General features: G+C 41.9%; 7 protein-coding genes across 7 annotated transcripts in view; 3 read left to right on the top strand and 4 right to left on the bottom strand.

Moving 5' to 3' along the window:
• Nucleotides 1–4549, top strand: part of LOC311007473 (microtubule cross-linking factor 3-like) — a gene marked incomplete at both ends in the record, with an annotated part of 5268 nt that extends 719 nt beyond the window's left edge. The window contains 8 exons of the mRNA XM_084000668.1: nt 1–97; nt 620–844; nt 1146–1304; nt 1579–1647; nt 2147–2416; nt 2502–2873; nt 3645–4301; nt 4439–4549. The exon at nt 1–97 is cut by the window's left edge and continues 719 nt beyond it. Of these exons, the coding sequence (XP_083856794.1) occupies nt 1–97; nt 620–844; nt 1146–1304; nt 1579–1647; nt 2147–2416; nt 2502–2873; nt 3645–4301; nt 4439–4549 (1960 nt within the window). The remainder of the gene's footprint in view (nt 98–619; nt 845–1145; nt 1305–1578; nt 1648–2146; nt 2417–2501; nt 2874–3644; nt 4302–4438) is intronic.
• A 2463-nt stretch (nt 4550–7012) lies between these two features.
• Nucleotides 7013–12631, top strand: LOC311007314 (uncharacterized protein). Its single transcript, XM_084000451.1, has 6 exons — nt 7013–7255; nt 8718–8984; nt 9832–10167; nt 10685–10752; nt 10845–11736; nt 11827–12631. Exons 2-6 carry the CDS (start codon nt 8841–8843, stop codon nt 12082–12084), a joined length of 1698 nt encoding a protein of 565 aa, XP_083856577.1. The 5' UTR covers nt 7013–7255; nt 8718–8840; the 3' UTR covers nt 12085–12631.
• Nucleotides 12632–23418: 10787 nt separating this feature from the next.
• LOC311007315 (E3 ubiquitin-protein ligase rnf146-like) lies at nt 23419–25626 on the bottom strand. The gene is made up of 2 exons (XM_084000452.1): nt 25442–25626; nt 23419–24811 (listed from the first exon to the last, which is right to left on the bottom strand). The coding sequence occupies exon 2, from the start codon at nt 24808–24810 to the stop codon at nt 23710–23712; it is 1101 nt and encodes a 366-aa protein (XP_083856578.1). The 5' UTR covers nt 24811; nt 25442–25626; the 3' UTR covers nt 23419–23709.
• Nucleotides 25627–26518: 892 nt separating this feature from the next.
• LOC311007550 (R-spondin-3-like) lies at nt 26519–29148 on the bottom strand (the record flags this gene model as incomplete). The annotated part of the gene is made up of 5 exons (XM_084000787.1): nt 26519–26715; nt 26827–26973; nt 27925–28065; nt 28477–28668; nt 29064–29148. The coding sequence occupies 5 exons, from the start codon at nt 29146–29148 to the stop codon at nt 26519–26521; spliced, it is 762 nt and encodes a 253-aa protein (XP_083856913.1).
• A 3743-nt stretch (nt 29149–32891) lies between these two features.
• cenpw (centromere protein W) lies at nt 32892–34499 on the bottom strand. Its single transcript, XM_084000870.1, has 3 exons — nt 34332–34499; nt 34118–34231; nt 32892–33040 (listed from the first exon to the last, which is right to left on the bottom strand). The coding sequence occupies exons 1-3, from the start codon at nt 34416–34418 to the stop codon at nt 33014–33016; spliced, it is 228 nt and encodes a 75-aa protein (XP_083856996.1). The 5' UTR covers nt 34419–34499; the 3' UTR covers nt 32892–33013.
• Nucleotides 34500–34810: 311 nt separating this feature from the next.
• On the top strand, nt 34811–37714 carry hddc2 (HD domain containing 2; the record flags this gene model as incomplete). Its single annotated transcript, XM_084000611.1, has 6 exons — nt 34811–34885; nt 35455–35576; nt 35752–35854; nt 36036–36104; nt 36180–36318; nt 36990–37714. 6 exons carry the CDS (start codon nt 34811–34813, stop codon nt 37124–37126), a joined length of 645 nt encoding a protein of 214 aa, XP_083856737.1. The 3' UTR covers nt 37127–37714.
• Nucleotides 37715–37780: 66 nt separating this feature from the next.
• On the bottom strand, nt 37781–58311 carry tpd52l1 (tpd52 like 1). Its single transcript, XM_084000453.1, has 6 exons — nt 58228–58311; nt 49126–49244; nt 48803–48951; nt 44571–44672; nt 40695–40755; nt 37781–40021 (listed from the first exon to the last, which is right to left on the bottom strand). The coding sequence occupies exons 1-6, from the start codon at nt 58241–58243 to the stop codon at nt 39899–39901; spliced, it is 570 nt and encodes a 189-aa protein (XP_083856579.1). The 5' UTR covers nt 58244–58311; the 3' UTR covers nt 37781–39898.
• Nucleotides 58312–60948: the final 2637 nt, after the last annotated feature.

Raw genomic sequence — 60948 nt, forward strand, 5'->3', positions numbered from 1 at the left:
GGCTGCAGAGGCGACAGAGGCGGGGTCCGTGACACAGCAGGACGAGGCCCTTCAGGACGAGATGGAGAGGCTGATGGACGAAAATGAAGATCTCAAGGTTTGATCCGAATCAGCTCTGACTCCCCGCTGGTGCCCTGTCATCAGTGTGGAGTACAGTAAATATAGAAAAACAGTATCACCTCACCAGAATTAAAGCAAAACAGCCATTAGTTGTGTGTGTCTTGTGTTTATGGAGCCATGAAAGAGACAAATACACACCAGTTGATTTGTCTGTTCATGCTCCACCAAGAATATAGAGCTAAATACTGAAAACAGCAGAGCATAGATAGTCAATTGGACTGGAATTGATCTGGTATGATCGATGATATCTAGTGACCAGAAGGGATTTGCATTGCATGGGGCATGTTGGCATTTGCAGGAATTAGGCCTAACCCACATGTGGAATACATCCAGGCAAAATAGAAACATCTGGAAAACAGTTGCAGTTCAGACGAGTGATGAATATGGGTGTAGTTAAATTAGATAGAAGTATAAAAGCAGTAGAGATTGTCCATTGCTTCCCCTTATATAAACGTTATACATCATATACTAAAGTAATCTCTGCCTGTGGTTCTGCTAGTGTGAAATTGAAGAGATGAGGACGGAGATGGATGAGATGAGAGACACGTTCTACGAAGAAGACACTTGTCAGCTGCAGGAGATGAGACGTGAGCTAGAGAGAGCCAATAAAAACTGCCGGATCCTGCAGTACCGTCTGAGGAAGGCTGAGAGGAAGAGGATGCGTTACGCCCAGACGGGAGAGATCGATGAGGAGCTGCTCAGGAGTCTGGAGCAGGACCTGAAGGTGTGGAGGGGAGGGGAGGGGAGAGGACGCTGCTTCCACCGTGTTTGTTTGTGTCCTTTTAGAAGCAGTTTACAAAACATCTGAGTTATTCTTTTGTCCCCAAGAATGTGTTACCTAAAATGCATATAGAAGAAAACCTAGAATGTGTCTATCTCAACTTTTATGCATTTTATTGTTGCATTAATTGTTTTTGAAAGGTATAAAAAGGTAAAAGCACATACAACATTTTTAAAAGCGAAAATAAAATATCAATCAAATAGGGTTTATAGCATATAAGTAAATCACACTACAATCCGTGCAGGTAGCGAAGGACGTGTCTGTGAGGCTGCACCACGAGCTGGAGAAAGTGGAGGAGAAACGCACAAAGACTGAAGATGAGAACGAAAAACTGAGACAGAAACTCATCGAGGTAGAAGTGACCAAACAGGCTCTGCAAAATGAACTGGACAAAACCAAAGAGGTAAGTAAACACCAAACCCACATCCGCCCACATCACATCCATTAATGAGAATAAGGTAATTGCATTTGTTGCACTGCATTAGCTATAACAGAGAGGGGGAATAATTGTGATATAGATGTCTGCTTAAAAATGATATCCCTGTTTTAGTCTAAAAAGCTCTCAGTCTCTCTCTCCATCTTTCCTGTGTCTTTCTGTAACCAATCACAAATCACACGGATTTAAAGAAATATCAGAAATTCAAGCTGTAATTTTTCAACTCTCTGCCTTCCAAAAGTCTCAAAAGAGAAGAGGAAGCAAGGACATCCAGAAGACAGATAAGAAAGCAGCACAGACTCCAACTGAGGTGAGAAGTCGCAACAAGTGAAGAAATCATTTTCTGTCATATTTCTTTTTCTTTCTCTCACACTGAAAAATCACATTGTCCAAAATAATAGGCAGAATAATTGTCTAATTATCTCTCAGTCGTCTTTGTGAAGTCTTGTCATGGATATGTATGAGTAAGACTTATGAAATACAAAGATCCTGCACGTTTAACTCACATCCTTATGTAATGCTCATGAGTCAGTCAGTTTTCTTTTGACCTCCAGTCACTTGAAAGAGAAATAGATGTAGATGAGAGGAGTTTGCAGAGCTCCAGCAGTTCCTTTGAAGACGTCAAATATCCTCTTGGTCCACTGATGGATAACATTTGGCTCAGAGACGCTGTGGTACAAAATCTTCTCTCTAATCTAAAATCCCTCCGTCTTTACGTCTAATTGCAAAGAGGAACTCGCTCAACTTTAGGATTAAGTTTTACCCTTTTCTACTTAAATGCACATTAGTATTTACTCTCTGTGCTCTAGGAGGACAATGAGGACCTTAAGTGCCAGCTAGCGTTCATCAAAGAGGAAGCTGTTCTTATGAGAAAGAAGACGGCCAAGATCGACAAAGAGAAGGACCGTCTAGAGCAAGAGCTCCAGAAGTACCGCTCTTTCTACGGAGAACTGGACAGCACCCATCCTAAAGGAGAGGCCGGGGGACCGCCCACCACCCGCGAGTCAGAGCTGAAGCTACGGCTCCGCCTAGTGGAAGAGGAGGCCAACATCCTGGGGAGGAAGATAGTGGAGTTGGAGGTAAGAGCAGACCCCTGCTACGTCAGCAGGTTTGGAGTAGAAGGGGTGTGGTTTTTGAGCTGGTTCAACTCTTTTTCCCCCACAGGTGGAGAACAGAGGCCTGAGGGCCGAGCTCGATGACCTCCGAGGTGAAGGAGAAGGAGCTGGAGGCTCTGGAGGCGGCGCGATGGGCGGAGCGGGCACAGGGCGAGGCCTGGGAGACGACCTGACCGAACTCCGTCAGCAGCTGCAGTTGGTGGAGGACGAGGCGGAACTTCTGAGGAGGAACCTGGCTGACGCCGAGGATCAGAACAAGAGGGTGACCACCGAGCTGAACAAATTACGGTTCAAAGCCGGGACCCACGAGGGAGGCACCAGGCATGGAGGAGGAGGTTCAGGGATTGATGCAGCAAAGGCAGAAGCACTGCAGGAGGAGCTGAAGGCAGCCAGGCTACAGATTAATGACCTAAGTGGAAAGGTATGAATGGTCAATCAATGTTGTTGATACTGATTTAATAATTTAATAAAACAAGATATTCTGCAGTATCCACAGAGTACATCTGAGGCTGATGGGAAAGTCAGTTGTCAATAAACCAAAGTATTGCACAAATTTAAAGGGGACATATTATGGAAATATCATTTGAAGTCTCTTTAACCTTTCAGCCCACAAAATGTGAGAATTGAAAAAAAAATCTGTAATTTTCAGGCTCCCTAGGTTGAAATCCACGTGGTTTTATGAGCTGTTCCCTCAGTTGTCTGGCAATGATGTAACTAGTTTTTGAATTTGCATAATGGGGTGGGGCAAGCAGTGGTCCATTTGCATTTAAAGGGACAGGCACTGGAACCAGCCATTCTGAACAGGGCTGTTTTGAGAGGATGAAAAGAGCTGTGATGTTTGATCTTTAGGGTATTTCGACTGAAGCATGTCACAGACATGTCTTTAAGACACCTGGGAACTATTTTAATTTGTGGAAATGGGGCAGAATATGTCTCCTTTAAAATTTGACCTTACGACAAGTTGTTACACTGCAGCCAATGGGAGGTGTTCATTTGTGCATCAGATTTCATGGCAATCCCTTAGATTGTTGTTGAAATGTTTCACTCAAGACAACAAATGTGGACCTCATGGTGGTGCTAGATAAAAAGTCACAGGACATGGACACATGTCACTAAAGTGGCTGAAATATTTCTTTGTTTTTATGGAAGTCAGTTTACAATGTCTTTACTGTACCTCTCTGTGTTTTCTCAGGTGATGCAGCTGCAGTACGAGAACCGCGTGCTCCTGTCTAACATGCAGCGTTATGACCTGGCCTCCCATCTGTCCCTGCGGCCCAGCCCGCGAGACAGCGATGCGGAGAGCGACGGCGGCGGCGCGACGAGTGGCCGCCGGGAGAGCGACGAAGACTCCGCCTCCTCCCGCCTCCTCCCACCTCACCGCAAACGCGAGGGCCCCGTGGGCGGTGAGAGCGACTCGGACGAGGTCAGAAACAATAACGGCAGCAGCCGTTGCCTGACGCCCACGAGGGGCCTCTACACCCCGACGGGGCCCGAGGGCGCGGCCTCCTCCGCCCTGGCCCGCTTCCTGCCTGGCGGACGCTGCAGCCTGCGCGACAGGCAACAAATGATCGACATCCGCGTGGAGGCGGAGAGGCTGGTTCGGACCATCGACCGGCTCATCGCAGACACGGCCACCATCATCTCAGAGGCCAGGGTCTACGTTTCCAATGGCGACCTGATGCTCGGCAGAGAGGATGGTGGGGAGGAGGAAGGCGGCAGGATAAGAGAACACGAGTTACTGTATCGCATCAATGCCCAGATGAAGGCTTTCAGAAAAGAGCTGCAGGCCTTTATAGACAAACTGGAAGTGCCCCGGCTGGACGACAGAGAGACAGAGGAGCCGCTGTCGGTGAGACAAAGAGCAGATACACACACGAGTTTCATGGTGGCATATGAAAAGTCTTGCTATGCTAACTCTGTTCCTTCCTTTTTCCTCACCTAATCCAACCTCTTGTTTCTCATCCATTCTCATGGTTCATAACCCAGATGTTCCAGCCTATCATTTTGCTCATCCTCATACTGGTGTTATTCTCATCCCTCTCTTACGCCACCATCTTCAAACTAGTCTTTCTGTTTACTCTTTTCTTTGTTCTGTGATGTACGCCTCCCCTAAATCACATTATCCCTCGTTTGTTTTTTTTTGTTTTTTTTGCTCTGTTGATTTTCTTTCCTCCCTACATAATTTGTTGCCAAGGTAACCCAAAGCACAGAAAAAAACTCAGCACTTGCCACGACTGCACTCGCATTCAACCAGCTGTGGCTCGATTCAACACTGGAGTCTCCAACACCCATAGCGCATCACTGTCTGCATTTATCCACTGAGAAGGTGAGAAGAAAAGCCGGTTTACTCTGGCATAGATATATCTATAGATATATATATGTTAAATCACATGTAGACATGAGATATCTGGGTGATTCCCAGGATCCAGAGTCTTGTTAACAATTGGATAAGATTGAAACACTTTTCAGATCTGTGCAGTAAATATGAAGCTAGAGCAGCGGTGTGTCCTGTAGACTCAAGTCAGGGCAAAGCTATTGGATCAACTTTACAGATTAGACTATTAACAGATTTCTATGACATAGGAAGAACTCAACCTAACTGTCATATTACACTCCACTCTCCAAACATATAATTTTGGCCGATAACTTTGTTATCTTTGCTACTTATTTGCATAAATCTTAAACAGAGGGGGGAAATAAAAACAACTAATGGGCCTAAGTCTAATGAAAACCCACCTGGACCCCGGTGACCAGTTGACAACCCATGCAAAAGCAGCATAGCAACATGGATAAAGATAGAAGAGCTGTAACTGTGGTCAATATCGACATCCAACACATTGGTGCCTTGGACAGATTCTCCACATTTCAACTGTTCAGTTCATTTTACAGTAACCATGACAACACAAGCGAAAAAGAAAACAGATTTATCACAATTAAATCAAATACCAGCAAGACGGCAACAAGGCCCAGCTCTGAAGCAGACTGTCTCTTCCTCCATGAAGTCAGTTCCTTTAGTTTGTAAGGGTCCTTAGAACTAAAGCTGCATCCAACAACAACATCTTAGACAGTATTGTTTTATGAATAGCCCTATATCTCAAAGGTGCATTTATTTTATTAAAATAAAGAATAAAATATGTAAAGTAGCCACGGGTCTACAGCCTATTAAAGCTCCTGAAAATAACTCCTGATATTGTTGATCAGTCCTCTGTCTCATTCAAGCATCAGATCAACCTCACACAAGGGCTGTTGTTGACATCTAAAGGGAATGAAAGCTTTGAGTGTATGAATATTCTCTGAAGCAAAAAGGATGAAGGCGAGGTAGAGGAAGTGAGAGGGAGAGTCACCTGCAGCAGAGTCAGTGACACTGACTCACCTACAGGCAAAGCAAATAAAAAAAAAAAAAAAAAAAGTAGTAGTAAACTGAACTCTTGAGCTTATGTGTTTACTCTGTCATAATTATATATAGTGTTTCACTGAAAACAAACACAGGGTTTGAGCTAAGGACACAAGACTGTAGGGAAGGGCACTTAAACCACCTTTCCATGATGTTTTATGTCCTGGTTTAACCTTGCTGCTAAATATATGCTCTCTTGTAACAGGTTATGACAGCAGTCTTGTCCGCTTTGTTGTTCAAAACAACACTTCCTGTGCTGCCCGGCTGTTGTTCCCTCAAGGTAAAGTAAGGATAAAGTTTGTTTATCGCTTTCCTTAAATCCTGAAGGATTTGCCACACATAAGGCAGCACAACAGGTGGAGGAATGATGCTGATGATCCAGGGGCTTCAAACTGGAGGGAATTCAGATGATCGTGTCGAGTGCCAAATGTCAAATGTTGTCTAGGGGGCCCCAGAATTCCCAGGAGGACCCCTGATTTGCAGCAGGCATTAGTAATTGATGGTGTGGCAGATGAACAGTAGCAACTGCCCTCAGACGTCACCGATGAGTCAAGAACACAGTCAGGTTCAGGTTACTGCAGGACATTGTATGAGATTTCACACATTTTGCTCTTTTGCACATGTGCAAAAACAGCATGTAAGGACTGTATTGATTGTATAACCTGAGTATCATTTTCCAACATATTATATAAGATGAGACCATATGGATTTTTACCACAAAGTTGAAAAACAATGCCAAACATGCCAGGCATGTACCTGGCAGCCTCTTTTCTTCGTGACTACCTTCAATAAAGATATTATTTTCTGTGACACATAATTACACACTGTGTCACCCACACCCATTTGGCATCCCACGGAAAAATAATTTACAGCACAGCATGGTCACAAGACAAAATCTGCCCAAGCATCCTAAAGCAGAGTAGCAACAGAGAAGCCCATTGGTCGAGAGACTGCAGCAGCTGAAATAGCTATGTAAACACTTTCCCTCTCTCCGTGAGCCCCAGTAATTATAGCCAGGATGCTGGTGACGACAGTTGTCCCATCGAGACTTCAAATGCTGGAACAAATTTGACATTATGATATTTGATCCCGGCTCCAATGGCGCGGCCACGTAAACACTAGGGAGCGGTATAAAGGCTGGGGGCCGTGGCTCGGGGCTGTTTACCCTTTAGCCCGACGGTCCGCACTTAAACGTCGACAACAGAGGCGTGACTAGAAGAAGGGGGTACCTTTAAATCCAGGCGGCGGGGTTTTACGTAACAGAGCTGAGGAAAGCGAGAGGGAAGCACCGGAGAGAGCGGACTTAACGAGCAGTGGGAGAGGAGAGGCCAGAGCGCACAGAGCCAGGGACTAGACCGGGCTAAGGATTTATACTGGACCACTGAGACAATACATAAGTGTAGAGCAAGGTAAGGAAGGACAGCTCTAATGGGAATGACACAGTCTTTGGTGCCATTATTATTAATTAATTTTAAAATATAGAAAAAATTATAAAATTATAATTATATATAATAAATAAAGAGTCATAAACTAGTCATATTAAGACAGCATGAATGGAAATCCCTTAAATTGCCTTAATCAACTGCCTTGGTTTTAATTGACTGCACTTATCTGTGTAATGTGTGTTTTCTCTGTCTCTCTGTCCTGACATACATTCACTCCCACTGCCAGTGTCACATGCAGGCAGGCAGTGCAGCCAGGTTACTATGCATAGTTACAAGATTATTAATATCTCCAGTCTTACATCACAGGTGGGAGGTGACTGGGACATTCTGGCACTTTAGAGAAGGATATTTGTCATTTAGTGATGGCAACATCAACAACAACACGCCTGGATGCCTGGTTTACTGGATAAGAGGTGCACTGATAGTCAGGGAGTGGAGGGGGCAGGTTGAGAAGACGATGGTCTGATGTTGCACCCTATGTTTAAACAGATGTTGTTAATGGGCAAATAAAGGGGAAAGAAGGTTTATTCTGAAGGCACATAATACAAGCAGGGCCGTTGCTAAGAATTCTGGGCCCCCTGAAAGAATACCAAAGTGGCCCCCTGACTTTTCCACTTTTTTTCTTAGGCTACGTATGTATTATCATTTTTCATTTAGCTTACTTTGTTTTGATGCTAATGCAGCATTACTATGAGTATTAGTCAGGGTCTTATGCAGAATAATTCAGTCATACAAAGATTAGACTACTGGGGTTTTTTGTGGGCCCTACTGGGCGCTGGGCCCCTAGAATTATCATCACCTTTCTCCCCTATACAACAGCCCTGAATACAATCCCTCAGTCATAGTCTACTTGTCTTTAAAACAAAGCTAAAACACGTGTGCTTCAAATTTTGGTGGTAAACAATGTGCAGCTCCAGAGCCATGCCAACAGCATACCTATCTGACACCTATGTCTGCACTGCTGGGTTATGTTCCAAGAAAATGGCCACCTCTGTACATGCTTGACATTTTTTTTTTTTTGCCTCCGCATGTCGCGAGGCACACAGAGGCAGGCTGGAGGTCAAAGTGACCAAGAGTCTAAACACTTGACGATGCTGTCATGCAACACTCTTGTCCACACGTGCTGCATAGGTAGGCTGACATGCCTGTGAATTTTAGACAAGAATGCGAAAGGAGAGGGCCGTAAATATCTGACCTTTGTGAGGGCAGAAAGTGTCCAACATAACAAGTCATTTAAGCAGTTGAGACGTGTGGAAATACTCAAATTCAACGGGATTGCTTCCTGCAATTCAGGTATCACTGCCAGTGGCGATGTAAGCTGTACTGCTTAGTTTGAAGAAGATTTGAGGCAGGATTTGTTTTGCACTTCAAAAAAAAAAAAAAACTCAACCATTTTTATCTCTCGTCCCTGTGTTTGTCTATATAGTGTTTCAAGGTCATCGATCCTTCCGTCCCTCACTCCTAACCCTACAGCGACCTCTGACAGGAAAGCGAAAGGGGGAAATTGCCATTTTAAAAAAAAGCCTCTGGGCATCGAGTGGCCTGCGTGATGGCAGCCATTGATCTGGAGCGTGGGCTGGAGCACAGCGGCCGGGGCTGGGGGCAAGAGAGGCCGGAGCTGATGGACAACTTTGACTCAGAGATAGAGGAGTGGGAGGATCAGCTACAGGACATCCAGAGGAAAATCGAAGAGGTAAAGATGGAAACACATTCTCAAGCTGCCATCTGCTCTAAAACCAAAACAACACGCACTATGTTGGAATGATGACACGCTAAACACAGATGCTGGAGCACTGCAGTGGAAACTTACTTTGGGTTAGGGGATGGTTTGGCACAGTGAGGAGGAGCCAGTGTTTTAAAATTGTACCTAATACACCTGCTATTGATCTCCACTTTACAATACTACACACTACAATCAGTGTAATGTGTTCAAAGTTAGTTCAGCTAACAGAGATCCTCAAATGTGACCATGTGACACTGGAGTGTCAGCATGCTAATGGTTTTGTTTCCAGGTCATAAAGTGCTTCTGCAGTGATTAGAGTGTGTGTTAATTTGTGTAATTAGCATGCATGTGTGTTGCACGTGTGTGTGTGTTTGCTCCATAATAAACAGCTGGCAGCGCATAGACTGTCTCAACCTTGTGGCCTTGTCGAAGCAATGATACAGACAAATGTTAACAAGCTAATTAAACCGTCATGTGCTGACAGACAAGCTGAACACACAAGGCTCACACAAACAGACACACACACACACACACAGAGAGTTTGAAAGTGGATACTAAAGGAAGTATTAAAGTTTGTTATTGCTAACAGATGCTTGTGCAAAGTGGAACAACATGTGCTGATCATAAATATAGGTTAGGTTGTGCAACAGTTTTGTGATAATTATAAAATGTGTTTGCTGTGTAAACATAGTTCTTGTTGAGCGCTGGTTTCTGTATAATTAGGGAGAATATGCTCATGGAGAACTTCAGCTAATTTGGTGGATGACAGGAAATCAGCAGGAAGTCGCTCATGTTTTCTTTTGTTTTTCATTTCCAGTTGTACAACGAAGTTCAGGCCCGCAGAGGAGCCAACGACATCACCAATGACAACCAGAAAAATGGCGGGGAATTGGAGTGCGGCCTGGGGCACCATGGGAATGGCCTCTTTGCGCCCAGCCATCACAGCAAGAATCACCCTGGAGCTATAACCATGCCACATCACTATAGTAACGGCTGCAACTATAACCCCAGCGGGTACAGCTACCCCGTGAGTCATCAAAATGGCTACGGCTACTGCCACACCAACGGTGTCTCGGAGATCGGAGACTTATTGCAGGATTATCTGGGACAGGGGAAGCAAATGAGCCGGAAGAACAACGGAGCTCGCCATGTGGTGAGTAGAGCTGAAGCATTTCTGACTGGTTACCCTGTTATTGCCTCATTCTGTTGGCATCTGCACATCTGAGGAAACCAGATAGGTGGACATGATATGAGTGGGAGCTGTGGTTCAGTCAGGAACATATTGATTACAGTAAGCTGGTTCCTTCAAGTCTGCTTACACAGACAGGTTACCAAATAGGAGTTCGTCTTGCATACTTTCACCCAACTCTTGCACCTTCCTAACCCCCTGACAGAGCAGTGGGAGAAGAAAGCCAAGACGTTCAGGTGTTTCCTGGTCCACATGAATCGCCACGTGTCCTGGCAACTTTAAAATACAGTAGATGAGAATAGTTTTTACGAGTTATATCTAGCAATGTTCAAGGGTCAGTTGAGGTTCAGTTTTGGTAAGGTACAGTAAAAGGAACCTCGCTAGCAATCTTGAAGATGCGCACTCGTTTAAAGCGTCCAAATATAGTGCACAGTGGTTGATGTGGACCCTTTAAATAAATATTTTTGCCCATCTCTTTTAGCACTTCAGTGACACAATCAAGGTGAGCCAGGATGTCCCTGAGGTCAGAGGCAGATCTGGAAATGACAGGTAAGAGGTTTGCTATGTGAGCCACATTCAGGGGCATTATAGAAATTGGCAGGTCAAGCTTATATATTGATGTTATGTTTATGTTTGTCTAGGCTTGGTCAAGGGCAGTTTCTGGGCAGTTTTGAGGAGACTGAGAACTGGAAGAACAGAGTATCCCACATGAAGAGCTCGCCCCGCAGAGAGAGTTCCCCCAACAAAGAAAACACAGGCACCAAGCCTCCTCTTGGACAACAAAGGGATGCTCCGGTTGTGCAGCCACGCTCCCAGCTGACGTCCGCTGAATCTCCAGCTCTGGACAGGAAGTCCTTCAGCGGGGGCGTCCTGGGAGACCGGAAGTGCAGCAGCCCCTCCGTTCTCAGGAAGTTTGGAGCCATGTTGCAGGAAAATGAGGGCAAAATGCTCACAGAATCAGGGGTGGTGACCCCTCAGGGACCGGCCCTGGAGCCAAAGTGCCCCACCCCTAGCTGTCAGCGCAGAGCTCTGGGGGCCGCGGTCTCAAGCAGGGCACCTGTGCGTGTGTCTACCCAGAAAAGCCAAGCAGATTCTGACGTGATGACAGCAGAGATGGAGTCCGGCCAAGACTGGGGGTTGGTAACAGACTCTCCTAGACAGAACCACAGGGATCACAGAGGAAGCCTCAGTGGTTCTAAAGGGTCTCACGCCAGCCCCCAGCAATCCCAGAGGAGATCACAGGTGGCGGGGAGCCCAAAGGTTAGACCCAGGACGAACAGTGGGGCGGACAGAGATGCAGGAAGGAAGCCAGCACCCCAACACGTGGAGCCCAAAATGGACTACAGGCCGTCAAACGCCTCCTCTGGAGCTCAGAGGATTCATCGGGGCGGCTTTGTTGGACAGGAGTCGGCAGGTTGTGGCCGAGTGAGGGATGAAGGACTTATTGAGCTGCTGGACATGCTGGACATACAACATGAGTACAGCTCCAGTCCCAGAACAGGACACACAGCTTACAGACAGGAGCCACAGCAGGTAGGTTCTTGTTCTGCTTGAGTCCCATATCAAGTACTGAAAACTGAAAACTGTAGAAAAGCAATAATAACACAACTTGTTTGTCTCCAGGTGAACCCTGCTGAGCTGCCACCAGTAAAACCTGAGAGGAGCTTCTCTCGTCCCGCACGGCCAGCCAACCAGCGGCCTCCGTCCAGGTGGGCCAGCCGCACCCCAACTGCCAGGATCACCGCCCCATCAGGCCCAATGTACCGACCCCCAAGCCCCCTAGCTCGCCCCCCGAGCCCAATGACCAGAACCCCGAGTCCGGCCATGAAGCACCGGCCCATCATCTCTTACTCTCTTCAGCCTGAGACTGTCATTATGTGAAACTTTCCTACTGTACTTCATTATAGCTTGATCCCTTCTTAAGGAGGCCCCTCCTGTGGTCCCCACCCAGCCCCCCACCCCCCTCTCTGTGTAAATAGTCAGGACTGATCTGGTAAAGAGAGTCGGCCTCTTAGAGAGAGTTCCTTCATTTCATGTTCAAGATAAAACGTCCACGACATTCTCCAGTGTTGCTGTGGCTTTTTTTTGCTTCTTCTGTGCCCGACATTTGCCAACTGCTTTGTTGTTGCCCCTCCCTCTTTATCACTTCCCCTCTTTTTTGTATTGAATTTCAGGTGTCTTCTGTATAAAAAGATTTAGCATGCAGCCCTAGTTTGAGGGTGCATGCTCCTGTGTTTATGCCTCGCGGCTGCCGTGTTGAATCAGATTCAACCTGGCCGCCAGTGGGAGTGGATTAAGTTGCAACTGTGCTCGCAGCAGCAACCTGCTAACCGTCAACAACAACAGTGTGTTTTACTGTATCATATTGTCAAAGTAATATATTTAAGATGTTCAAATAACAGCTGTGACAAATGACTATGATATGCCTTTAATGTATTTTTTTTCTTGTTAATAAATATGATAGTGCTTTGACATACAGACTCTGTCTTTCTCTGCGGCTGCAATGCATTGTTCTTTTCCATTAATGAAGGCTCATGTTTCCGGGTGTTGATGATTTACTGCATCTCATACCTATGGATATGTGATAGCAGCCGCCCCTGCATGCCAGTGCAATGGCAGCTTAACTGGTGTTAGTTGCAATTGCAAATGAGCTAACTGTCCACCAACTTCAACACATCCGCTGGTGCAAACATACCTGAGGACCTGCAGGATAACACATTACAACCCACAGACTGTCTTCTGAACAAAAGTGTTTTTTGTCTTGCATGTGCGATCCTACTTTAAATGTGTAAATTTTAAAAAAGCAATTGCCACGCTGGATAATGCTGTTAGGTGCATCGTGACTGCACAGTGCTGATCCAGGAGCAGCGTTGTTGTACCAGGATTTCCATTGTGCAGCACAGAGAAGCGATTGTGCACCATGAGGGATCCGTTTTCACGCTCTGTGTTTCTCGCCTCATAAGATCGCAACTGACAACCTCTGGCTTCCCTGACACCTCTTTCTCTGTGGAGGGTGAGGAAACACACTGACACTCTCAAATTCACACACATACGTACAAAACAAGAACCAAATCTCAGTTATAACAACGCACACAGTTTGCAAGTAACAATTTTCTGTACACATGTGCACGCTCTGCTACACACACATTCTATCCCTCTGTCTCTGTTGGCAGAGGTAGTTAAATTGTGAAATGTCACGTAAAGACTGGGTGGGTGTGCGGAAGTCCCTTGGCCCCATAATGCCTCAGCCCTGTCACCCAACCTCCCAGTGCTATGTTGCACCTCAGACAGAAATAGCAAGCGTGACGTATGTTTTGGTGCCAGAAATCTTAGCCCGCTGTCTTTAGGGGTATAAATAAAGAGTGGGAGAGGTGGGGCATTGGTTCTTCTCTCTGTCTCGCTAGATCTGTTTCTTTTATCTTATAGCTCATGGCTATTTCAGCCTCCCAAATCAAATATCAAATATGTTATATCAAATCAAAGGTTTGAAATTTGGAATTTAAATTATTTTTTGTTTTGTGTTTTTTTTTGTTTGCCATCCTTTCATTTCTATCTTTGAGTCAGTTTTTGCCTTAACCTTTAATTTTTGCACTCTGGCTCTCATTTGATTCCAATCCCTATTTGTCTCCCAATTTCCTATCACTTCTCACCTCCTACACTCTTTACTTTCATTGTGTGTGTGTGTGTGTGTGTGTGTAAATATGAGAGCCCATCTTACAGGTTGGCACCTCCTTGGGCTGCATGAGGGTATTTTAACAAGGCATACCGTTGGCTCTGTCCTCATCAGGCCCTCTTGTAACTCTTGGAAAGCTGCGCCCTGTATGATCTAACTGTTCCACGTGAGATCCACTCTATAAAATATAAAAAAGATACTTTCTTTGGTGTGTATGTATATGTGTCCCATGTTTCTCCCCTGCTTCCTTGCTCGATGGACGGAGAACACTCCTAGCTGACAGACACAGCATGGCAGAGCTTGGCACGGCATGTTCTCCACTGGACGGGCTATTCATGAGAGCAGAGACAGACAGATGACAGAGACAGAAAAGAAAGGGAACACACGAACAGACAGCTGAACTGTAGTCAGGGCTCCTCTGACGTCAGCAGGCCACTCCAACCCCAGAGGAGGTGACACCCATCAAAAAATAGTTTTGCATCACAGCACAAAAGCCTTCTAGGAGCATCTTGACTGAGTTACACAACGCTTATAACGTGCTTTTGTGTGCCTGGGTGCTGAAGATGTACCACCATCTATACGTACTACTGTAGCCCCATTTATCACATCTGGGTATGCACAGCATCTGTTCTAATGGCTTTGATCGTGTCAATGGTGCTGATCTGCCCTCTGGAGTGTGTTACTTTAGTGTGTGTGGCATATCATGTGCATCATCGTGTGCTGTCATCCTGAGACCCAAGACAGACCCATATTCATGTGTTTCCCATGAATTCAGCAAAGTCTTCATCCAATAAGACTGATGTGCAACATTTAAATTTAACCTCCTCATCTGCTGGGACAAAAACAACGTATTAATGTTTATTTAGCAAAAACCGAAGTGCAACTTGTACTTGAACTAAGACAACATTAGTTGAGTGCAAATATGGTGTAGCTATAGCCAGGTACAGTATACAAGTATACTAGGTCTAGGTATTTTATAACAATGCAGCAAGCACTTGTAGCATTGATACCCATCAATGCTACGATTATGCACAGCAGATTTTTTGACACATCAAAGCGGGAAAAGGACTGTGTAAGTAACTACTTATGCTAATTTCACATGGTCAGCAGAATGGGAGGAAGAAGAAAGAAATATTGAAAACTTGGACAGTTCACTTAAAGGGATAGTTCAACATTTTGGAAAATTGTCCCATTGCCATAATCCCTATAGTCTTAAGAGTAGGTCAGTTACCTTTAATTGTCGGTGCAAGCTGTTTTTAGAATGGCAGAGCAGAGCCGTGAGCTGCTCAGAGCTACGCATGGAGGCTAATTGGATTTATTGGTTTCCCTCATCAAACTCATCAAATACACAATCCAACAACTCCAAAATGCTCTCATGGACAAGCTGTGACCTGCACATTCACCATGCTATGAGATAATAACGTTATGAGACATAGTTGTTTTTCGAGGCAAATGCAGAGACTGCTTGCGGAAAAACTGGCCCGATGGGAACGCGCATCAGCGGTTTTGCATGAATTTACCTCAAAAACGTAAAAATTATCTAATGCGGTGAATGTGCAGGTCAGAACTTGTCCACAAGAGCGTTTTGGAGTTGTTGGATTGTGTATTTGATTATTTTGATGAGGGAAACCAAGAAATCCAATGAGCCTCCGTAGCGTAGCTCTCAGCAGCTCACAGCTCTGCTCCACCATTCCAAAAAGAGCCTGACAATTAAAGGTAACAGACCTACTCCTAAAACTATAGGGATTATGGCATTGGCCAATTTGCCAAAATGTTTAACTACCCCTTTAACAATGTGCAAAATTGGCTCCAACAATAAATGTAGTATATTTATTCCAACTTAAAAAAAAATAATATTACAAAGGTATTGGGGTAATTATCACTATAATGAAATAGCATGGGAGAAGAATGATGCTGTTGTGAATGATTTAAGTATGTTATGTGGTGTTTTTTGATTATTTGATTTGTATTAACGCATCAATATTAAATACACCAACGTTTTGTACAGTACTGTGCAAAGGTTTTAGGCACTTCAGATGTTTAGAATCTTTTCCATCATGCAATACCATCCAAGAGGCCTCTGATCGGTCCCAAATTTATTCTCCAGCATGACAATGACAAGCCAGTGTCAAAAATAACTATTTAAATTCACAAGAAGACTTGGTATACAAATGGTATAGCCCCCCCACAGAGTCCTCAGTCTGGGAATACATGAGACAGAAGACACTGAGACAGGCAGCCTCAATCCACACAAGAACTATGGCCAGTTCTCCAAGATGCTTCAACAACCTGCCAGTCAAGAACCTTGAAGAACTGTGAGTGTCTGGAGGACAAAAGACAAAGCCTGCAGGTCACACCAAATTATGACTTGATTTAGGTCTCTACTGTTGACTGAACTTTGTATGAAGTTAAACCATTAAAAAAGCCTGTTCATGGCATTATTTTTGAGCAATTTCACTTTACTTAAAATGCCTAAAACCTTTGCACAGTACCGTATAAAGGCTCTTTAGTTGATTTTATATAACTGACAACTGAACCCCCACTGATGGAGACAGACTGTCTGCCCTAGTTGCTAGGCAGACTTCACGCTGGATATACTGTATCTTCTATACATGCGTGATTATGAGTTTTACATGTGTCTGAATGAGCCCCTGGTGGCTGACATAATGTCTTCTTGGCTGTCTGAGGCACGTGTGAATCTCACACTCCTTCCTGCCTCCTCTCGCCCACACACCTGTCCCCTGTCCTGTGCCCTCTGCCCCCGAGCTGCCTCTCTGGCCTGACAAGTCTCTCATTCATTGGAGCTAGGCTCGGGGGTCCTCACTGAAATCCTCAGCATGTGTCAGTTGCTACTGCGACAGACTGAAAATAGATGGTTAACTGCCACTTGTACGAGTGTGTATGTGTGCGTGACTTACAAAAATGTGAATGGAAGAGTGACAGGACCACCCTGCTGAAGCGGTTAAACATAAAGAGAACCGGATGACCTGAAACTGAGCTGTTTTACAGGGTTCTCCAGAACTTCTCTTTGCATTAGATAGTATGTTTTCTCTTGTTAAAACTTAACAGACCGAAGACATTTGCATGTCTCAAACAACATGCATTTAAGTGCACTTTCAAGTTCTACAATGTTTGCATGTTTCTTATTCTTTAAAAGGATGTCTCCCTGTTGGCATCCACCTGCAGCAGACATGTGAGCGCGTGGTTTCATAAACAAGCTGAGGAGGTGGACACTTGCTGTTGAATGTTTAGGACACGACTTTGATGCTGACAAAGAACTATTTGAGGCATCTCAGAAACTACAACAATTGAGTACTGTCTTTCTGTATCTCACAGAATTAGGACATTACATAACACCTACGGAATATAAGACAAGAAGTTCCCTCTTGTAAAATTCACATAGTTGTTCAGTAGCTGCTGATCCTGCTTCTCTTAAACACCTGCATCAGTAACATGCACAACACGGATAAGTTGTTGCTCATCTCCTGGGAGCGGTGACGGCTTAAATGATGAATTCAGGGGTCAGCCCTGTTAGACTTTAGGTGTAATTTTAAATCCCACCACTCTACACGTCCATTTTTCACCCACTTTATCTACAAAGTACAAAACGTCCAATCAGCTGGATGGGAGCTAATGTCACGATCCAGCTAGCTCTGTCTTCGTCCACCTGTCCGAACTGTCAGTGTGTCTGCATCCGTCCATTGAAGCGGCCATCTCAAATGCCTGATGATGAGTGTTGCAGTACAAGACATGGGACCATCAAGGACAGTCGGGAGGACCCTAAAGCGTTCTTGAGAATTTCCGACCTCTCCATTAAAATAGAAAGGGGCCCAAATATCTCCCCTTTGAAAGACAACCCGTGAGGCTCGCCTTTCAAAACAAGAGAGGGGTGCTCTCGTGGGATTAGCTGGTGTTGCCCGGCAGAGGTGACTATAGTGGTCTATTTATCTTGTGACGAATGACCAATTTTAATTTGGATTCAGTGGAGTGGTCAGCTGGGAGCCACTATGTGGCCTACTGTTTGGCCTGGGGCCCATTCATGCAGATCAGAAGAATAAACCGCTTTCAAGACTAAGGGCGTATTCACACCAGGCTTGTTTAGTTCACTTGACACTGACTTATTCCTTGGTGCGGACCTTTTGGGTAGGTGTGAATAGAAACCACCTGACTCTGGTGCGGACCAAACAAGTGAACTGAGACCACCTCTTCAGTTGTTAACTTGTTTGGTTCGCACAAGAGTCTGAAACGAACCCTGGTACGATTTGTTTGTGGTGTGAATGCAATCTGAAACTTTTCCGAATCAAACGCAAAATCCAAGCGCCTTTCTTGGATTCAACAGACTTCCGTTGTTGTGAGAAATTGCGGATATCACTCTAGCATTGTTGGTCTGCTTGTAAAAGAATGCTTTGTGAATACAAACTGCACCAAGTTAAAAAAAAAGTGCTAACAGGTTCAAAATGACAATGCAAACGAGCTGGAGTTGAGCAGGTTATCTTAGTTTACTGTATTAGCACGCTAACACAAAGTACAGCTGAAGCCAAACAACAAACCAATTACAACTAAATATAAATTTGACCTGATGAGGAAAACGTCAAGTTATTATAATGCCAGGTTGTCACAACTCTGGCACTGCTAGTAGCTAATGTGCTGGACATTCACTTGGTACAGAGTTGCCAAGACCATACACAGCCACTTAACCAAGATTAATGTAGCCTATTGGACTTAACTTGCATCTTTTATATCTTGTCGGCTTCTTTCTTGTAAAACTGAAGCTAAATTAGTTTCTCTGTGGCAGGCTGCAGGAACAACACAGAGGGTCTTCACACTAAAGGAAGGACTGAGAGGCTGGAATAAGAAGGGTTTCACCTCTCTGATATGAGCAGGTGATTAATAACAAATGCTCTGAAACATTTTGTCAATGTAGCTGTTGGGATTACATTGACCTAAGGTGACAATAAACATGGTAGTGTGGGATACTAAAGAAGTCACATAGGCCTTCATTGAGGCTACATTGTATAAAAGATTTCATCACACTAACACTACACTTTATTGCTAGGTAGTTACACTGCAATGTAATGAAGTCTAATGTAGTCTAATACAACATCCCTACAAAGAATCAATCTTACCTGAAATAAGGATACACTTTTGCAACATTATTCTGTCCACATATTTGTTCAAATTAATATTTTTGCCTTGTGAAAGTTTGTACTTGTTTACTTTCCAGCTTTCTAATGCTGATTGATGTAGGCATAGTTACCTGCCCTTTCTGGAGAGATCCCATAAAATGAAATTTCCCTCAGTCTAATTTTGTTGTTACTTTTTTTCCTATATCCATTTTTATAGCCTCATTCTCTTCTTATCACCAAGCATAAATCCACCAATCCATGTTGCCCTCTGTTAACAGTACATGGTGACATGCATTTGGATAACTATAAATCATTGCTTAATATTGTAAATGACAAGGTAGCAACATTTATAGTCTCCCTTTCTTCAAATAGATACAGCATGATGAAATGTAACATTTCAATACTGTAATACCAAAATGACACTAACTTAAACGATGACAGATTGTTTAGTGGAAAATGACATTTGCATGTCTGAGCCACTGACAAATCTGGCACAAATAGGTCAGACAGAGCCAAGGTTCCTGCAGAACACGGTAAACGTCTTGTTGAGTAATAAAAGGCCTCTCAGTGCACTCCTCCTTGTCTACATCCTGCGTATCACAATCTTTATGAGCAGAAATGACTAAATTCAAACCAAAAACAAGACAATCGCATAGTGCTGTTTTTAGAAATGGAGAGCACCCAGAATATAAACTTTATGATTTTAGGAGTCATCATAGTAATGACGTGATGCATTGCTGTTATAAATGGCTCAGTAGCACCGTGCTCAGAGAGGTGTGTCACTTGATAGGCTCTAATGGTGTTAGGTCGATGATGGTTATAGTAGGAGTGAGGTCATTCCTGGCTCCTGTGCGAGTGAGATACCCTGTCTGTGAATCTCAGCATATAATGCTTAGAAAGACTGACGACATACTGCACATAAATGTGCAAATGCAACGTGCACAGCTGAGCAAGTGAACCCAAAAACTCTAAGGCAAGCACATTTTTTTTATTTTCTTACACAATTAACCTTTTAAGATTTCAAAATAGCATTTTTATACGATCACATATACTTGACAGACACCACCAGCCAACCTTGCTCAACAAAAACAAGGTCATAAATAATCCACACAAGAACAATGCTCTTCTGTGGGCCTCGGGGTGGCGAGAGATGTGGGTATGACGGGACTATTTGTGGAGGGATTGGAGACAGCATGTGTATTTTCTGTAGTGTGAAGAGTTAGGCTACAGAAGGCATTTGACCAGGATATGATAGCACATATGAAGGAGTCTAAGTACATACAGTATAGAAGTGTCGTCTCCTGTCTGTCTGTGCCTGCAGGGAGTCTATGTCTGACCGTATCATATAGTGGATGCTCAGACCACAAGTTGTCATCATGACCTCTTATGATGCCCACAGAAACACACACACACACACACACAGTTCTTTCCAGTTTTAACTCAGAAACAATGTCATTGTTCCTTTGTCAACATCATCTGCTCTACAGTATCTGTGCACTGTTGTTGTCCTTCACACTGGCACATGTCTCATGTCTCTGTGTGTCCCCCACCAGATGCTGACATACATGTTCAATCTAAATACAGTCTGTTTCCATGACATAGTATAAATCTGTCTCTTGGGGTCTTATAGAACGCCAGCTAAAGCCATGACCTATAGCCTACAATACAGTGCATAATATGTGTCTGTGCAAGTGCTGCTGAATTACATAGCAGAACACACATATTGTTACGTATAATGTATTCATTTGATTTTCCTTGGTTGGTAGAAAAATTATTCAGAATTAATTAATACTTTTTTACTCTAGGGACGTCCTGTCAGTCAGTCTAGACTGAAGTGTCTCAAACTACTGGATGGATACGACATTTTGTTCAAACATTAATGTCCTTTATTCAAGTACTCGGGGGCGCCTCTTATGGCTCTCCAACACTGAAAGCTGAGAAACATCTCAGCCTTATTGCCAATATGGATGTCACATATAACAGCTTAGTGATGGTCTGATACACAGTATGAGTCAATTTAGGACAACTAGGAGAACCATATAAATGCCCATCAACTCCAAAGTTTCTTTAAATATCTGCCCATGTGTCTCTTATGGTAGCAGCATGTATGCAGAATATTTATTAGTTTCCTTATGGCTTATACTTGGGTTGGGATCCCAGAAATAATTATTTATTAGACAAAATGAATTACACCTTTTATAACATCTCACCTTTGTTTACACTTTGAAATTAAAGCTAAAAAACAAGATGATTTTAGTTGCTAATTCCTTTTTAGTGCTTCTAAAAAAATACATGTCTGTAGGCTACACTGAAGTTCATTATTTCTTGAGAAATAGAAAACATTACATCATGCATAAATCAATTTGTTCTTATAACCAAGGCTTTGTTTACCAAGCCCAGCCATGATCACAAGACCTGAATTTAAATAAATAGCAGTAATGGTTGTGACATTGATGGAGGGGGTTAAGAATGTTTTATAGCTGTAAATTATGCCCAAAAGATTCAAAAGCAGTCATTGTTGCTTTCACACAGTTCTGTGGAAGCTCTGAAAAGACACCAAGGCAAATTCTTGGCTCATTAAACCTCATTTTTAATTCAAGTCACATTCGGATTGAACACAATGAACCTGTGGTTTTCTTCAACTGGCAAATGCTGCAGCTCAGCTGCATGGGTGGCAGGGGTCTGTTTCTTTTGGCAGGGTCCCACAGTCTTTTACATTGGTATGAGACAAGAGCAAAACCACACAGCAGAAAAAAATTACTAGAGGAAAAAATGCTATTTTTCACATTGTCAAAGAATAAATTAGTTTAGAGAAATGATTTCTCCGCAGGGAATTACAAAACCACTAGTTTCTTGAAACCATTTACAAGGCATTGGCCTTCAGCCTTAGTTTCTGAGGTTATATCCAGTACCTGCCCATAATAGTCAGGTGACTTCAGGTCAGAGTCATCAGCTCAACTGTGACTGTGAGGTTAACAACTTCAGCATGAGAGCTAATGTTCTTCAAATAGCCTATATATAAATTATTTTATTTTATTTTTTTAAGTATATTTTTTGGCTTTTTTTGCATTTATTTGATAGTTCAGTAGAGATAGACAGGAATGGGGGAGGCAGAGAGAGGGGGACTGACATGCAGGAAAGGTCTGTCCGATGCGGGACTCGAACCGGGGACGCCTGCGCTGAGGACTATAGCCTCTACATGGGGCGGTCGCCTTAACCACTGCGCCACGCACCGCCCCTATATATAAATTATACGTGAAATAACTGAGGAGCATCACATTGGAGAAATTATTTGACACCTCGGGATTAGGTTAATATTTAACTTTATTCTTTAACTTCAGTTATGTTGTAATGCACATGTGTACACAATGTCTAACTGTTCAACCCACAACAGCCTGTTTGTTTTGACTTGAGCTCTCAGTATCTGTTTGGGAGGTTTTCACAGCAGCCTCTCTGGAGCTTCTACAGCCCTGGACAACAGGTGGAGTAAAGGAGGATTACATTTGTGCAACAGCTCCACCCTGTGGAGTCTTCAGGTACATTGAATTTAGATTGAAGCCTGGACACACATTGCAAACAGGCTCGTGGATCTGTGCCACTTCAGTCCTCCCATAATTCAGTAACATAGCCTTCAGTGTATTGTGTGAAAATCAGGCAACATGTGATTTTAAATGATACATAAACACTTTAATAACTTGACAAAAACACCACAGGGGTTACACCACACACAGACAGTTTTCTTTAGATAATTCACACAGTAAGATACTAACCATGAAAAGTTGACAGTTAAATAGCAGCTGGAGCAAAAAGGAGAAAAAACAGCATGAGTAGAGCTTGAGCTCACCCATGTATGTCATTGCCAGTGCTTTTGATAGTAGCCCCATCCAGAGTACTATGACAAGAAATAGAAATCTAAATGTCTCCCTACATATATAGCCTCATACTTTCCAGTGGTTCTGCCAGCATCTTTTAAGCACCCAACACCACTCAACAACAAGTCAAACACACATCATTAAAACAAGACTTTCACACCAAAACAAAGAAAACACAAGGTTTTGCCCTTCGTAAACTTAAACATACAAACACACACGCACACACAACACAAACTTCAGTTTAAATACTTAATAATTAGGTCCTGATTAAAACTTCATTACTTCAAAATAAACCTAATCAGCAAAGCAGAAGCAGTTTTAACCATCTGTAACTGGTACATAAGGTGCTACATTTAAGCTTGATTTTTATATCATCACTCCAAAATAAGAAAGAAAAATTGAACCGTGAGTTGAAGAGATTAGAGAAAAGGGGACTAGTTTCATTTCAGAGACTTATGTAAAGACAGTGACAGATGGTTGTGTTTTGACAGCATTGCTCAGAAGTTGCTACAGTTTGTCACAGCAACTTTTTGCCCTGGAGTCTTCAAGAAGGTCCTTTGAAACGGCTTAAATATTGTAATATTTTTGACAGTTTCAGGCATGTCTGCATGAAAATACAGCACATTGCTGTATGACCCAAGATTATTTTGATAGGTAAATTGCATTTGAAGGATCATATGGCACACAATCGAGGGCAGGAAGGATCTTATAACAGAAATAAAATAAAATTCGTTTCAAGGGACCTTTAAAAGATGCATACTAGTTTTCACACGTTTTTGCTCAACTGATAATAGTTAAGATCTGTCATCAAGGACAGACCACTGTCCACTAGCAGTCACACTTCTGTCACAGTGCACTGTCCATCGGGACTACGTGAGCGGAGACTGAGTGCAGAGTGGGAGGGCCGGCCCCTCGGAGGCATTCTGGTTGGCTGACTCTCTCTTAGTGCTCCTGGTCCATGTCCTCTTGGTGGCACTGACTCTGCTCTCCCTCTATCACTTACATTCTCCTCCTCGCTGTCACTGTTCCCAGATGTGTACTCATATACTTGGAGCTCACTGTCTCCTTCCACCTCTTCCCCCTCTGGCTGGCTGACCAGGAGCTGGGAGAAAGATTCTTCCAGGGTTGAAGGTGAGGGGGACAAACTATTGGAAGGAAGGACATGGCGTCCCAGCAGTGTTGGGGGCCTAACAGGGGGAAGAGACAAAATCCCAAATGACGAAGACTGCGGTTGGCTTGCAGTGTCCGATCCATCTGCTGAGCTGACACGTTCTGTTGCTGCTGGGGTGGCAACTGGTAAAGCAGGGGTAGGTGCAGTTTCAGGGTCCAACCTCAGTCCCGCTACTCCCTTCTTGGGGATATCTACAGCATCCCGCTTTATCTTGCGCCTGCGGCCATGCTCATTCCGGCGATACTGCACCAAGTTCTCCAAGTCGGCCACATAAAGAAATCCTGCAATCAGCATCTCTGTGCTCTTCCTGCCCTTGGCAAAGGCCTCCTCCAGTTCACGGCTGGTTCTCTCATCATACTGCCACCAGCCGTTGCGACCCTCATAGTACCATGCATAGTCTCCGCGGGAACCGCCATCCCCTGAACCTCCGCTTCGGGTCACCCCTGCTGCTGCAGCCTTCAGTTCCTCGACTGAGAGGAGAACTGGCCGCTCAAGGAAGTCCTCCGGGACCTCTTGTCGACAAAGAGCACAACGTTTGCTGTGCCAGGAGGCGCCTTTCACGCACAGGTAACAGAAGACGTGGCAACATGGGAGGCGTACAGGATGGACACAGGTCTGCAGGCAGATAGCACACTCTGGTGTGGTGGTGGTGGTGGTGGTGGAGGAGCTGGTGGAGTCTGTGGCACAAGTATCTCCTACTTCCTCTTTGAGCTTGGAGGGAGCCAGGGCATTCACTGAGCAGTCCACTTCTCCACAGCCTGCCATGCTGCGGAGACACACAGAGCAATGTTTATCCGGCTGCAAACATGCATGTGGTGCAATAGTTGTGTACTTGTATTAATCATAGACTGTCAAAGGTATTAATGTACTGTCTGGCTGGTTGGAACATGGACATGCTGTCGGGACCGTACCCTGCTCTGTTGACAGTTTTGGGAACGCCCTCATATACACTCAGCACAAAGTTATTTTCCTGCTAACGTCGCCGAGTGCTAATGAAATAAATAAACAAACGTCTGTACTGCATGTCAGGATGGAGTATCTGAAACTAACAGATAGGAGTATACTGTAACAGACAGCTGTCAGCTGAACAAAGGCCCACCTCTGTTTGACAGTTATCGTTCCCCACGCAACTAGGTTAGGTGCTAGGCTAACGTTTGCTAACTCGCTAATTTGCTAGCTGGACTAGCTGTTATCTTAAAGTACGTACATCCCCGTCACGCTAATGTTAGCAGTCGGTCTGTAAAGTAACACTGTAGTTAACGGACTTCACACTAGGGACAAACATTCAGTTGACGTTGGTCCAACAGCTACAGTACTTTAGCATATGTAACGTTAGCTAGCCTGTTAGCCACCAGGTCGTTTCCTGTGCATTTCCCTCCCGTGTTGAAACACTCACCTGAGCGTAAGGTGCCTCTAGAAGCTTTCTTTGCAGAAGTGCAGATGAATATATTTATGTAGCCGCATTTATATTTAGTTCCAAAGTTCTTTACGCCAAATAAAGACTGCGTTGCTGGTGTAGCTCGGCTCTGGCCAAGCCCATCCGACTTGAATGCGCCTGGATCCCCCTCACGTCGTTTCCAGCGCCGCTCCACATGTTCTGTAGATCTACTGTGTTCATGTGTCATGGGAAGAGCTTCATACACCCAGTAGGTGAGACAAAGTTTATTGTGCTTTCAACAAGGACAGCCCTTTACACTGAGGCTGAGGTCTCTTTTTCCTTTTAGTAAATGGATTTGTGCTTGTTTTGTACATTTTTCATTTATTATCATTTCTCCATATGGAAATATATCTATCCATCTATCTATCCATCTATCTATCTATCTATCTATCTATCTATCTATCTATAAGAATTCGGATATCTATCTCATGTGGGGCTGATAAGAGCATAGTACACAGGTGTTACTAATAACATACCAGTGGCTCCGCTCTTCTGAAGTGTCTCAGTGAGATTTGACAGAGTGACAGTGAGTCAGTGAACACTGTGCCAGAATCCTGAAACTAAATCAGCTAAATGGAATTCAGCTATAACTAATTTTATTATTTTCACATGTGCTTTTCTTTGCCTGTGAAATTCCAAAAAAGTCTCTCACGAAAAAGACCTATTGGCCTCTATTTGTGTAATTGATGTTTAATGACTGTTCATTATGTCCAGTTTTTTTTTTTCATAAGCCACTGAGGACCACAACATCTTTCCTTGATACATTTTATTGCAAGCAAGAAAACAATGTGCAAGAGTTGTCAAAAGAACAATGAATTACACTTACACCAGTATGTTAAACAAGTTTACCAAAGGTGGATACCATCTATACCGACAGCCAAACAAGGCTACTTTATGTTGAACTGCAATTTTCACCTGCATTCTTATAATGAACAATTATCTTAACTTGTTACAGTTACTTGTTACACACCAATGTGACATGTGCAATAAAAAGGTCAATATCTGACATCTGAGATGTCAGCAAATGTGAACTCATTAAAACCTACTTGGCTTCTGTCTCATTTTCACAACACACCTCCTGAACTCTGACACGTGTGGGCAGGGGTCACCAAAGACACTGGGGGACTGCAGAACTTGTCGGATACGTGTCTCCTCTCCCCTCCTGTGGGCCTGTATTCTCCTTTTCTGAACACATGGACCCCACTCTGTCCATTCCCCAACCTCACAGTGCACTGCAGGAGGCAGCAGATGATTAATAACACTCTTACTGCTGGGAGAAGATGAAAAACTAGACAGTAGAGAAGCACGCTGGATGTTATAAAAAAACACAGTATATATCTCACCTTGGGGGAGGCACTGCATGAGCTGTACGTCAGGCTCAGAGCCACCTGGGCAGGTAGAGTGGCACTGTCCATGGAAGGAGTATAGATCTGCTCTGCACTTCACACACATGTTTCTGGTCACACACACCTCACAGCCTGCAGGACACTCTGAGACAGAAGGACACAGACATTTTACACTGTGCAGTAGCTTCCTGACGTCATGGTGAAGCGGATACATGCACGCTACAGCACTAAATTAATAACATGCAGTAGTGACAGTGTCCTAGAGCTGCAACAATGAATCAATTAATCAAACAATTATCAGTGAACTATTTTGATAATCGAATTATCGGTTTGAGTAAGTAAGTAAGTAAGTAAGTAAGTAAGTAAATTCCTTTATTGTCCCGAAACGGGCAAGTGTTTTGCAGCAACTGCTTCAACATTTAAAATACATAACAGGCAAACAAAGACATGGAGAGACAAAGGGACAAGGAACAGGGAACACAGCACTACAACAATGATGGCAGGTGAAAAGCAACAAGCCACTATAAAAATCCAGAAGAAGATAAAAACAACAATCGATCAAAATCTAAAAATACATGGACATGACCATAATAAATAAATAAATAAAAGTGCAAAAACAAAGTGACTGCGTGACTACCTCCTTTTCCCCGCATTAAGGAGGGTGATAGCTGTGGGGGTGAATGAGTGTTTGTATCTGTTGGTTCTGACTGGGGGGAAGCTAAAGCGGGTGCCAGAGGGGAGGAGCTTAAAGTGTTGATGAAGGGGGTGGGAATGATCAAACAAGATCGAATTTGCCTTCTTCACCACCTGCCTGTGTGGTTTGAGTAGTTTAAGGAAAAAAAAGTCCATATTCTCTCATTCTAGCTTCTTAAATGTGAATATTTCTGGTTCCTTTGTTACTTTACAACAATACATGAGTATCTAAGACATTTGAGGACATCACCGTGTGGTTTGGGAAACACTGATTGACATTTTTCAACATTTTTTTTAACATTTTAAAATATTGACCTAAAACTAATCGATTAATCGTTTACATAATCAATGGATTAATCGATAATGAAAATAATCGTTAGTTGCAGCCCTACAGTTACCCACCTGTGCATTCTCGCAATGCCGCATTTGCCGTCAGCCCATTTGGACAGCTTTCATCACATTTTCCTCGTAATAGAAAGTGGCCCTGACGGCAGCGAGTGCAGAAATTTTCACCAAAGCAGAAAGCGCAGTCCTCTTTGCATCCTGTGCAAAAAGAGTGAACTGTAGTCAGTGCAGAGTGACCACAGCTTCAGGACACCAAAAGATGTTGCTCTTTTATACACCCTTCTTAGCAGAGAGGGTATTTTTAAAATCTTTTAGCGTAAACTCAAAGTAGCTTCAAACATAATTCCACTGCTCTGGGGCGGTGCGTGGCGCAGTGGTTAAGGCGGCCGCCCCATGTAGAGACTACAGTCCTCAACGCAGGCGTCCCCGGTTCGAGTCCCGCGTCGGGCAGACCTTTCCTGCATGTCGTTCCCCCTCTCTCTGCCTCCCCCTTTCCTGTCTATCTCACTGTGCTATCGAATAAAGGCAAAAACGCCAAAAAAATATACTTAAAAAAAAAAAAAAAAAAACATAATTCCACTGCTCTAACATGTGTTCATTGCTACCTACTGGTACAGGTGTTGATTTGTGGCGAGCGCATGCCATAGTGACCCTGGGGACAGGAGGACAAGCAGCTGCCCCTCTGCCTCATCCCGTGCAGCTCCAGGTGGAAGAAGAGGCGAGGTTTGCAGGACAGACAGCCATTCAGGGTCGAGCACGATGCACAACCTGCTGGACAGAGTCTGCTCACTGAAGAGCTACCTGTTATGGATAAGAGGTAAGTAAAGATATAAACACAGTAGTGTGTGTGGGAGCATTACTACAGTAAGACAGAGTAGAGTTTAATCTTTCCATGTTCGTGGAAGTGAAATACTCCATTCTCTATGTAAAGAACTAAATTACACAGACAATTTAGCTCATAGACAGGCTGTGAGATTGGTAGTGTCAGTGTGCAAATGGGTAAAACTGATAGAAATCTATGACAACATTGTTCTCTGAAAGCTGAAAGAAGAGACTTATTGTCTGCACATGTTGTGTCTACTGTTTAGTATCTTCAACAAGAAAAAATAACAAAAAGTATGAAACATTTCACAACAGCAGCCATGTCAAAGCAGTACTGGAGCAGCGGAGAAGATGAGTTATGCTCAAAAACTTACGTCTGTGTCGCAGACTCTTTGTGTTGTCGAGGCCTTTTGGAAGATTCATGAAGTGCAGAATCCAAATTAATATTGGTATCGGCATTTTCCGTCAGCGTCAGCACAGCATTGGGTCAGCAAAGACACTTGGCATCACATCCCAAATCCCTTGTGGTACGTTTGTTTTAAATAAAAAATGATAAATAAACCCGTGAATTTCACCATGAAATTCATTCAGCTGGACCCATGTAGAGACTCCAGTCTGGATGAGACAGCAGTCGAGCGCAGAAATGTTTTCTTGAGGAAAAACCCCATGTGCATTCCATGAGATCACTCAAGCCGGCAGAATGCCATGAAGAATGCAAACAGAGGAGAAACCATCATATGACAGTCGAGACCCAGAGCTGATGTAAAGTTTGGGTTGAGCTGTGCTGCTGTGAACCGTCTTCCTACAAAGACACACACACTCCCACCCTCCTCTCCTGTGTTTTACTCCTCACTCGACCCTCCTCCTGATCCATTATCACATCCAGTGTCTGTTGCCCAGTACACAGACTGTGACTGATAATACTGCCTTGTCTGCATGATAATATGACTCATTTAAAACCATCTCTCTGCTAACCGATCTTCTCAAAACAGTGCTTTGCCTTTTGTTACATCACTGCATCTGGTGAAGGGGGGGGGGACATTTGTCTGCACTCCCGAAATCTGACTTTAACTTACGAGCAGGATTTAGTGGCATCACAGCTGGAAGGACAATACTGATCCAATCAACGACTTACACAAACATGATGTGGAAACCAGTGGAATTCAGTAAAATACTGAAGGAGCAGATGTCTCGTATGAAGTGAGAGATATTGTATGCAGCAGAGAAACTTTTAAAATGAAAAACATTCACATGATCAATACATTTGACATTTTGAGATGTGATTTTAAGAACTTTAATATTTAATGGAACTTCCAAAATAATATTATTTTTCAAAGAGTCAGCTCTTTTAAATGTTATAATATAGTCAGACGATAATAATATTATCTAAATTCTCAAAAAGAAATAGATGGCTATTTGACAAACATCATGATATTTTCATTATTTAAAGTTATTTAAAGCTTGGCTTTAATCTTTTTAAAGGGGAACTATGCAAGCCCGGTCGCTTTTTCACTGTTTTGCTAAACATTAGCACGCAAACCTTGAAGAACAACAACAGGTGGTTGATACATTGTGCATCTATAGATATGACTGTGGTACATTAACTGCACAAACCCCTCTAATCCTGCTATGTCACATCTTTAAATAATTGGCAGATCCAATGGTACTGTGGGGTGAGTGTGTGACTGTGAAAACAAAATTTTTCATTTGGTTCTATTTAAAATGAAAAAAGTCGTGGCTATGCTTTTGAAGCTTTCATCACAACGTCAACACCAACTTTTTCTCCCGCAGGCTGGTTGAAATGATGAAATAACTCAGAAAGAAAAATTGCAATTCCCATGTACCGAACGTTTTCATATTTAGCTCAACTTAGCTACGAATGGGTTCTTTATGTTTTCAATTAAGAAATGAGTGAACAGAGTTCAGGAAATGAATACCAAAAATATAGAGGGAGTTGACTACGTCTGAATGAGAACACAAAACTAAAGAACTGAAGGTGTCAGAAAGGATCGATGATTCCCATAAAACCACCAGGTGCTGAAAGCTTCAGTCCTCCAGAGGATTTGTTGTTTGGCATCCCCGGTGTGTATCATCGTCTGTTTTGGGAACGCTGCGATTCTTCTTCCATTTCTTCAGAACCCATTTGAACTCTCCAGTGTTTCCTCTTGTGGAGAAAGTTTTTCCTGGAATTGGTTTTCCTCCACGATCCATGAAACCTGTGGTCTCAAGATCCTGTCAGTTCTTATGGCATCAACAATTCCAAAAAAGGCTAACTTTAGCGATATTCTTCAAGATTATTTCTAAATGACATGTCATTTTGTTTTTAGGCTGATATAATCCTATTCCTGAAGAAGAAAGAAACCGTGGCACGCTCGAAACCCAGGAAACCATGTGCTCCTTATTAAGGCAGGCACAGCAAGTGATCAAAATAACATCTCTGCCAAGATGGACTGCCATGCTTTCTAACTTCTGGACTTCTCTGGAAAAATGTCAAAAAAAGGACCCAGCAGGACTTCTGCAGTGGGCTACTACAGTGGAAGTGATTTATCTGAGAAAGATGAGAGTTAAAAGACACACAGCCAGATAGAGGAGCTGGACAGGGTTATGCTGGCTGGCTTAAATTGTCAACAGGTGCTCAAACCTGTGCTCTGGACAGGCAAAGCAAGGCTGGGCTACTTCTTTATTTCTTAAATGTAAGTAAGAGGAGTATGTTTTTCAAATCGCTCAAGAAAAGAGCAAACCTACAGAAACGGACAAGAAAATACCCAAGTGGAGCTTGTGGATGTGCTGCTACAGAACAATATCATCCATCATTCTACATGCAGTAGATTTATAGATAAGGCTTTGACAGCTGAGCACATATATAACAGGAGAGTGGAAAGAGGTTTAACTCCCTCGCCACTGAAAAGGACTGATGGCCATTTGAGATTTGGGAGGAAACAGTCAAACTCTTTGGGATTGAGCGTGAATCTGTGATAACAGAAGAGCTGGACAGGGACTGGTGAAAGAGAGGTGTGTCTGGGGTCATATGTCAACAGGGAGGGGCTCTACAAACTAGTAACATCCCCTCAACCTGACTTGGAACATAAATATAACATGGCTAACCTCAGTGGGGTGCCAGATCAGATTCTTGAAGAAAATAGCCACGGTAGGCAGAGGAATGTCAGAACCACCAAAAACAGAAAGAAAACAAAAAAAAAAATCATTATAGAGGTGAACAGCAAGCAAAGAAGACATCATCCTTGGATTGATTTTCAAATTAATGATTTGCTGTTTTAATACGTGTCAAGTCTCAAAAAGGATAAATTCTGAAAGGGTTGTTCAAAATTCCACTATAATGTGAAACAGAAAGCACCCGCCGCCGAGGTTCTGGTGGAAAAGATGATTCATTGGCAGGTTCATAAAAATGTAACACATACAGTATGACCGAGCAAAAGATGAACAATCTCACTTTGACCTTTTCAATGCTCAAACACCTACAAAAGGCAGATGATAACACTGTACGACAAGACAAAAAACAACACTGAATAATAAAAATAAAAGGTTAACGCATATAGGTAAGGTGTGTGCAAGGATGACAGCCAGATTTCACAAACTGTTGTCAGTTACAGTTCACACGACTGAACTTGCAAACAGGCTCTTATCAGCGTCTTTTAACAGGTAAGCTGGATGTTCCCTGTTGAGTAAATCCAGGTCATGCCATGCATCTAGTAGCACGGGTAGCGCAACGATAAGGAATGAACAGGACAGCATCAGAGCACACAAATAAGATATATAGCGTGAAAAGATGAGGAATTTGGAAAAAGGGCTGAGCCAACATTCAGCGAAGAAGCTGTGTGGCCTGCAGCTTAAAAAAAACCAAGCATGACGGATGATAAACAGAAGTGAGGAGATCTGAAAGTACAGAATAGGCTGAAACATCCATATCTTGAAGAACTGTGTTTTTGATAAAGGTTGTTCAGTCTGATCTCAAGCACACAGGTTTTTTACATTGGCTTGCTGATGTGAAAGTCAAGATAATGGTGGCAGCAGTCAAAGGTGTTGTTTTTTAGCATTGGAGGTTGTGGGTCTGAGATAAATGAGTTAAATATTATTTGTCATAAGCCTCGTTATATGATTAAGAAGAATTTAATCAAGAATAAAAAAAAAAAAGGAATGACAGGAATTTTAGCATTTTATTGCATAATTACAAAAACATAAAGTTAAATTTCACAGCAAAGAAAAATGATATAGGCTATGTTCTAAAAAGAAAAAAAAAAAAACATTTCTCAGCTTTATTACAAAATTAAGTCCAAAAAAACAAAAATGATGGACTTCACTGTCTTCATCCTCTTGCTTTTTTCAGTATTTTCTATGAAGAAAAAAAAAATTGTAAATCTACTTCCCGTTCAAAATGTTAAAGATTAGTAAGTATATTAGTGAGCAAAAACATCAAAAAGGACTAACTAGTGATAGGAATTAGTTGTATGAAAAAGGGGGGGATGCATATTATCATTGCACGTTATTTTTATCAGATTTTTAGTGATGACGATGATGAATGTGTTTTTTGTTGGACCTGGCATGAAACGCTTCCTTTCCTTGTAGTCTGGTGCATGTCTATAACAGCACTGTGTCTATGCCTCAGCAGAACTACATGGCAGCTCCTGTGATTTCAATGTTGCATTTGGCTACAGTGCCAATTTAAATTGATCCTGCAACGCTAAAACAAGTATTTTGAACGTGTATGTTTCAGTCTTGTAATGTTACCGTTCATAAATGATTGCGTCTGAACAAATGTACTATACCGGTATGTATAAATTTGTGTGTTTTTTACATGAATGACAAAATGTTTGAGTCTTATTTCAGTTGAAAAGTAGGAAGAGATCCTGATACTCATCAGGCACCTCTAGCAGGCAACATGCAGTTATTGATTCTACTGAGTCTTTGACTCTCCATCATTTTTTAAGAGGATTGTACAGGCTCAATTAGTTAGACTTGATCAATGACCTCAGGGTTGATCGGTGGCAGCAATTAAAAGATAATCTCCAACTATTCTAATGACTGTTAATTCCTTAGATAATTTTGAGCAGTTTCATTAGTTTTAATCTCTAATGTAAATGTGCAAATCCTCGATAGCAAACTGAATCTGAACAAACTAGGCTAATCAAGCATTTACGGGCAGCACTTAGTATCAGAAAACAGTGAAGAGCATTTTAATTATAATATGCTGACATTTTGTAGACCAACCGATTTAAATTGCTAAATATATCAGAGTAATTAATAATGATAATAATCTCGACCAGCGGTTCTCGTCGGAGATTTTTCAACGTACAACTATTTTCAAGTGGCCTCGCGTGTCAGTCATTTACGGTTCTAATCTAGTAGAATACATCCAGGCTACAGTTTAGTTGTTAGTCATTCAGCCAGCCAGTGGATAACTTACACTAACCTTGGAAACTGCTTTCACATGCTGGGCTCTGATCGTCGCCGATTTTTCTTCAAACGCCTGGGCTTTCGCCTCCTCTGCCAGGTTGTTCAGGAACAACAGCGTCAGCAGCTCAATCTGAGGAAAACAGTTTGTTACTGGTGTTATTTTAGCAACATTAGCCGTAAACAAAGCCACCCCCCGGTTTGAACTAACGTTAACACGGACGGTTTCTTACCATCGCCTCCGACGCCGAGCCCATATTTACGTCACCCTTCGCCTTCGCCTTTATGGTGCTTTTCAGTCTTGGTGCCTTGTTGAGCATTTTGACAAAATCTTCGGTGCGAAACAAATGTTCACACAAATATTCCTTCTTTTCCGAAGCAAAAGTTTGTTTACGTTTTCCTATTTCCCGCTTCTCTGACTTCCGGTGTCAGTCTTCTTCTTCTGGGCTTTTCGTGCCGCTTACGTCAACGTTTGTTGCATTTCTGCCATCTACCGCTTTTTGTCATTTCTATAATTTTAGTAGGGAAACTAAAACGTCATGTCCAGACCGAAGACAAAAAAAAACGTCAAATTATCCTTTCCGATATCTACATAAACAGAAGAAAATCTACTGTCCGGGATTTAAGTGAGTCATGTCTCTTTTCATCGACTTGTTGCTGTGATACCGCCACCCAGCGGCTGTAGACGTTGTTACATTAGCGACAAATAGTAATGGCGGCCTCCATGGAGACAGCAGCCGGCACGAGCAATATGCTGCAGTTTATGAAACTTATCGGGCAACTCAAAGTAAGATTTCTCTCCAAACTCAGGTCATCTTTATGGCGACGTTGTGCTCCTTCAAAAAATGAATATTAATAACTCTGACCGTGAGACTGGGCTCAGTTTGTCAGTTCAAAGTGTTTTACTGGTGCTGCTGTTAATAGGCTACAGTAAGAGGTTTGCCTCTGGCTTATTGAATGTGCAGCTCAGCATTCTCTCTCTGCAGCACACACACACACACACACACACACACACACACACACACACACACACACACACACACACACACACACACACACACACACACACACACACACACACACACACACTAAACTCACTAAATAAAAACATTATCGTTTAACATTTTTCCTAACAGTGGAAAGGTTCAAGACCTTTCAAATCTTTTGTTTTGTTCAGGTAACAGTGCATAACCTGAAAATACAATTTGATCAAAAACAAAGAAAAAGTAGTTGCAAATAAAAATTGCACATAAAGTGTAGACTCACTAATGGTGAAGTGAATCATGAGATATTTATTTCCATCTTCTCCCCCCTGTGTCTGTGATGACTTGTGTGTCTGGGTGATGTCACCTGTAGAGGGTCCCACGGACTGGCTGGGTGTACAGGAATGTTAAGAAACCAGAGAGTGTGTCAGACCACATGTACCGCATGGCCATGATGTCTCTGACCATCACTGACCCCACAGTGGACAAGGACAGGTGAGTCATACACACCACACTGCAAACTCTTCACTGCAAAATGAAAAGTGAGTTATTATCTACAGTCTGAGTAGAAAATCCACTGAGCAAATTATGAACATCCACAATAAACAGTGTCCACAATGAAGCTGTGACATAAAATGAGTTGTCTGATTGATTACCTGTCCGTCCTCAGGTGTATAAAGCTGGCCCTGGTTCACGACATGGCAGAATGCATTGTGGGAGATATCGCTCCGTCAGACAACATCAGTAAAGCAGAGAAACACAGGAGAGAAGAGGCAAGAGACCATCAGCACTGTCATTACACCCACACACAACAGAGGTCACTTGAAGTGTTAAATACAATACAACACTCTGTGTTGCTGACACTGTACTAGGTTGTATATTCTTTATGTGTCTTGGATTGGTCTGTAATATGAAGCCGTTGCTGTGACTGTCTTAACATCTCTCATCTCATAGGAAGCGATGAGACATCTATCAGGTCTTGTGCCAGACGAGCTCAAACAGGAGATTTACGGACTGTGGGAGGTAAGTAATGAAATTAATCTAATAGTCAGCAGAATTGAAATGAGCAGCATAACAAACACTTTGTTGTATCCACAGGAATATGAAAGTCAGAGCAGCCCGGAGGCCAGACTGGTGAAGCAGTTCGACCTCCTGGAGATGATCCTGCAGGCTCACGAGTACGAGGAGTTAGAGGGAGCGCCAGGAAGACTGCAGGAGTTCTTTGACTCCACCAATGGTGAGTCTGAAGTCTGTCGTGCTCTTCGCCTGTGTATTTCACCACCATCTGCTTCTCTGTGTTTCCCTCTTTTAGTTTTCTTATTATAAATCACATCCGTATTATATTGTTTTTTAGAATTGCAACAGTTATTTGATTGATAGACCAATCAATAACCCATAGTTGAACCTAATTCAAATGAGAAACTCTTTGTTTACCATTTCCCGTTACTAAAGTTTGATTTAATGGGTGACAGTTTTTTTCAATTGCTAACAAGCGTTAGTCAATACTGAAGCGACTTTTTAAAAACTCGTAGCTCAGTCCACATTTCCATCATGCATCTCAGCCAAACTGTTCATCTCACCTCCAAAACTCTTTCTCACCAACTAAACCCTTCATACATGTCTCAAAGTAAGCTCATTTATCCTCAATACTGGAAACAAGTCTCACTGGAAACAAACACGGTCACTCTGAGCACACTGAACTACAAAATACTAACACCAGAGAGCATTACATATAATACAGTATATTTTATCTTTGAGGTTTGAATGCTTTTGTTTATTGTAACAAGAATGAATCAGCAACACAGCATTTTGCTTCAATTACAGTATGTATTGTGATTCACAGTGTGTGTAAAATGGTAGATAAAAATGTGTGCCTGTCTTTTTTCTTTTTTTTTAACCTGTTCTCAGGTCGTTTCCACCACCCAGACGTTCTCCGCCTGCTCAGCTCCTTGAATGAAGAAAGAGGGCGCCACATGGCTAAAGCAGATGACACAAAGAATTCTGGGAACTCGCAGACCACTGGCGCAGTACCACACACGACTTGACACAAGTCCTGATTATAACACACACTTACACCTCATTAATCGGGGGGCGGGGCAGAGATACTGGACTGCAGCACACACGCCTGTGTTATATGATCACACATGAACAGATGTGAAGTTTGATCCACGCTGTCCTGTGAAGTACAGTATCACTGTCAGCATCTATAATAAATACAAGTGCTCTACCTGGTTCTATGTAAAACCTGCCAGATAATATACATATACAGTAGTTAAACATTTCTGTAAATGGATTAAAAATACAATAAAACCTATATAACTTTCACAGATGATGTGAAGAGAAATTAATACCAACATTTGGTAAACCAGAGGGATTTATTGCGCATTACAAATCCACTGGCTATGTTATTAAATGTATATTATGTGGCAGCTATTACATAAAAGGTTTATCCATAGAAAAAGACTGCACCATCACAATCTCCTGCAGCAGCATTCATTCACTTCTAATATGGTGGTAATGTGTTTTCTCACGGTACAGAGTGTAGAACATATTGAAAATCTGTATTGTTGGGAGTGATAACATGCTCAGTAACTCACAGCTTTGTTGAGAGAAAACAGTTACATTATTTTAAGTCAGTCATTTTTAAAATCTTCAATCTTAAGATGTTGCATAGACCTGGTTTGGTTTTTTTGGTCTCTGTGATCATTGTAAAACCAGTCGTCAGCCATGAGAAACAGTTATTTATAACAGTGTGTAAATAATTGTGAGAAAACAAAAGAATATGTTAAACACAGTTATTTTATTTGAATGTCATATTTTATGTCTTTAAGTGTTAGTTTTAGTAAAAGCTTTTGTAAAAAGGTTTTTCAACTTGTACAATTTTGATTTTGAGCCAAGAACAAACCTAAACTATAAACTGTAATACATTTTCCAATGACAGAACATGCATTACCTCAGTTATTTAGTAACAGGACAGAGCTGAAGAAAGAAGAAGAAAACACAATAAGATTTTTTTTTTCTATCTTTTGTGGCACCAACCTTCTGAAAGTGCAGTAACATCATGTGCTGGTTTTCAGGGTCACATTACAGCAAAGGATTGTATTACAGCATCTGTATGCAGCAGTTACAGCGTGGTGTTGTATTAATGTCACGTATTGTATATCTATCCAGTGAGTCAGCAAGTAACGGAAAAACTTTTCAGTCTTCTGGACCATTTCAAGTTGAAATCTCTTCAAATAACAGTTGTACTGTACCATTCTTTGGTTTTTCAAAATAAATGTCTGTGGTCTAGGCTGTCTTGTCAGCAGAGGATTTCTATATCCAGCATCAGATTTCATTTTATAAAGTTATAGTGGGATCATGAGAAAACCAAACCTGTCCTTCATCATCACATTTATACATGCCCTACTGCCCATACTAACCCTAACAGAATATAGTTTTGTCCATCTTTCACTGCACGTGGCACAGTGTTTCATTGCTCCCTATGGACCAGTTTGTCCTATAGTGTGAATGAACAGCCATTAGTGTGATCCAGCATTCAAACAGGCTGCAGCAGGTGTGTGATTCAGAGAGAGACTGGGTGCATTTGTGATGATGAAATATAAGTTACATCACATTACATACATGCTTCCAAGCTGTATGTTAAAATAATTCTTCATAAGATAATGAATTTAATTCATTTGACCTGAGCAAGCAATAGAAAGGACGTATTGACTAACTAATTTAAAATGATCAATACTTTCATCTCTGAGTTGCAACTATTGCATGAATTTACGGTAATCGATTAGTTCATTGAAGTATAATGAACTATGTTGATGAACAATTAGTTGTTATGTCAAACTTATTCGTTTAAGCAACAAGATGTTGAGATCTTATGGGTTTGTTTGTTTTTATTGTATACTATGGTAAACCTTTGGACTAATGGATGGATAAAACAAGAAAATAAATCATATATCTAAGACTGTTTAAAATCTTCTAAGGCCTTTCTCCTGAGGAAACTGAATTCAATGCCTTTTAAGACTTTTCAAAATATCTTCATGTAAAATCATTTATACTTCTATCATTTTTTACCCAGGATTTTTGGGTTGAATACATAAAAATACTAAAATGTAACATTAAAATGACAATTCCTCTAATATCAAACACGTATGTCCAATAATAACCTAAACATGTAATCTTATACTTTTTGGTATGAAGTTAAGAGTGGAAAATGTGTTGAACATTTATCGATGTTCCAGGTCTGAGGAGTTTACATAGCAGGAGGAGAAAGAAGGAATCAATATCCTCATGTTTTGCGTTCCAGCTGAGTTTTTTCCACTTGTGATGACAGGTTCAGCACTACATGAGCCAAACTATGCAATGTCCAACTTAAGTGACAGAGATACAAACCAGATACACTGGGGTTTGGTTTCTTTCTGCCTCCTGGAGCTGATTTTAAACCTGCTCATCTTCATATGTCATTGTTTTTCAACCAAAGGCTTTAATTTTTCTACTTGAACCTAATCTGATCAACATGTGGTTTTGGAGCTACAGGAGGGCAGGTGACATGTGACAAGAGCCCTTCAATAGATCAACCAAACCTGGGTAAAACATCACATGCTGTCAATTTTCTAGCTTTTTAGGGTTGCAGGAAATTCCCTCCGAGTGTTAGTGTTAGAGTCTATACAGGATTGTTTGTGTATTCAAACAAAAGTATTGTGTAATGTTTCAGTCAGAGCTTTGGGTAGATACGTGACAAAGTGCTGTGATAGAGCAGTGATAGAGTTCTGCTTTTTTTTTTTTTTTTCCAGTCCTGTCTCATGGTTGTGGATGCAGCTCTAACACGGCCTCTCGGGGTCGTCCGTCAAGTTGTTAGTGGGCGTGTCCTGAGAGCTGGCGTTTGCTGCAGAGGAGAGGACTTCTTCAAAGCTGCCCCCGGTCGACGGCCCTCCAACCTTTGTCTGGTATAAGAAAAACAAAAAACCTCATCAACAAATAGCTCTTCCTCTTATTCCTCCTCCTCCTCCTTGTCCTTGTTGTGCTGTGAATGGGCTCAAGGTGGCAGAGTTTTACCAGACCAACACTACAGTGTTTTTGGAGATATCTGAGCCTATATGTGAACGTTTCTGCAACAACTTTAGTTTTAAAACCATTTTTACTGTAGACAGGGTATTAAAACTGACCATTATAAAATCAGACAGAAGTAAGCAGCACAATATTGCTAAACATCAGGTCTATAAGGACTCTTTTTCTACACTGTAAGCCCATAAAGTATCACACTCACTGTGAGAATCAATAGCCAATGATTTTAAAATATCCTCAGTGTGACTTTAAAGCTTTGATTGAGTGTTCAGCAGCTAACACACTGTCTTTGAAGAGTTTTGGTTATTTAATAGGATTGAACTACTCAAAACATTATGCACACCTCCAGAGGCTGACAGGTGCGTTGGCGAGGACCAGAACGGCCAACAAACTGAAACAGAGGAAGCTACAGCACACTGTCTTGACTTGCAAGATGTTTAACGTTGTTCTTTCATTAAACATCATACTGTATGCTGGAGCTTCATCTGGTTCAGATTATTTAATAATACAAATTCCCTCTCACTCAAACACACACACACACACACTGTTTACCTTGAGAGTCGTCACTGTAGTCTCAACTTTCTCCTCAAAAGACTTGAAGCTGGGGGAGTTTCTATGACAACAAATAAAAAAAGAATAGTTTACTATAATGTACTTACATCTCAGTTACTTTCTGAAATAATAAATATAAAGCACTGACAAGAACACTACTAAGCACTGTCTGTTAGACTTAATATACTGTAATTATGACCAGATATTACTCTGTATATGTATTTTCTGTATTGACATACATGTAAAACTTGACCTTAAGGTAATGAAGGCAATTAAAAACAATACAAAGGGAGGGAAGAGGGAGGAGGTCAGATATTTTTTCTTTCAAAATTTTATCATTCAGCAGCACATTAATGTACATAAGAAATATAAGCAAATAACTCAACCTTAATTTAAATAAAAACTCAGAAATAGAAAGTGGAAATTCTGGTATAAAACGGCAAAAAAACAAAACAAAAAAACAGCAACACACACATACGGAGCAATCACAGGCTGGTTACCTCATGGTGGGCATGCTCATAGACTGTCTGAGAGAGTAGCTGTCCCCAGAGAGCATGGTGAGAGAGGAGTTAATGATTAGCACAGGCTGTAAATTCCGCCCCCCCTACGTGGGGTTAATAAAGGTCATCTTATCTTACGCACATACACACAACACACAAGCACAAAGCCAGGGTAAAGCTGGCCCACAGAGCTAGCTGGAGAAAGCATCGTGTCTACGGTATGGAGGAGATGGAGGAGGAACTAGGACGATACAGCAGCAAGGTAACAAGTGGTTCTGCAGGGAAACTTGAGCGTAGGTAATCACTCACACAGAGATAAGGATGAACAATGATTGATGTCATAACTTGTCATAATCAGTCTCAGATCAGATGGAAAAAGACAGTCAGCTGTGGTAGCTCAGCTTTAGCACTCTGCTACAACTTGTGCATGGAAGTTCATGACACTGTTTGTTCACATGATTCATTGGGACAATTCATTTGGGTTCATCAGAAACCAAACTCAATTGGATCTGGTTCCGTGCCGAGACGATCGAGCACCTGACCTGAGATCTGCCGTCCTCCATCCACTCAACAGGACTCAGCTGACTGCCTGCCTGCTCGGCTGTACAGTCCATACTGTACCAACCAGTTAGAGATCTATTGAGTTAAGTCTGCTTTGTTTGGGAACAACTAATGAGGCATAATCTGCTGTGTGACTCTTACCCTATGGAGTTGGACCTTGGGAAGCATGGAGGAAGATTGAAAACATTATAATTTCAAAAGAGCTCATTAGTATTAATGTTATTAGTACAAACTATTTCTCTATAAGAAGTAAACTGCCACTGGTATTAATGTTGTTTTGATTTCAGTCTTCACCACAGGGAAGCAGCCACATCTGTTAGTGGGAAGTAAACAACAATTCTGCGAACCTGTGGGGAACCAGATTGTATTGAACTGTACAAGTTCTGCTGAAGTTCAACACCACAAACAAACGCACAAAAACACAACCTTACACACAACCCTGAGCCACTATCTGTTCCCACACATAAACACACTGCAAACACAGGAATGAAGGGTTTAGTTGTTGCAAGAAAATCACACAGAATTTAAAAACAGTTGCACAGAAACACTATGGAAAAGACAAATATTTGATGTCTGTTGTTGTTTCTGAGAAACACAACAGCAGAAATTATTCCAGAGATGAAAAACATCCTTTCTGTCGATTTATCCAGTGGTTCATTCATTACATAGGAGGCTCACCTTCCATCCAACTGTGACTTTTAACTTTATATCAGATACGTTGCTTTTATTTGTATATTAGACATAAACAATATCGAAATCTATTAATCACACATACTATTATTATTATTGAAAGTGAATTATTCATTAATCCAAGAGGAAACCGTGTCAATGATAAAACAAAATACATGAGAGGAAATGGGATAAATTAACTTATTTCTTTAGGAATTAAACATAAGACAGAAAATGATTGATGGGACAAAATCACATGCAAGAACTCACTTCAAGCGTATCTACAGCAGGAATTTCAAACATGCTTACTGTTTACACACACACACACACACTACATACCTCCGTGGAAACAGTAACTCTAGACCAACCATGCTGGAATACACCAAAAATAACACATTGTGTTTCCCTTCTTTCCAAAATCACATGGAACAGTTTTTTTTTTTTTTTTTTTACCAGGAATGACTGAAGGCATTCTGTCTTTTAAAACACACCCTTGATCATCATCCAATCAGACGACAGGTCAGTGCTGTGAGAGGCACCGACCGTCACTACAAATGACAGCCTTGAAGTTACTTCAAAAATCACACATCATGACTAACAGAAATAAAATAAAACCTCTTTCTACTTCGATGAGCAGACGTTTGCTGTACGGTTACATGTTGCTGTTGTCCGCTGACCTTCAAAAGCTTTCCTTGACAACACTCTCACAACACAACAGGTCACACGGGCCCACTCATTGCAGCTTTCTGGTCTCGTCTCACACACACGGATGCTCTTTTTGTTTCATACAGAGCAATACAGACATATGCATACGTCTGTGTCTCAGACAGAGCAGCACAGAGCATTAGAGAGACAACAAGAGAAAGAAAGTGGCTGAGGGAGGCAGACTTTACTCTAGTCCTCCGGCTCCGACAGAAAGCAGCTTAAAGTGGTCTTACATAATTTCAGCCTCCTCTGAACTGGACAGAGCCAGAGTCAGAACTCAGAGATGGAAAGCATGAATAAAAACATGTGGAGCTAGGTAACACTGTGGACTCATTGGTGCTGGATTAAACTGGGTTGGTTTGTGCAGATGAGCTGATAATGGGACCATAAAATGCACAGCTAGGACGGCAAAAGACACTTGAGTATGAGGGTGACACATTATGTTTAAAGGGATATTTCGGCATTTTGGTATATTCGCCTATTGCCATAATCCCTATTAGTCTTAGGAGTAGTGCTGTGTTCGAAACACGTCGGAACTCGGATCTTTCCCACCCAGTTGAAAATTCTAAGCTTCAACTTCACAGCGCACCAGCTCAGAATAACCAAAAACATGGCCGACCAAGTCAACAAACTTTGCATTCAAAGTGCTTCACGGAAGGCATTTTTTTGGCATTTAAATGCATTTGATTGATGTTTTACCGTTGATGGTGTGGTTCTGCACGGGTGCAGATTGTTGTGTGACGTCAGACAACTGATTCTCGGAGAAGATGGGGTGCATTTTTTTCTCCGACTTCAGGTGGCGTGCACTTTTTCAGGTCGGAGATCGGAAAGATCCGAGTTCTGACTTGTCTTGAACGCAGCATAGGTTCATTACCTTTAATTGTCAGTGCAAGCTGTTTTTAGATCAGCGGAGCAGAGATGTGAGCTGCTCAGATACAAAACGGAGGCGCACAGTATTTCCACGTTTCCCTCATCAAACTAAATACACAATCCAACAACTCCAAAACGCTCTGGTGGACAAGTTGTGACCTGCACATTCACCACGCTATGAAATAATAATAACGTACAGCATAATTATGTAACATTACGACACATGAAGCAAATACTAGGAACTACTTGCGCTATAGGGATTATGGCAATAGGCAAATTTGCCAAAATGTTGAAATATCCCTTTAAAAGAGACCAGGACTAAAGCCACAAGAACGACGCAGAAATTTAAAAAGGCATTCATGGCATGTGTGTGTGAGAAGGAGAAAAATCCAACATCTAAATTGATTAGCGTGCCATGCCAACTGAGCTCACTTTACAGTCACCGATTTACTTTTGGTCAAAATCCAGTGTTTGTGTGAGAGACGATCAGTCACAGAGACAGACAGCTGATGCTGTTAGGAGGTCGGGGAGAGGGGAGCGGTGATGAAATGAATGGGACAGTGTGTTGTACCTCATGTCTCCAAACTTCCTGGTGAGGGCGGTGCCCAGGGTGCTGAAGGCTGCTGAAGTTTTCTGTCCGGCTGTGGACAGCGTCTCAGACGTCTTCTTGTAACTGGCACACACACACACACACACACACAACAGGTGCATTACACATACAGTACTTTGTTCCTATTTCATACATGTATGCATGTATGCAAGTTGAGCTCAAATTACTCTTTTTTGTGATCGCTATGACCCGTTTGTCAATACTTTAACGTACATCACACCTAAAACAGTTAATTTCATCCCCAAAATCACAGGGTAACTAAACACATACGCACATTTCTAAAATACAATAACGCACTAACACAACTCACAAAACAAAAACACTGACACAGGTTGTCTTCCAACAGAAACATTTAGTCAGTCACAGCACAGTGTTTTGTGTTGTAGTTTTTTTTTAACCTCTCTACATTTTGCTTTTGTTGGGTTTAGTAAATGCAGGTAGGTTGTTAGTGAACAACCTATCTCAGAGAACCTTTGCAGAATGAACACTTTACAAAAAAAGAGCTTAAAGATTTTACGTTCGGCTTTGAACATGAGGTTTTCTGTTTTGACAAACAGTGTGAAAGCAATTGAAAATGTACCAGTTAACATCTACTGTTTTTGTCTCAGTTGAGCTTGTGTGTAAAGGAAATTAAAACAAATTTTAAATGTGTTAAATGTATGTATCTTGTGTCAAAAGAACAAGAAATGTGTTAATTGTACAGCCCACACAGGCTGATGTTGTGCTAGTGTGACAAGTTTTGAAAAAGCGTTGAAAGTATGGAACAATGGGTCATAGCGATGGTAAAAAAAAAAAAAAAAAATGTACTACTGTACTCAGACACACACCGATGTGTAAACAGATCATTGTAATAAACACACATACACAAACTCACAAACTGGTCAAATCAATGTACGTTTGTTCATTAGCCTCATCAAAGGGACGTGTTTCATAACACCATCAGCTGTCATCATGATCTCACACTGTATTACATCTGACGCTCTCATTTTCAGTGTGTAACAGCCGTTTAACCTTTTACCATTTCTCTTCAGGAAATCACAACTTCTCTCTTACAGTGCTGTACAAACGTGCGCACACACCAAGCTCTTCTGTGTGGTTCCTCATCACCGCCACAGTACTGCCCCTCAGAGAGCCATAGGCTGTGAATAAAGATGAACGTAGCCTCTGTGAAATCACCCACAGGTTTCCAAAGAGCAGTTTTGAACCTCTGAGATCTCTCTACCGCTAATGGGAAAATGAGCAAAGAGGAGGGGTGTGTGTGTGTGTGTGTGGGGGGAGGCCAGACTTCACTCATCCACCTGTCACTCAAAGCACCATGCCCTCAATTATATGCAACTTTAAATCTTTAAAATACGGAAACGGGTGAGTTAAATAAAACTTCAACCCCTGTGAAGTCGTTATGAAGGAGGAAATTAGCCATGGAGACCAAAACATGTTGATTTCTGACCAGTTGATTTAACCTGAGAGTCGATGTTGGCTTAAAGCCCCTGTACAGACTTTTCATTTAGTGTTGATTCTGGCGGCCCCTGTGGACGAAAGCGCCGGAATGAAGACTGCATTTCCCACTGTCATGAAGACGTTTGTCTGGCCGGCTCATGTAGATTTGTTTTGGAAACGTCGTTTAGCAGCGTAATGTATCTATTCGTATCGTTTCGTCAGTGGTCCGACCCGACCATGCCTTCCAGAGGTATAGAATTAGACTACTTAGAATTAGCGTATCTTCACACTGATGGGCTCATTTGCTGTTGTAGGTAACAGAGACATATCAGCAGAAACCAGAGACTTTTGCGTATCCAGTTAAAAGCTCCGTACAGGGGCTTTAAAGAGCTGCAGTGTTTGGTCCTCCTGTCAGGACCGTTGTATAGGGGAGAAAGGTGATGATAATCCTAGGGGCCCAGCGCCCAGTAAAAAACCCCAGTAGTCTAATCTTTGAATGACAGAATTATTCTGCATAAGACCCTAATTAATACTCATAGCAGTGGCGGCTGGTGACTGAAAAAATTAGGGAGGACAGGAGGAACACCAGTCCACGGCCTCATTTTATTTTATAGCACTACTTCTCCCTACTTTATTATATTCAATGAAAATTAAACAGTAAAACAATGTCTTACAAGATTTCTTAAAAACAACATAATTTTATTAAATCTTACTGTTTTCAGATTAACACAGGCCTAATGAAAAAGACAGAGCCATGATCTTGGATGTGGGATGTAAAAAAAAAAAAAAAGCAGGCCAGTGTTCAACACCTGTAAATGCCACAGTGGGGATTTACACCCTCTGATTTAAAAAGGAAAAACAAAAACCATGAAAATCTGTAATTATTAATAACAAAACAAAGTGTTCCACTCAAATTACATACATATTTGGCTTTTACCTCTTAGATATAGCTATGCTTTTACCTGAGCTGATGGCGGAGAAAAAAAAAAAAAGTCCGGTCGTGTCTTTGTTTACCCTCCAGCTGCCCAGGTCACGTAACTGAAAACTATTAACAATCTCTCTGACTGCTTCTCTCTGATATCTCCTAACAGTTTATCCAGAAATCTGCTGATATTTCCTTTCAAATCGATGCCAATATCTCTGAAAACTCCGTATTTCTTGTGCTAGGAGCAGCAGCAGCACGGCTGGGAGTGAAAGTTTGGCGCACATAGCAACAGTAACCAAGGGGGGTTGGAGAACTGTCATTGGACCAACCTGCTGTCAATCTTGTGTTCTGATTGCTGATTGGTACAGAAGAGCCTCCTCCGTCATGACGTCATTTTACGTGTCTTAGCCAATCACAGGTCAGGATGAAGACATCCTAAATGCATTGAGTCAATGGAAGAAGATCCCGCCCCGAGGCCAGTTAGGGAGGTAAAAATCTTGCCACCTCCGTAGAGCCCCCACCTTCCTGCTCCCTGCTCCTCACACAGCCTGCTCTGTCTCCTGAGCCTGCTGGCGGCGCAGTTGAGCCGTTTTAAGTGGATTTTCTTCCAAAAAACAAACTTTTTTTATGATAAAATACATATATAATATTTTATAAATTATACTGAGATTTGGTAATGATTTATTTCAACCAGTTACTCTTTCTTAAATAAAAAATAAATTTTCCTTTTGCCTCTCAAAAATAGAGGAGGACCAACCTCCTCTGCCTCAATGGACCAGCCTCCTCTGACTCATAGTAATGCTGCATTAGCATCAAAACAAAGTAGGCTAAATAAAAAAAATGATAATACATACATAGTCTAAGAAAAAAAGTGGAAAAGTCAGGGGCCCACTTTAGTATTCTTTCAGGGGCCCAGAATTCTTAGCAACGGCCCTGACTCCTGTGTTTCATTTCTCAGCCACTTGCTCTTCAGTTCCCTCATCTGTCTTTTTTTTTTAATCCATAAACTCTTGTCTTTTTACTTTCGTGGCATCAAGCCTCTGTGTCTCTCCTGCTTCTTCCTCCTGCGGTCACACTGCTGCTTCATTATAGATGAGGATGGAGGCTGCGTGTGTAAAGTGATCTTCAGGCTCGAGTGTAACTGAAGAAGAAGGGAGGTGTGTAAATTCCATCCTGCTGCTCTTCTCTGGATCCACACCTCAGCACTGAGTGCCTGATCAGGAAATTAGATCATTTTTCTTCACAATAAAGTACTAAAACACGTGAACTCTTCTGAAATGAGCCTCTGTGATAAACATTTCTTTCTAATCCAACATTAAAAGGTGAAGCTGTTTACTAGATTGTGGTTCTGTTTGGTTGGGAAACGAACACGCGGAGCACAGACCGGAGAGGGCACGTGAAGCCAACTGGTGGAAGGTCAACGGTGGCCCTCGGCGCCGTTTGATGTGTTTTAAATCAGATTCATGCTGTCTGTTACGGTGAGCGCAGCTGATAACAAGTCACTCACATGCTGTGCTGCTCATGTCTTTTTAATTAGGTTTTCTGATCGCTCTGTTTCTAAATGAGCCTCAGTTAGGAGGATGTTATAGCCGGATGAATACCTGCTCTTAATGTGTCTGTTTACTCTCTTTGTGTTGGTCCTGTAAAGGCCGACAGTGTTGACAGCAAACAAAGAAGCCAGTCTGTTAGGTGTTGCTGTTTTTACCCTCGATGTGACACTCAAAGACACACTTTCTCCCTTCAATTAAACCTACAAACTCTTCATCTGTCTTGAACTTGTATCACGAGATTCACGCTTACACACACACACACACACACACATTGAACTTACGCTACGGAGCTCTGCATGTCATGCCAGCCTCTGCTGAAGTTGTTTTTAAGCTCGCTCAGAGGAGTGATGCCCAGTTTCTGTTTGAGATCTGCGTGCTGCTTCTCTTTGGACGACAGAACCTGCTTCAGTGTGTTGATCTCTTCCTCCAGCTGGACACACAAACACAAACACAAAGAGCAATCAACCAGCGCTCATTCTTTTACTGTCTCTGTACCATCAAATTGTGTGTGTGTGTGTGTGTGTGTGTGTGTGTGTGTGTGTGTGTGTGTGTGTGTGTGTGTGTGTGTGTGTGTGTGTGTGTGTGTGTGTGTGTGTGTTCATACTTTAGCCAGTTCTTGCTGGATCTCCTCTCTCTCCTCCTCTGTCATGAGGGAGTTGTTCAGGTTGACCTCTGACGCCATATCCTCATCAGCCTCTCTCAGCGGGTCTGAGTCCAGAAAACCTGCATGAATTATTCACACACATGGTGACGTGTTCATGGATGCACCTGAAGGTGACACATGTTAGGTCCATTCAAAGAAAAAGATACATTAAAACAGAAGTAAGTGATATATTTGTGTTAATATAAGTCTTAAATAGTTATATCTTCCGACAGCAATCACTTACATAGAGTGTTTGGACCGAAACACGGGTCTGTCAGTCCCTCTGCTCTGCTCTGAGCCGAAGAGAAAACATTTATCGTATCCTACAGTTTTTATCCAATGAGGAGAGAGAACGGCATGCAGGGCTGTGTGTGCAGCCAAGGAACGCCGTGAATGTGGCGACGTAGGGACGAGGACTGTTATGGTGCGTTCAAGGAAACTCGTAGACTCGTGTTTTTCCGTCCTGTGAAGTTGTATCAGTTTGATCTGGTACGAGTTCACGGGTCGGAAGTTACGAGTGGCCGTTATAGTGACTTTCACCGGTAAAACAGGTCGGAAAAACACGAGTGGGTTGCCTGGAACGCTACAAAGTCGTAAGTTGTGACTTGAAGCTGTAATTTACGATTTCAAAAGCCTGCCTGGAACGCAGCATTAGCCAAAACGACCGGATCACTCACTTCTGCTTTAAGTAAATGAAAATAACAATTTGACTTAAAAAGTGCAAAGGATTTAGGCAGGTGTGGAAAAAAAGATGAATGCTTCTTTTTTTCATCAATTAACAAAATGCAGAGAATAAAGAGACAAGAATCCTAAATCCAATCAATATGACAACCCTTTGCCTTCAAAACAACATCACTTCTTCTAGATAGGTACACCTGCACACAGTTTTTGAAGAACCTGGGCCGGTGGTTTTTTCCAAATATCTTGGAGCTCCTCAGATCCTTCTGTCTCTACATGTAATCCCAGACAGACTGGATGATGTTGAGCTCAGGGCTCCGTGGGGGGGCGGCCACACCATCACTTCCAGGACTCGTTGTTCTTATTTATGCTGATGATAATTCTAAATGACACTGGCTAAATGTTTGGGGTTGTTGTGAATAAATTTGGGTCCAATCAGATGGTATTGCATGATGGATATTAAGCATTCTGACCTACAGTAACAGCATTTTTTCACGCCTGCCTAAAACATTTGCACAGTACTGTGTGCAGTCAGTCAAGTCAAACACTTTAAACACCGGTTCATTATTCCAGTGAGGAAATTAAAACAATGTATTCTTCCTCTCTCCTGCAGCAAATCATAGAGCTGAAACAAACATCCACAGAAACACCCAAACTAACAGGATTGTTTTGCGCCAATATACTAATTTATGTGCCCATTCAATTTTTGTAACACTATCATTTGAAACAAGAAACTATTAACCCCTTCCCTTACCCACCCCAGCAAATGTCAACATCAAAGTAGTGCCATGTCGCGGCGGCATTTAGCTCACTTGGTAGAGCTTCCGCCCCATGTTGAGGCTGCGGGCGGCCCTGGTTCAAATCCCGCATTGGGCGGCCCTTTCCTGCATGTCATTCCCCCTCTCCGCCACCCCATTTCCTGACTCTCTCTCCACTGTAGTATCAATTAAAGGCAATAAAAAGCCCCCCAAATATACTAAAAAAAAAATAAAAAAAAGTACTGCCATGTATTTGTGCATTTCTGTTTTCATTCAGCTACTTTTTATTCCCTGTATTCCTGCTGTGTGTTTTTCTGTTCTTTCCTCTGGTTTTGTATTTGTGTGAATGTGTCTGTCTGTGTGTCTCTGTCTGACAGTTATGTAATCTGCGGCTGCGGCCTGCAGAGCTCTAATCTGGATTAACTGATGTGGATTATCTTGCTTTAACTCCACTGACTGACACTACAGGCCGCTGCACACATAACACACACACACATAAAATGAAAACACACACACATACACACAGATAAAGAAGTTGCTTTCAGATGTCAGGCAGCAGACTGCATTGCATTTTCACAGTAATTGATTTTAGTGGTTTACTGAGTAATGGAGAATCTGAAGTAAAATGAACTAAAATGAGAGAGATGATGATGTAAAACCAAAAGTTCCTCGGAGCCGGAGGATTTAAGAAGTCACAGTCAGAGATCAAATCTAATCTTTCCAAACAAGATAAAAACAAATAAAACAAATGTTGTGAGCGGCAGAGACTCTGCAGCAGAGTTTCATGAACAAAATGTTTTCATTCAAAGATTTAGAAAACAGTGTTTAGGGAGAAATTGCCTGTGAAACATCTAATTATACGACTCACACACTATACTTATATCTCCTGAGCGCAACTCTGTGTCTCATGCACACAATTACACCCACAAACACCAGCACGCACTTCCAGATAATGATCCTGTGCTAAAATAATTAAAAGAGAAAGAAATAACTTCAAGTGTCAGCTATCACCGACTCATGTATGATGCAGCAGAGTCACTGAAACATGGACTGACACTTTACCTTGCAGATACTGATCCTGCAACAGCCATCACAAGACAACAGGAGCTCTAGTCTACACACTCTGGCTGCATCTTCCTGATTAGCCTGGTATTGTCACAGGCCCATCCTGACCAGACAGGTACCACACACACACACATAAACACATGTAGGTCACAGTGTCACAGCATTTGGAGTTGACCTGGTTTTGCATGTAAACTAAAAAGAAAAAAAAGAAAAGAAAAGAAAAGAAAAATAAAAGCCAACACCATTTTGACAGAATGGAGATGAAGCGTTAACCGTACCTGCTGTGAGGTGTCCCCTCTCTGGATGTGGTCGCATTATAAGACAGGAGAGGACAGAGTGAGGTTAGTAGAGACAGTTCTGTTGATACCAAAACAGTCAACCGCTTTAAAGATGAGGCTCAGCAGCAGCAGCAGCAGCAGCACATGCAGCAAACACACAGTTCACACGACTGCAGCTAAACAGCACTAAACTCACATGCACCAGGACAAGTGGGACCTTTCTATATAGCAAGGCAGCTATTTCTGCCTACGTTGCACAGAAGCAGGACAATCACATTTTTTAAACCCCCGTGGCTCAGATAGAAGCTTTTCATGTCTTAAGTGCACTGAGAAATCTGATTATTTGTCCCGGCTCACACAGCCATGAGAAGAGTTCAGAGATTCCACGAAAAGCCACGATTTCAAGATTTTCTACCAGTCTTAAGTTCCAAGTTTTCACTCTTGGTTGAAATGTATGCATGTTCATGCTGCAGAGTCACATGTGTGTTCCAGTTTGTCATTCATCATGGAGACAAACGGGGCAGTGTGTGAGCGGACTTTTCGTCATGGACAATTTTAGAATAAAATTAGTGAAAAAATCTGATGATCCGTTTGAAGATAAGGTCCCTGTCATTTGCACTCGGCTGTGACAGACAAATTCACTGCTAGGAGAGGAATTAGAGGAATGCTGGCACTTGTAAGTTTATATGTTTCACTGTGCAAAAACTGGTTAGATAAACCCTCAAAGCAGGATTCAGAGTAGACTTGGGTCCTGCAAAAACTTGTTGCGACAGTGTAGCCATCTACATCAAGATACATGCAAATCTAATCATTTTTTAATGATGATTTGGCCATTTACACTTTGATTTGAGTATTTGGACATTGACATATTTTTGTTCTAATTTCCATTCAATTTGACATAGAATAATATATAATAAGGTTTTAGTTTTAATTTGAGGCAGTTTACATTAGTAAATATGAATTATATGGGACATATGGTGCTTTTAACCCATAATGCTGAAAGTTTAGTGTTCATGAGCTCCACAGTTGTGTGTTGTATGGTCTGTTGGTATGAGGAGTGAAGAGGTTGAGTTCACGCTGAAAAAAAACAGCTGCAAACTAGAAAATGGCCAAACAGCTGGTAGACTAAGAAGCACAAGTCTTGAACAGGCAGAAAATGACTTTCATGGTGGCTCTGTTAATACTTGAATGCTTGTCCATTCCATTAATACTGATGGTGTGAACTGTACATTGCTGTGAAAGTTGCTCAGGCGTGTCACCAGTGGAGACCTACAGTTGCAGCTAATCATGTCCTAAGGGACAGTGAGGGTCATAACTGTGGTTGAACATTTAACGTTGTCCATAGGGATAAATTCATGTTGTCTGACCCACAAACTGTTCCCATCACAACCTATAACATTTCAATTGGTTCCCCTCCATTAATAATTACTGGGGCATGATAGTTTCAATTTCACATCTTGAACTGGTTTCCAGTACATATGGACCACAGACTGTTTGACCTTTGCTAGAACAGATATTTGTTAGACTTTTAACATGTTGACTCATTAACATGAACAAAGTCACAATAAAATGTGTAATTTCATCCTTGTGTGACGGTTATTTACCAGAACTGTCCACTGAAACCTGATAAACCCACTTGTAATCCACACGGATTACAATTTGGATATATCTTTCGTCTGTTTAAAATTAAACTAGAAAATTTGCTCAGTAGAGTGCAGACCTCAGCCAAGGCCAGTGTGAGTGTCAAACAACATGCACCAGACTTACAGTAGGAGGAAAAATTTTAAATTCATAGTCAATTACACTGATTGGCCCCAAAATGTGATGGATCCTCCACCAGGTTTAGTGTAAATTGGTTCAGCACTTTTAGCAAATCCTGTTGACACAAGTCAATCACACAAGCCATGACCTCTGCAGCTGAGGTCACCTATAGCCCCCAAAATGAGATAATTAGATATATTAACGTTGCCCCGCCCCCAACTACACTGTCTGCATCTCAGAGCGTTTCAACTACATACCAGAAATTAAGTCTCTAAACCGTTTTCATTGTTTCCATTTGTCAACTTTTGATCATTTAGTTGACAATTTAATCGTATTATCTTGTTGTTGTTGTTTTATTTAGGCCCAATGTGATCCACCCGCCCTGCCAAGACTAAAATACTGGTGGAGAAATAGTCGCTCCTTCTACTGATTGACTATTTTAAAGCAGACCCACCAAATTAAAAACATCAAGTCAAACATTATCCCTATCTGCCTATAACATACCCACAATGTGTTTTTTGTTTCTTCCAGTGTTTGCTTCCTCTAGATTAGACTTGTCCTCAGTGACTCTAGCGTGGCGTTACGATCCCAGTCAGTCATGATGACGAGTAAATGTTCAACCACAGTGAAGGACCGTCTACTCTACGGGGTCTAATCTACGTCCCTCTTCACCTGTGCTGTCCAGTTGCATATCCCAAGTAGTGGACATGACCCAGTTGTCAGAGTGGGACATTGACGTCTGTCCCCACTGATCCTCCCCTCCTGCGGGTGAAGTTTTACCCCATTCTGTGGAGTTTTGGAGCTCAGGAGGAGTCGACTCTTCCTTGTGTGAATTCTGCTCCCCGGAGCGGAAAGACCTACCCTGACTCAAACCTGAGCAAAGTAACAGTTAAATACATTTTCAGTGTTTCACACTAAACAGAGTTCTCATGTGATAATGTTTTAGCTTAATTGACAAAAAATGCAAAGTTCTGAGTCGTGTTAAAGGGGTTTTAAGATCACATCAAACAGGAAGTTTCTGTTAAGAGGACAGAGTGAAATCTGGTTAACATGTTTAAAAAAGAGAGAGGTATCCGCCCCTGAAAAATCGGATCAATTAACACATTTTGTACAAAGAAAATCCTACAAACCTCCACTGCTGCATTCTAATGATGAATCCACATCATCATTACACAGCCTACTCTCCTTTATATCTGTTTTATATCTGATAACTGATATATTGACTTAGAACAGTGGTTCCCAACCTTTTTTGGCTCGTGACCCTATTTTGACATCACAAATTTCTGGCGACCCCGCGATCATTATGTGACTGCACGTCAATCAAGATGCGCCAGCTCAGATATTTTTATATGCTGCATTTTATCTGAACTCGATTTATATTCGATAAAGTTAAAGTATAGAATACAGTTGTTTAAGATTGTGTGTGGTGTTTTTAATTTGAATTTAATTTCAGTAAATTTGTTTTTATCAATTACCAGACATTTCAGGCGACCCCATTTGAATTCGAGGCGACCCCACGTGGGGTCCCGACCCCAAGGTTGTAAAACACTGACTTAGAAGCTGCATTAAGTGATTTCTGTGGCAGTAAACATGCAGTAAAAATGACAACAACAGACAACACTGCACTACCACTTTACAGAGCTGATGTGGTGAACATGCAGCACACACACAGACACACAGACACACACACCCTCCAACAACAGTAGATGTGATATTCACTCCTGATGGTCTCTAAATGGTTTACTATAGCTACTTTGTCTGTCCCGTGTGGTTTATCTATTGACCCAGGGGCAATAGCCACGCTGGGTGCTGGGCAGGTGGAAACTTTGACGGTCACCCAGAATAAATGTCAGTTAACATATCAAATATCATTCAGAGAAGGTCACACTGAATGAATAAATAAAGGACAGTTCCTGGTTAATTTGAAACTTGCTGTCATCAGTTTACCCACTCAGACCACACTCACTCACTCTCCACCTGACTATTAGTGCTCCAATCAACACTCACTCACATGAAACAAGAGGATGCTGCTGCTGCACTGGTTTTTCTGAATTAAAACTTCCAAACATGTTGTTGCACTTGTGTAACATAGACCTGCTAATGTTTTCAATGTGCAGCAGCACTTTTCTGCTTCATGTGATTCACTGTGGATTTGCTGTTTTCATCTGGGAGAGTCGAGTCTTACCCTGCTCTCCCTCGGTTGTGGCTGAGTTAACCCATTCCTCTCCAGGACCCATGTCCCAGTCCACCACTGCTTCACTCAAAACACTAGAGTACAGCTCTGCAGCAGAGCAAGGCAGCGGAGGCGAGAGGAGACAAGAACACTGGTTACAATAAACACAGACACAGGGATCTGGCTTGCAGGAAGCTTGTCTGAGTTTGCATTTGCACAGGAAAAGGAAATCTGATGTTTGACCATTGGTGGCACACATCTGAACTTCTCTGAGTTTAAATTCAATCGAGGAAAAAAGCATATAGTAGCAAATCTGTGTCCCGCTGAGTTAACAGTGTGATCTGTTGGACATTTAAAGCAACTAAGCAAGAATATCCAAGGTTATTGAGCAATCTACATACTTTGGAAACTGATGACACCTCATTACACCACACTGCAGCACTATAGGAGGAAGCAGACCAGCATAAGGCCAGTGTTGTTCCAATAATAGTCATTTCCCTCTAGCTCCACAGCTTAACTTGCAGGATTCAGTGTAAAACCTGACTCCATAACAGCCACACACTTTCAGGCTCATTTCAGGGAAACACACATTAGGCCATGCGTGTGTGTTTCATAAGCTGTCAGGTTTGCCTTTTAATCAATTGAATAACATTTAACAAATATTCCGTCAAGTTGTTCGAGTACATCCCATGTTGCCATGTTCAACTCCCAACTGAGACGATCTTTACTGCATGTTATTCCCCTAGTCTTCTCTTCCTAACTAATAAAAGCATGAAATGCTCCCAAAATAACTTAAAGTATATGTATATACTGTGCACTCTAACACTTTCCCCCTCTTTTTGCTCTCCTCTCTGTGTCTTCCCCCCTTCTTTTTGACCAGGGTGAAATACCTTCGGTCACAAGATTCCCATTTGGCCCAGTGGTCATGTGGCTATGCTAAATCAGAGGCCTGGGGATGGTCATATGGCTACAAAATCAATTGAAGCTAAACCAGCAGCCAAGTTGCTCGCAGCACGGCCCAACAGCAACAACATTGTAAATACTATACAGTGTAGAAATCAGTTTAGTCCAGGACTGAACTTTGGGTTACATCTAAGATGCATTTGCATGGAAGAGTTATAAAGGGGAGCTTTGATCACACCAAATAGATGAATTAAAATGTTTCCCATAATAAATGAAAACCATCCTGATGTTGCACAATAAGTGCACTTCTCCATCTGTGGCCCTAAAGCCTCCCTGCCCCCCTGGTGCTATAACAGGTACCCATTCAGACTTGGAACGCAAAGGAAAGCAATTAACTACCTGCACAAACAAACACTTATCCCACCGGCTGCAAAGCTGTAGCTATTTAAATCATTGGTAGATAATTATTCTTGGATGAACCAAACAGACGAGGTCTAAAGAAGAAAGCAGGCGTATTACTTATACTATTTACATTCAACACAAAGCATAACAAAATCTTTAGTTTCAGGTGCGTAGGTGTTAAGAGGAAATTAATACAGGGTGTTCTGGTTCAGATTAATATCATTTAAACTGTAGAATTCATACTATTGTATCTTTTTAAGCTGTTTAATTTCACGCAAACTCTCACAAACCAGTGTTTTGTTATGAAACCTAACATCTAGGAATACCACAGCAGTGAACTGGGTTTAACGGACTAACAGGCTACTTGTTAGTTAGTTTTATAATGGCTCAAGGGGAGTGGAGAAGCTGGAGATCATGTGTGGCTAACAGGGCGATATAACTGATTTCAGAGTGGTGGGAAAATGTGGGGGAAAAACTGTCCCTTTGCTGAATTTCTACAAATACCAGAAATACCAGAAAGCTCATGCATTAAACCACCAGACAGCCTCTACAGCAGGGAAACAGCTCCCAACACAGGACGCTGGTGTGGAGTTTCCTTGTTGTCTTGGATAAACAGTAACACAAGCCAACTGCACACTGGCCCCACTGTGTGTGTCTGTGTGTGTATTTTGAAGCTTTATGTGTGCTTATTTGCCTCTTTAACCAGAGCCAATGGACGAAAAATATCTTCAGCTCAATGAATGAATCATTCTTAGATTTAACAGTCGTGAAATTTGAGGGAACGTGAAGCAAAAGCAAAAAATATTATTAGAGTTATTTCTCCAAATCTGAATTTTTCAGTCACTCTAGTATTTTCGGTTTTACACCAGTTTCTCTCCACACTCCTCTAACCTCCGTACTGTGACGTGTGCAGTCCTACATTCAACTTCAGCTCATTATCAGATCAACAGCAAACAAACAGAGCGCAGCACCGACGGTCAGTAGCGTGTGTCCGCCAGGTAACACGTCGTATGTCACACACTCACACACACCCTGACAGACTCACCTTGTCTGGTCTCCATCTGCGGCGGCCAGGTGAGCTTCACTGACGGAGCTCGTGGGACGCACCGGGTGTCGGGGCTCTGTCCGGATTTACTCGGGTTTCCTCGGATGTCACGCGCCTGTTCATCTCCGAGGCGGAGCTTAGAGCGCGAGCCAATCAGCTCGAGCTATTGTAATTCACTCAATTAAGTTACCGCACTTTAATTGAACTGAATATACTTGTGTGGTTAAAACGCTGATACCGTAGGCTACTTATGTAAATACTCCAAACGCATTCAGGTATTCATGTCATGTTCTACTTGACTGCCTTAAGTAGAAGTTAATATAAAGGTTTATTAACAACAACAAAAAACTGAAAGCAGAAGCATTCATTTATAATCTAAATATATTCAAAGTATCACAAATAAGGGAAGTTTAACATGAATGTGGGGAAGGTTGCTTCAGAAATCTAGTGGAGTTTGTATTGTTGTAAAATCCTTAGGCCTTTTACTACTACCACTACTACTACTATTAATCACAATCATTACTGTTATTATGTGACATTAAGAAAATCATAATAACAATTGTCTACTTCAAAAAGTAGACAATTAGACAAGTAAAGTAAAGATTTTAAAAAAATGTCATTGCTAATTTATTTATTTTTTCTTTTCTTTTTTACATTACCTACTCCTTGATACAATTTTAAATAATGCAGTCATATAATATGTTTTACAGTGACTGTAAAATGTTATATTTGCATTATAGATGCATAAATGAAGCTTATGGCGATGGGCTCCTGTGGCCCTCTTATGACCCCTGCTGACATCAAACTGTACTCACAACTGTGGCTGCAGATGAGGACACACCAACCGGCGATGCTACAGAGTCAGTACTTCAAAAAGCTTTAGGTAAATCAGAGAGGAAAGGTGTCGACACAAATGGTCTGGTGGTGTGATGCATTAATATCAAATAATTAATAATGATACCTTGTCACAATTCATGTATTGATATTTATATTCCTGGTTTTTAATTTATTGTTGGTGTATCTTCTGTGTATGTGTAGGCGGGTATATAATACACATCTGTCAATAAAACTGTTGGAAATATTTTTGAATGAAAGTAAAAAGAAGTCAACCAATATCGTTTTGGCTTTTGACCCAGTTGAATTTATTCTCCGTCAGATCCTCAGGTGAAAACAGTGTTTGTTGCTAAGTGAGCGATGATAATATCAGCAGACATTTTGAACAGTGGCAGCAGGTGGAAGAGTGTGTTGTTGGTGCAAACAAGGAGCACTCTGATCAGGCGGAGATTTCTTTAAACAGATATACTATTGAAAACAAAGTGGTGTGTACATAGACATAATGCTGCTGTCTTTAAAGCAAGTGCATGACTAGATAAGGAAAAGCCATTCAGATGTTCCTGATAATAGTGTGTCACAGACCTCCTGAGTAGAAATGTATTACCCCTAACTATAAATTATACGTCTTTTTGGTATAGTCACTTTCCATGTAATGTTGGAAACAGGGCTCACTGTGTTACCACTTCCTCCTTTACATCTATGAGTCGAAAGAGTGGGGTTGGTATGAGCCAGAATAAATGTAGCTGACACACTGAATGTGGTCGCTGTACTTTTTAGATGTTTGGTTTAATCTTTTAATCTCCACTAAAAACAAAACACTGGACACTGCTCTATGCACTTGGGTAACAGACCCAAAGCTACATCCAGCAGTGACTCAGTATATGTTTATCTTACATTAGGACTCTGCCTTATGATATATTATGCTTTGCTTTAGCTCTTCTGAGATGCATGTTTGCCTGGCGAGGCTGTGATAGATTTTTTTTATCCCCATTTGTAATCTTTGGAGTCACACAGGGGTCTCGAACCACATGCTGGCAAACCCTGATCTATAGAGGCTGTGAAGGCACCGTTGCATATTTATGCCAGTTTCACTGGGACTGTAACACAAACTAAAAGGGCCAGGGGCATCAGCCAGCTAATACACCACAGCAAAGGAAAATCACTGTCTTAAATAACTGACTGGATTAAATAAAGAACTTTTCTTTCAAGCTTTAACAAAACAGTTGTTTGGGGTTTAGGTAAATGTCAGTGTTCATACAACGATAAAACACAGCAGTGATGACATTTTGACATGGGGACTTTACATTGCATCACATGGATAAAAGTTGAAGGAATCAGACGTGGGTGGAAAACTGTGACAAATAAAACCGTTAGAAAAGCATTCTCATTTGCATTTATCCCGTAGCTAAACAGATGGAACCAATTCATATTTGCAATAACTGTCTGACAGCCAAATAAATCTGACTATAAACTCCTGCTCCTAAGAAGCTCTTTGCCTCATCTGACCAAATATTATATTACAGTATGTTATATATATATTATATATAATGTGAATATTTAATCAGACATCAAAGATAACACGTTATCTTTTTGGCAATAATCAATAAACCAGTCATTTCAGCAGTGGTAGAGTATACACTTTTTTGGTAGTTACTGTGGAAACCTATAAATACATGTTTATCTCACGGAGAAAAACAGCCCCTCTTAAATAAACTTTGAGTTCACTCTGCTGATACGTTTCTCTGAGCTGGAGACACAAATGTCCATCACACTCTGTCAAGTCAGTCTCATGTCGATCAAACAAAACAGAAATTCAACATGTCAGTGTACAACTAGCTGAGCATTTAGATAAAACATGTAAAACATTGCAAGTCAACAATGAGTTCA

Source organism: Trachurus trachurus, assembly GCF_905171665.1.
Source record: "Trachurus trachurus genome assembly, chromosome: 24".
Classification (NCBI taxonomy): domain Eukaryota; kingdom Metazoa; phylum Chordata; class Actinopteri; order Carangiformes; family Carangidae; genus Trachurus; species Trachurus trachurus.

What these genes read in the sequence shown, in the direction of transcription:
- cenpw (XM_084000870.1), bottom strand. Translation starts at nt 34,418, where the DNA reads ATGCTCAACAAGGCACCAAGACTGAAAAGCACCATAAAGGCGAAGGCG. An exon ending in GCTCGGCGTCGGAGGCGATG is followed by an intron (nt 34,232 to 34,331) that starts GTAAGAAACCGT and finishes TGTTTTCCTCAG; the next exon opens with ATTGAGCTGCTGACGCTGTT. An exon ending in ATGTGAAAGCAGTTTCCAAG is followed by an intron (nt 33,041 to 34,117) that starts GTTAGTGTAAGT and finishes TTTTCTTCATAG; the next exon opens with AAAATACTGAAAAAAGCAAG.
- LOC311007314 (XM_084000451.1), top strand. Translation starts at nt 8,841, where the DNA reads ATGGCAGCCATTGATCTGGAGCGTGGGCTGGAGCACAGCGGCCGGGGC. An exon ending in TCCAGAGGAAAATCGAAGAG is followed by an intron (nt 8,985 to 9,831) that starts GTAAAGATGGAA and finishes TTTCATTTCCAG; the next exon opens with TTGTACAACGAAGTTCAGGC. An exon ending in ACAACGGAGCTCGCCATGTG is followed by an intron (nt 10,168 to 10,684) that starts GTGAGTAGAGCT and finishes CATCTCTTTTAG; the next exon opens with CACTTCAGTGACACAATCAA.
- LOC311007315 (XM_084000452.1), bottom strand. Translation starts at nt 24,810, where the DNA reads ATGGCAGGCTGTGGAGAAGTGGACTGCTCAGTGAATGCCCTGGCTCCC.
- tpd52l1 (XM_084000453.1), bottom strand. An exon ending in TCCAGCAAGAACTGGCTAAA is followed by an intron (nt 48,952 to 49,125) that starts GTATGAACACAC and finishes TTGTGTGTCCAG; the next exon opens with CTGGAGGAAGAGATCAACAC. An exon ending in CTACAGTGACGACTCTCAAG is followed by an intron (nt 40,022 to 40,694) that starts GTAAACAGTGTG and finishes TTCTTATACCAG; the next exon opens with ACAAAGGTTGGAGGGCCGTC.